Source organism: Miscanthus floridulus, chromosome 16, assembly GCF_019320115.1.
Source record: "Miscanthus floridulus cultivar M001 chromosome 16, ASM1932011v1, whole genome shotgun sequence".
Lineage (NCBI taxonomy): Eukaryota > Viridiplantae > Streptophyta > Magnoliopsida > Poales > Poaceae > Miscanthus > Miscanthus floridulus.
The window spans coordinates 27,045,998-27,116,048 of NC_089595.1; the positions used below are offsets into that span (position 1 = coordinate 27,045,998).

At 46.2% G+C, this 70,051-nt stretch overlaps 5 protein-coding genes, 1 non-coding gene and 2 pseudogenes across 6 annotated transcripts; all 8 read left to right on the forward strand.

The window, feature by feature from the left end:
- The first annotated feature begins 2,686 nt into the window (after positions 1-2,686).
- LOC136513085 (F-box/LRR-repeat protein 14-like) lies at positions 2,687-10,179 on the forward strand (annotated as a pseudogene).
- Positions 10,180-12,367: 2,188 nt separating this feature from the next.
- On the forward strand, positions 12,368-13,476 carry LOC136514030 (glutathione S-transferase 4-like). The gene is made up of 3 exons (XM_066508013.1): positions 12,368-12,652; positions 12,789-12,825; positions 12,907-13,476. The coding sequence occupies exons 1-3, from the start codon at positions 12,539-12,541 to the stop codon at positions 13,371-13,373; spliced, it is 618 nt and encodes a 205-aa protein (XP_066364110.1). The 5' UTR covers positions 12,368-12,538; the 3' UTR covers positions 13,374-13,476.
- Positions 13,477-14,066: 590 nt separating this feature from the next.
- LOC136513114 (uncharacterized) lies at positions 14,067-20,023 on the forward strand. Its single transcript, XM_066507108.1, has 5 exons — positions 14,067-14,322; positions 15,144-15,238; positions 18,716-18,891; positions 18,979-19,181; positions 19,796-20,023. The coding sequence occupies exons 1-4, from the start codon at positions 14,147-14,149 to the stop codon at positions 19,012-19,014; spliced, it is 483 nt and encodes a 160-aa protein (XP_066363205.1). The 5' UTR covers positions 14,067-14,146; the 3' UTR covers positions 19,015-19,181; positions 19,796-20,023.
- LOC136514650 (small nucleolar RNA Z194) lies at positions 16,502-16,607 on the forward strand. The gene has a single exon (XR_010773797.1). It is a non-coding gene; the product is annotated as a small nucleolar RNA Z194 (small nucleolar RNA).
- On the forward strand, positions 16,875-16,957 carry LOC136514655 (small nucleolar RNA snoR60; annotated as a pseudogene).
- LOC136513113 (glutathione S-transferase 4-like) lies at positions 19,809-24,101 on the forward strand. Its single transcript, XM_066507107.1, has 4 exons — positions 19,809-19,927; positions 22,392-22,882; positions 23,009-23,057; positions 23,499-24,101. The coding sequence occupies exons 2-4, from the start codon at positions 22,727-22,729 to the stop codon at positions 23,960-23,962; spliced, it is 669 nt and encodes a 222-aa protein (XP_066363204.1). The 5' UTR covers positions 19,809-19,927; positions 22,392-22,726; the 3' UTR covers positions 23,963-24,101.
- Positions 24,102-35,009: 10,908 nt separating this feature from the next.
- LOC136510461 (glutathione S-transferase 4-like) lies at positions 35,010-37,332 on the forward strand. The gene is made up of 3 exons (XM_066504895.1): positions 35,010-35,196; positions 35,542-35,551; positions 36,996-37,332. The coding sequence occupies exons 1-3, from the start codon at positions 35,010-35,012 to the stop codon at positions 37,330-37,332; spliced, it is 534 nt and encodes a 177-aa protein (XP_066360992.1).
- Positions 37,333-38,482: 1,150 nt separating this feature from the next.
- Positions 38,483-40,055, forward strand: LOC136513497 (glutathione S-transferase 4-like). The gene is made up of 3 exons (XM_066507490.1): positions 38,483-38,818; positions 38,926-38,974; positions 39,452-40,055. The coding sequence occupies exons 1-3, from the start codon at positions 38,663-38,665 to the stop codon at positions 39,919-39,921; spliced, it is 675 nt and encodes a 224-aa protein (XP_066363587.1). The 5' UTR covers positions 38,483-38,662; the 3' UTR covers positions 39,922-40,055.
- Positions 40,056-70,051: the final 29,996 nt, after the last annotated feature.

Consider the following 70,051-nt stretch of genomic DNA (forward strand, 5'->3'; position numbering starts at 1 on the left):
AGCATCTAGGCCCCTAGTTGGATTTCGCCCCTAGTTGGATTTCGGTGATTAATGACGACACGAGATTACTATGACTAACGTGTGTTTTGCAGAGGCAATTTGAGTTAGGTCATGGTAATGGAAATTAATTGGGCAATCATGGTTGTCATGCCCCTGTCGATGGAAATCGTTTCGGTTTTCAAAGGATGGACGACAAGGTTAAGGACGAACTAGTTCTAAGTGTCGTTTGGCGTTAGAGAGACACTTAGAGTAGTTTAGGACTTTGTTTTTCCTTTGGTCGTACTATTAAGGGGGGTATGGACTAGTAGCTTGACGTAGGTGAGTCTAATGGATTAGGTGTGGTGCACACATGTCAAACTTAGTACTAGGTAGCTCAGGAATAGCCCTAAGATCGATAGAAGTCAACTTCATTCTCGAAGGATTTCGAATTAGAAGTGAATGGAGGGTCAAATGACTGACCGGACGCTGGTTTGGTTGTGACCAGATGTATCTTGAAGAGTTCGATCAGTTCATTTGATCAGCAACTACAATCATGTACTGACCGGACGCTAAACAGTACACGACCGGACGCTAGGGTGCCTGCATCCGATCAACATCAGAGAGCATCCATAGGGGCATTTTGCTGACTAGACGCGTCCGGTAGGTGATGACCGGACGCAGGTCAGAGTCCGGTCAGAGCTAACGACTCTCTCGGACACAGTGACGTGTACTACTGATCGGAGCGTCCGGTCACCCTGACCGGCGCGTCCGGTCACCCCGAAACTTGCTAAACAAGACATAAGGACAAGTACATTGGTACATGTCAGCAGTCTCACAGGTCGTCTCATATAGTGCCACGTAGGATTTTTGATGACGTGGAGGATAGAAAGGAGGGTGAGAGAAAGAGGCACCTCATGAGCAAATATTTAGGATTATGAGACAACTATTTCACTATTGTATGCTTTAGTGTTGTCATGCAACTTGCAACTCACAACCATTTCTTTATTGATTGCACAAATTAATGATAATTAAAATACTATACGACAACATAAAAGGATAACCATTGTATAAATCGGTCGTTCAATCACCTTATGATTAAATGGTATTACATGCGACCATTTTTTAGAAACATTACATGAGACATTTTTTTTAATATAGAAACATTACATGAGACCATCTCGCCCTAAGAGAGGTTAAATGGACCTTTTCCAACCAAATACCAAGTCGCACAGACGAAGCTCGTACTCGTTCGTTCGGCTGGTAATTTTCGCTTGGGCCGCGAAAAAGAACGAACAACAGGCCCATGTAAGCCCAATTAAGCCCATTCTGGCTGAACGCTTTCCTTTACGATCGAGCCCAGCCCAGAGGAGCGCGGCGATGGCGAACTCGCGAGCCGAGGCCGAAGGGTTTTGTGCTCTTCTCCCGCTCCGGTACTGCTCTCTCCGCTGCTCATGGCGCCGCCGCCTGCCTAGCGGCACTACCGGCTCCGCCCCCAAAAGAGCCCTAGCGGCATCTCTTCCGATTTCAGGTATGGCCATGGATTCTTCCTCCTCTCTTTGCTCTGCTGATCTCAGCAACAAACAAGTGCCCTGGCGTTATGAAATCCCTTCCCTTCTTTTTGTTAATTATTAGTAATAACGAACGAACCCCCGCCCCCCGGGCTGTGCGGTGTGATAGTCTGATAGATGGAGTAGGTTCGGTTCGTCTGTGCTGCTCCTACAGGAGTCGCTTGGCAGTTGGTAGCCCTGATAAATAGGTTGGATTTCGTCTGAGGTTTCTGGGGGCAGGTTTTTATGCGATTGGGTAGGCGGTTCCCAAATATGCCAGTTGAGTAGATGGCTGCTACACGTTGCCTGTAGTTATCCAGTATTTTCTAGTTCCTTTGTTTAAAATCTTTGAGCGGAATGTGCATACTAGGGTCCTAGTTTGATGCGTTCCTCGATGATGTTTGCTCTGCGATTTATGGCTGGATAAATAGGTTAACGGGCTATGCCCAGATTCATCTTTTTAATGTGGTAGCCAGGTATGTGCATGAACCTTTTAGAAAGACAGAAAATGGGCGCCTCTTTGTTTACCCAAACAGACGCACCCATGTATTTCCAACCCCCCGCCCCCCCCCCCCCCCCCCCCCCCCCCCCCCCCAATAATTTCACTAAATGGATAGGCCGCTGCCTAATTTAATCTTCTTCGTGGCTTCTTCTAGGAGCTGTAGGAGAATTTGACACAAAAGTTCTTCTGCGTGGCCTTAGCTTCATATCTGATCATTATGCACTCTGTATGATCTGCTTAGTTCTTATCTGATATGTATTGCTTCATATATATGTTATCTAAAGAAAAGTTCCTCCATTTGTGTGCACTTCAATATATGGAGTAGGAGTACCACTTGTCCACTTGCATGATCTGATCATTATCCTGGTGAAAACTGAAAAAGAAGCTGAATATGCGGTGAACGATCTCCAATTAATATTGATGTTGCTGAGTTAACTTAATTAGTAGGCCCTATGTTAGAATGGACAGAGGAGCTTTTAATATGTTTATAATAGCTTCAAAACATCATCATATGTATTTTCGCTTCTTGATTAATTTCAGTGCCATGATCTGATTATCTTCAATGCTTCATACTGTATTCCATCTCCTTTATTTCAGACTCGCACTCTGAATACCTACATACCTTGAGATTGCCAAACTAGCCAAGCTGCATTGCTCGATGGACGATCTCCCAGAGGCGCTGCTTTGCAGAGATTGTCAAGCGGCTTACCAGTCCAAGTGATCTTAAATCTCTTTCTCTGCGACTATTTGCCATTGAGGGAGAGCTGAGGAATTTGATGTACATTGGTTGTGGCGTTTTCCCTGTGACAGTGGCCTTGATTCGTCTGTGCTTCCGGTACCCCCAATTTGTGCAAAGTGGAATTCAATTACTATGGTTGGACTTCCAACCATGCGATGCAGTTGGACGATCATAGCCTTGAGGTGTTTTCATCTTGCTGTCCCTCATTGACTGATCTTACCTTAAGCTTCTGCTCGGTGTCAGTAGTTAGCCTAGTATTGATGTTTTCCAATTACCTACTATAGCTATTTACTATTCACTGTCATGTAAGTTTTCAGGTTCCTTGGCAACCAAGTTGATCATGGTGCCTTGGCAACCAAGTAGGAATCATAGCATCTGCTTTATGCAGTTAGAATATGCTAAGGAGTAGGTACACCACTTGCTTGTATATGCAGTGGTTAGCATCTTCTTGTATCTAAGTCATTTTTGCAATACAATCCAAGCGGCCTGTTGGCCAAGCTGTCCTCTGGTAGCCAACAATTGGTATCAGAGCCGGTTGAGAGATAGGGAAAAACATGGCCACCTCCGCAGAGAGAGCAGCAGCCGCCGCCGCCGCCGAGCAGCGGGCGCAGCGTCTGGCCGCGGCAGAGGCCGCAGCCGCGCAGGCGCAGCAGGCCGCGGAGGCCGCAGCAGCAGCAGCTCGGAACGCGGCCGCCACGGCAGCGGCTCTGCGTCGAGAGTTGGTGGAGGAGGATCCGCCGCGCGATCGCCGCCCGTTTCCGAGGAGGAGTCCGGAGCGCGAGCGCAGGCAGACGCGGTCGCCCGATCGGGATCAGGATCACCGCCGCGGACGGGCCAGGGGCCGCTCGCCGGTGATCCAGACCGTGTACAAGGATTCTGGCGCAAGTTCCACCTGGCCGATGCTCACCAAGACAAATTACCATGAGTGGGCCTCGATCATGAAGCTGAAGCTCCAGGCGCGGCAACTCTGGGATGCGATCGAGTACCAGGATCTGCCATACCATGAGGACAGGCGCACGGTGGAAGCGATCATCGCCGCCGTGCCGCAGGAGATGCAGATGCCGCTGTCCGAGAAGGGATCGGCCAAGGAGGCCTGGGACTCCATCGCCGCCGCGCGAATCGGCGTCGATCGGGTGCGCCGCGCCACGCTCCAGTGACTCCGCAGCGACTGGGAGAAGCTCGCCTTCCGTCTAGGTGAGCAGATCGAGGACTTCACCATTCGCTTGATGGCCCTGAAGCAGCAGCTTCTTCTCCACGGTGACAACGACATCGATGAAGAGCGCGCGGTGGAGAGGCTCCTGCGCGCCGTGCCGCCGAAGTACGCCCAGCTCTGGATCACCATCGAGACGCTTCTCGACTTCCAGGACCTCACCATCGAGGAGGTGTCTGGGCGCTTGAAGACGGTGGACGACATGGAGGCACTGGACACGGAACCGGCCGCCATCGGTGGACTGCTGCTGACGAGGGAGCAGTGGCGTGCCAAGGAGAAGGAGGAGGCTGCCGCTTCCGCGTCAGGCAAGGAACCGCGACGTCGTCCACGCGGCGGCAAGAAGCAGCGCGGGAAGGGAAATCGCGGCGGAGGAGACAGAGGCGGTGGCGATGATCGCGGGGTGAACGACGACACCTGCCTCAACTGTGGTGATCGCGGCCACTGGGCGCGCGACTGCCGCCAGCCGCGCCGTGGTGGTGGTGACCGCGGCGGCGGTGGTGGCAACCAACGCGGAGGAGGCAACCGCGTTGGAGGAGATCGAGGTGGACGGCGCGGTGGAGGGCGTGGCGGTGCTGCGCACGTCGCAGAAGCAGAGGACGATGATGGTGCTCCGTTTTTCGCCCACGGCTTCCTCAAGCTGGACGAGAAGGACGAAGCCGTCTGCTCCAAGGCCACGGCCTCCCTTGACATCAACGAGCCCCGCGCGCGTGTCTTCCTCAACACCAGCGCCAACGAGGAGGCGCTCGACGGATGGTACCTCGACAGCGGGGCCACGCATCACATGACCGGCCGCCGGGAGCTCTTCGCCGAGCTCGACACCACGGCGCGCGGCACGGTGCGTTTCGGCGACTCGTCTCGAGTGGAAATCAAGGGGACCAGCTCCATCGTCTTCCAGGCCAAGAACGGAGAGCAGCGCGTCCTCCATGGCGTCTTCTACATCCTAGCGCTCCGGAACTCGATTATGAGTTTGGGGCAGCTCGACGAAGGAGGCTCCAGGGTGGAGATTGATCATGGAGTACTCCGCATCTGGGACCGGCGTGGTCGTCTTCTCGCCAAGGTACATCGCGGGCCCAGTCGACTGTACATCCTGCACTTGGAGGCCACGCAGCCGGTATGTCTTGCCGCCAGGAAGGAGGACGAGTCATGGAGGTGGCATGAGCGCTACGGGCATCTCAACTTCGAGGCGCTGCACCAGCTCGGCAAGAAGGAGATGGTGAGGGGGATGCCGGTGATCAAGCATGCGGAGCAAGTCTGCGACACCTGCGTCACCACCAAGCTCCGCCGCAAGCCGTTTCCGCAGCAGGCGCAGTACCGCGTGCAGGCGCCGCTGGACCTCGTCCACGGCGACTTGTGCGGGCCGGTGACGTTGGCGACGCTAGGAGGGCGCCGCTACTTCTTGCTGATGGTGGACGACGCCACCCGCTTCATGTGGGCGGTGCTTCTGCCGACCAAGGATGCTGCTGCGGATGCCGTGAAGCGGGTGAAGGCCGAAGCAGAGAAGGAGACCGGCCGTGAGCTCAAGGTACTGCGGACCGACAATGGAGGAGAGTTCACCGTCGGCGAGCTGGCGCAGTACTTCGCTGCCGAAGGAGTCAAGCGGCACTACTCTGCACCACACTCACCGCAGCAAAACGGTGTTGTGGAGCGGCGCAATCAGACGGTCGTGGCGACCGCGCGCGCGCTCCTGAAGCAGAGGTCCATGCCGGCCAAATTCTAGGGGGAGGCGGTGATGACGGCGGTGCATCTGCTCAACCGCGCGTCGACAAGAAGCTTGCAAGGCAAGACCCCCTATGAAGCCTGGCACGGACGAGCGCCGGCGGTGAGCTACCTGCGTACATTCGGCTGCGTCGCCTACACAAGGGAGCTCGGGCAGCTGCGCAAGCTCGACGACCGCGGCAAGGCTGGGGTCTTCATCGGCTACGCCGAGGGCGCCAAGGCCTACCGGGTCCTCGATCCGGCGACGGGACGCGTTAAGGTGAGCCGCGACGTGGTGTTTGATGAAGGGCGCGGCTGGGATTGGTCCAATTCGGCCGCCGGGACGTCTGCTTCCGCCTCCAGCGACTTCGACATCGAGTTCTGGGGAGTCGACATAGACGGAGCTCCGCCGCGCGCGCCGTCACCAGCTCCAGGGGAGCATGATCCACAAGCCTCCTCTGCTTCACCAGCCTCCTCTGCTTCACCAACAGCAGAGACCGAGCAGGCGGACCCAGTTGAGTTCGCGTCACCGCTCGAAGACGACGACGATCGCCTTGATGCTTCCTACGACGGCAAACAGCTACGGTACCGTACCATGCCCAACATCATCGGGGATGCACCCACACTGCTGCCGGCTTCACGTCTCTTCGCCGAGCTTCACCTCATGCACGCCGGCGAGCCGGCCAACTTCGCGGAGGCTGAAGGCGATCCTGCCTGGCAGGCCGCCATGGAGCAGGAGATCAAGGCAGTTGAGCAGAACCGCACTTGGGAGCTTGTGGAGCTTCCTCCCAGTCACCGGCCCATCACTCTGAAGTGGGTCTACAAGCTCAAGAAGGACGAGCGGGGCGCGGTGACCAAGTACAAGGCGCGCTTGGTGGCGCGGGGATTCGTCCAGCAGGAAGGGATCGACTTCGACGACGCGTTTGCTCCCGTGGCGCGCATGGAATCCGTCCGAGTCCTCCTCGCGCTGGCGGCCCAAGAAGGATGGCGCGTCCACCATATGGACGTCAAATCTGCCTTCCTCAACGGCGACCTGAAGGAGGAGGTGTACGTAAAGCAGCCGCCTGGCTTCACCGTCGCCGGGAAGGAGAAGATGGTGTACCGTCTGCGCAAGGCTTTGTATGGCCTACGGCAGGCTCCGCGAGCTTGGAACGCCAAGCTGGACACCACCCTCAAGGAGATGGGTTTCCAGCAAAGCGACCATGAAGCCGCAATGTACAGGCGAGGAACAGGGGAGGAGCTGCTGCTGATCGGCGTCTATGTTGACGACTTGATCATCACCGGTGCCAGCGCTCAAGCCATAGAAGGTTTCAAGGCTCAGATGAAGAAGGTTTTCGACATGAGCGACCTCGGCCTCCTGTCCTTCTACCTAGGGGTCGAAGTACACCAAGATTCAGCTGGGATCACTCTGAGGCAAACCCATTATGCCAAGAGGATCCTTGAGCTGGGAGGTATGGATGCCTGCAACCCCGCCCATACACCAATGGAGGAGCGGCTGAGGTTGAGCAGGCAGAGCGCAGCTGCAGAGGTTGATCCTACCCAATACAGAAGATTGGTGGGCAGCTTGCGCTACTTGGTCCACACAAGACCTGACTTAGCCTTCTCAGTAGGCTTTGTCGGTCGATTCATGGAGAGGCCGACTGCAGAACACCAAGCAGCCATCAAGCGCATCTTGAGATATGTGGCTGGTACTCTGGAGTTTGGCCTGCACTACACTAAGGCTCCAGGGAGAGCAAGGTTTGTTGGGTACTGCGATAGTGACTTGGCTGGGGACATTGACACCAGCAAGAGCACTAGTGGCACCTTGTTCTTTCTGGGAAGCAATCTTGTGTGCTGGCAGTCAGTGAAGCAGAAGGTGGTGGCTCTATCTAGTTGTGAAGCTGAGTACATTGCCACTACTACAGCTGCAAAACAAGCAATTTGGCTATCTAGGCTGCTGGCAGACCTCCTTGGAAGGAATGTGGAAGTGGTTGAACTGAAAGTTGATAGCAGGTCTGCACTTGCTCTAGCCAAGAATCCAGTCTTTCATGAGCGCAGTAAGCACATCAGGATCAAGTATCACTTCATCAGAAACTGCTTGGAAGATGGAAGTATCAGGGCTGATCACATATCCACCACTGATCAGCTAGCTGACATTCTAACCAAGCCTCTTGGAAGATCAAAATTTGAAGAGATGAGGGGAAGAATTGGGCTCAAGCAGATCACTTCCAAGGACCACAAGGCTAAAGGGGAGAATTGTCAGTAGTTAGCCTAGTGTTGATGTTTTCCAATTACCTACTATAGCTATTTACTATTCACTGTCATGTAAGTTTTCAGGTTCCTTGGCAACCAAGTTGATCATGGTGCCTTGGCAACAGTGCCGGCCCTAAGGGTGGGCCAGGAGGTGCGACGGCCGAGGGCCCTCGCGGGATTGGGGCCCAAGTCCAAATATATAATACTCCGTACCCTTTAGCTATAGTCCATTAGAATTAATGGGAAGATGCAGCGGCCCATCAGCAAAAGGAGTCGTCGGCCTCTTTCTTTCCAGGAGGCAAGGAGCCGAGCCGCCAACACCCGCACACGTGCACATAGCGATCGCGAGTCGCGACTTCCGGACTTCTGGCGAGACGGCGAGACGCGAGACTACGAGAGACGCGGCGCTGATCACCAGTTCACCATGCGATCACCAGCGCAGATCACCGAGACACCGACGCCCGAGTTCCAGTCTTCCAAAAGCCAGACGACGGCGTTCCAGACGACAGCGGCGACCAGGCAGTTGAGACAGGGCTCGACGAAGACGACGACATCTAATCTTGGTTATTGCCTTCTGCTCTTTTTGTGATTTGTGAATCTTAGTTCTCAATAAGTTTATGTCCAAATTGTCTAGGTCCTAGTTTTTTTTCCTTGTTCAATTTCTGTCTAGTACTTTGTACTCATGTAGTCATGTTTTTCTTGTAATTTAGGTCAGGTGTTAGAATTTTAGAATGTTACCTAAGAAACATTTGTGGAGAGGGGCAATCGCGACGAGTTTGCCAGAGGGCCCTCAAAATCCTAGGACCGGCACTGCTTGGCAACCAAATAGGAATCATAGCATCTACTTTATGCAGTTAGAATATGCTAAGGAGTAGGTACACCACTTGCTTGTATATGCAGTGGTTAGCATCTTCTTGTATCGAAGTCATTTTTGCAATACAATCCAAGCGGCCTGTTGGCCAAGCTGCCCTCTGGTAGCCAACACTCGGATGTTCATGACTAAGGTCTTGGCTTTTTAGAGCGCTTCAAGAAGCTGATGTCTCTAAGGTTGAACACTCTAACAGCAATAACTTCGTCTGGGCTTCTCTCAGTGGCTGTTGGCTGCAAGAATCTTTCTGTTCTCCACCTTATCGGCTGCAAGAAAGTAGTAGGTAGTGAAAAGTGGCTGGAGTACCTTGGCAGGGTTGGATCATTGGAAGAACTTGTAGTGAGTTGCTTTGTGAAGATCAGCCAGTTTGACCTACTAAAGTTTGGTCCAGGATGGATGAAGCTTCAGAAGTTTGAGTTTCAGATCAAAGGTCGCCCCAGTGTATTTGATCCTCGTGATCCTTCATGTGTGGAGCACTGTCAGTATAGATATGATTTCAGCTGTGAGAGTTTGGAGGATTTGACATTGGCAAGAGTCTCGACTGGGAAGGAAATAGGACTTCGTTATCTCCTGAGGAAGTGCAAGACATTAAAGAACTTGTGCATTTATTATGTTCTTGGTGTACAGGACAATGACGTAGTTACGCTCTCCAACAACTGCAGCAACCTTACAAGCATCTCACTTCGGTTGAAACCTGAGTTCAATGAAGGTTATGTTTTCAGGACATCACTGACTGATGACAGCCTTAAGGCTGTAGCCCTCAGGTGCCGTAAGCTTCAGTCTTTTGAACTAATTTTGTTCGCATGTGATGAAAGCTGGCCAGAAATAGGATTCACACAGGAGAGCCTTATCATGCTCATTCAGACTTGTCCGATTCGTAATCTCGTTCTAAGTGGTGCTCACATCTTTGATAACAAGGGGATGAAGGCCGTCTCATCTGCACAATTTCTAGAATCACTCGAACTTACACATTGTATAAAAGTGACTAATGCTGGGATGTGCCTCCTTGCACATTGCCTATGTTTGATTAACCTCACACTGCGACACTGTGATCATTTCTCTGATGCTGGAGTGACTGAGGTAGCACGTGCACTGAAGCTGGAGACCCTGGTTATTGAAGGCTGTTCTCGGGTCTCTCCAGAAGCTGTGCAGGGGGCTGCAACATCAGTTCTCTACAAAGAAGAATACCCAGGCTTGTTCAATCTTGGCAGAGGGTGACCATAGATGACTGGATTTAATTTTACACATTTCCTTTTCTATCCTTTTACTGCTGTGTGTGGTTCGAGAATGTTAATTTGGTTGTTTGGAAGTCATCTGATTGTTATGCATGATAAATTCATAATAGTTGCCAGATAGTGACAGCTGTGGTTTAGTTCTGCACCTGTGCTTGTAGTACTTTGGGCTAGATCTTGGGAGTCCCTCTTTCAGGCGAATGTCATGAAACATTGGTTTTTTGGAAATGTTGGAAGACATATTTGCGGTTTTCTCTACGGGTGCCGTATTGTTGTCTTTTTTTTTTTTTTTTTTTTTTTTTTTTTTTGCATGTATGAAGTATCGGCAGTAGAATCACGTGACCTTTACCATGGTTCTTCATATATTTTCTGTTTAAATTTGCAGCCATAGTCCCTTCTCATTTCCACTCGGTACTGGCGTGTGCCTTTTTCGTTTTCCTTCCATTGCTCAATCTTTACTTCCAGTGCTGAAAAAGTTTAGTCCATCTATCTATGTCACGAATGCATGGTGGAATGCCCTTCGATTCTCTCTGTTTCCCCATTGTAATTGTTCTGATTTATGAGGGAGACACATTGCAACATGAAGGTTTTAGTTCTAATATTTCGCAGATATATTAAGCATAATTGTTAGGATAAGACATCAGCTAGCCTGTGCAGCAACGCACAGATTTTCAAAGAGTGGTTCCCTGCACGTCCATACACCCATAATAACAACAGGTGATATATATTATAAAAAAGTTGGAAAAAAAAAACATAAGCAATCAGCAAAAGAAGGGGGAAAAGCGAACAGCCCCTGTCCTACAATTGGAATCGATAGGCAGCCAAATTAATGTTTTTCCTTAAAAAAAATTAGGAGAGCAATACCACCTTTTCTGCCTTTGAAATCCTTCCCTCTAGTAGCGTCACGTATGGATTTTTTCTGCCCTTCAGAATTCAAGCTTCTCTGAATTCTTTTTTTCTCCTATTCATCACCAATTAAAAGGGATACTAAAACTATGTTTGTATGACTGGGGCTCTCTTGCAGTCTTTTATAGCTACTTTGCAAAGTACTGTCGCCTTCGTTCAGCACTGGATATTGAAAAGACTATGGCGTCATTTTGGATCATGATCTAGGAATCTTGCCCAGGTCAGGCATCGCTCTTAGGCGTTCGCTGGATACATCTGCTTGAGCGACAGCCCCCAGACCATGACGCCATCCAAACAGGCCTTACATATGCATGTCTACCTTAATCCTCGCAATAGAATTACCTGAATATGAATAGTTTACTGAATTGATTGGTGAAGTCAGTGGCGGAGAGAGGGGGGCGAGGGGCTAGATCCCCTAAGATTTTAGATTTGAATAAATTTTGAGAGAATTTACACTGCTAGCTCCTGTAACAAAGGGAGATTTGCATTTTCTTTGGCCCCGTCACCAGTGGAAGCCAAGGGGAGGGTCTTTTGTATGCATAGTTTAAAATAGCGTGCTATTGAAAATAGCCACAACTTTTATCAGCAGCTATGAAGCTATAGCGGCGCTACGACAGATAACGTTTTTATAAAATAAGCATGAAAAACACCAGTAATTGATGTAAAAAACATGTCAAATATGAAATTCGATGAACACAAATATGTTTCTAAGATTCCATAAGTCTAGGTAACATTACCAATATGACATTACAACATGGTTCGTAAAACATTAGTGTTTAATTGTTCAAAATACCAAATTAGTAGCAAATTATAAGTAGAAAATAACTAATTAAATTAGTAAGCAAATGATAAGTAGGCAAATATGAAATAGTGCCACTATTTTAACGCTAAAGCTATGCAACTTAGCGGCACTATAGCTCGCAACAGCGGTCAAAGTTGGCATAGCGGCACAAAGAGCAATAACGTAGCGTTAAGCCTCTCCGGCCGCTATAGCGCCGCCATAGCCCGTTATTTTTTTCTATGTTTGTATGTCCTGAAACAGAGGTAGGTGTCTACTAGCTAGTTCAGTTTTAAATTTGCTTTGATCCTAAAAATGCCTTGGGGAGGCCGTTCTTTTGTTGATGGTCTATTAGATTGGTTTCATCACATTTGGCAATGTGCACCAGGATTGATATCGTTGCTGTCAGTCAGGCTGGCATCCAAGTCTTGCTGTGGTTTTCGGATGTTACTTACTATGCTATCCAATTTCCAGGAAAGTCTCTCTGATCTGAGAAATCCTTTTCATTTTGGTGATGACCCCGCTTGCTGGCTGCTGCTCAGTGCACTGCCTGCCAGTCTGCCAGTGACGACCACTCGTCTGCACGCAAGCAGTGACGACCAAATGGGCAAATACCAATCCACTCTTGTAGTATCTTCTTCTTCTTCTCCCCCAAGCAACAGCACCAGCGACCCAGCGTCATCTCTGATCATGCCTCCTCGCCTCTCTCGCTCGTGTATAAGTAGCAGCTGCAGCAGGCAGAAGCTGCACATCCATCCATTCCTAGCTGTTCCCCTTCATCCTGCATCGTTGGGTCCTCCCTGCGCGCGCAGCTGCGCACACAAGGAAGGAAGCACTCGGTGAGGAAGCCATGGCGGTGAAGGTGTACGGGTGGGCTATGTCGCCGTACGTGTCGCGCGCGCTGCTGGCACTCGAGGAGGCCGGAGCCGACTACGAGCTCGTCCCGGAGCACCTCGCCAGGAACGTACGTATACCTCCCTCCCGTTCCTCCTTCGACCCGCCATGAATTTCTTGGCCGGTTTCACTGGCTCGCCGTCGCCGATCGACTGACTGACACACGTACACTCCTGTCTGTGCTCGCTGTGCAACCTTTCGGACAGGTGCCCGTGCTCGAGGACGGCGACCTCACGCTCTTCGGTAATTAACTTCATCCATCATCCATCTCAGGCTTGTCATCACTAAATCAGTTCTAATCGTGAGATTTTTTAATTTCTCCAGAATCCCGGGCGATCGCGAGGCACGTCCTCCGCAAGCACAAGCCGGAGCTGCTGGGCGCCGGTAGCCTGGAGCATGCAGCGGCGGTGGACGTGTGGCTGGAGGTGGAGGCCCACCAGCTGCACCCGGCGGCGGTCGCCATCGTGATCGAGTGCATCTTCGCGTCGTACCTCGGCCGCGAGCGCAACCAAGCGGTCGTCGACGAGAACGTGGAGAAGCTCAAGAAGGTGCTGGAGGTGTACGAGGCGTGGCTGAGCCAGAGCAGGTACCTCGCCGGCGACTTCCTCAGCCTCGCCGACCTCAGCCACCTCACCATCATGCATTACTTCATGGCCACCGAGTATGCCACGCTGGTGGAGGCGCACCCGCATGTCAAGGCCTGGTGGGAGGAGCTTGCTGCGCGGCTGGCGGCGAAGAAGGTGGCGGAGTTCATGCCGCTCGGCGCTGGAGCACCCAAGAAACAGGAGTGATGATGAAGCAAAAAGGCTTACGTGATGTGTTGTGTATGTGCTTAATTATTTTTCCCACGTGTACTTTGCTGAGTTACAAAATGTTTCGGTACCCATGATCAATCGCCAATTAATATTGTTGTGATGTTGCTGAGTTACCTTCACAACGTTTACATTGTTACATTATTTCCACGATATTGCTGATGAACCAGGGAATAGTACAAATTATGCATAATTGTCAATTATTAAATTTCTATCCATGAGAGACGACCAGCTCTAACATAGTGGTCTCTAATTTTCTGCTCGCTAATGTGAAAGACTCCTTTATTTTACAGAAATGCTAGCAGTATCCAAAACTGCAGCCAGTACTTTCCCTAAAAAATAGCCTACATAAAAAATATATTTGCAATTTTTAAAGTTTAATTAGATCATTACGGCATCTTCAAATTGCCCAACGTAATGCGCGGGCAGCTACCCCCCATCACAATATATTTCTTCTCTTTTAAATCAAAATGCTATACAACACATGTGTGTTTTTTGATTGGTTGGCACATGGTTTTCTGTCCGTCGGATCCGTCTCGCGCGTGTCTCCTGGATCGTTGTATGTGGCGTTTCTGTTTTGTTTCTCTGACCTGCGGACCTCCATGCGGAGGCCACGCATCGACTCACTTCTCCAGTGGGTGAGACCGGTTGCAACCTTTCCCCTTCCTCTATCCTCTTCTCGCCCAGGCGCAGCGGCGCACATTTCCAGGCACGGCGCCCACCTACCAAAGGCCACGGCGGGGCAGTCCTCCATGGCCGCCGCTGGCGAGGGCTCGTGCGAGGTCCCCCAAACGGCGGCGTGGGTCACAACTGGACGAGGTCCCCGAGTGGCGGCACAGGTTGTGCCTGGACGAGCTCTCCCGAGTAGCGCGGGCGGCGGCCGTCTCCAACGACGAGGGCGCAGGGCGCCATTGCTAGAGGTCGGCAGGTACCTTGGTACGGCGCGCGCTGTCCCTTGATTTGAACTCTGTTGTTGGGGGTCATTGGTTTAGTAGATCTGGTTCTGTAGTTGTTTGATTGATTGTTCTAGGATTTGATGGTATGTTTGATGTATTTGTGGTTCGAGTCCAGGGAGGATGAAGTCGCTTGCTTTCGCCTCACCTGGACGGGCGTCGTCTCGCCGGAGATTTTGTCTTTTGTGTGTTGGATTTGCTTTGTGTGCTATCGCTTCTTCGCGGCCGACGACGAGCGACCTGGACGCTGATTGGAGCGGTGTTTGTTACCAAAGCGGGGATGATGTCAGGTGAGGTGGAGGAGGGTGATGTGTGGGATGTCTTGTACGCATGACGAAGGAGATGGGGCGGGGTTGGCAATGGCCATCGCCGGAAGCAAGCCGATGGTTGTCACTCCATCGCTAGGCGCGTGTGTGGGTGTGGTGTGCACTTTCAGTTATTGCGTGTGTTCCTACTGCCAGTTTCAGTTCACTTCTTCTCGAGGTGGTCGGTGGCTCAGCTTCCTTGGGATCTTGCAGCTTGGGGGAAGCAAAGCAAGCAGCCAGGGAGGGAGGGAAGGAGAGAGAGGAACCAGACATTCCAATGTTTGTTTGATTTTTAGCAAGTAATGATGGTATTTGACATGATTTTTCAACTTCTGTATTTGGTCCAAAAAGTGAAGTAGGATAGGCTGTTAATTCAGCAACTGTAAATGTGATTCAGCTACTGCAAATGTGATTCCTCAACTGTAAGTGTGTCATTGTCAGCGTTGTGGGAGCTTGATGAGGAAATAGTTATTGCTGCTATGGATATGCAGTGCCCTGTGGATGCGAGCTACTGAGTGGAGGATCGGATGGTGTAGGAGCATATCCAATCTACCACAAGTTCAGTTACTGCAGCAGCAAATACATGGTGCTTGTGATTTTTTTCCTTGGTGCTTGTAAGGTGCTTGTGATCTTTTTGCCTGTGTGGTGCTTGTATGGTGCTTGTGATCTGCTTGAAATCTCAGTTGTATAGTGTTTATTCCTATATCATTCTCTTTTTGACTGAAGGCTGAAATCCAGGTGGGGAGAATCGCCCACCTGGGTTTCATTTCATTGTTCGGCTTAGTTCAGAGAATCACCAGCAGCTTTTTGTTCCCAGTTCAGTCTTCATTTGATCGTGCTGCTAATCTTCTGTGTTTTCTTCTGGCTGATCATGCTCTTTTAGCAGCTTGCGCTCGTGTCTGTTTTATCTTGGTCTAGTCATTTTTACAAGTTGAGCAATATCAGTAGTAGCAGCCATTGAGCAATACAACCGAACTCTTGCTTTTCAGATTGGCAAAGTGCAGTCAACTTCCAGGTAGCAATTTGCGAATTAAATCTCTGTGCAACGTCCCTTTCTTGCTACATATTCATCTAGTATTTAATTCTTGCAAGCTAGTATCTGTGCTTAGATAGTCTAGTTGCTCAGTTAATCGTGTGTAGTGGTCATCTGGTTTAGTATTGACTGTCTTTCAAATCTTGTGGCTATTCTGGTGCTTTTAGTTTTAGTTTCAGGTAGCACTTTTGGCCTGTCCAGCAGTAGTAGCTTTAGCTTATAGTGTTCTACTAGTTTCCTGTCTGCAGTTCAGTAGTTTTTCAGTTTCCCTGCAGACTCTGCTTTCCGGACAATTCATTTTATTTTGTCTCAATTTAGCTCAGTCAGTCCTTTTTGGTGCTGCAGGTTTTTCTATAGGTGAACAATTCTTGATTAGTATCTGGTCTGGCTAGAACAGTACTGCAGCAGTGAGCTAAATTTTTAGACTGTTTTTAGCCATGGTTTTCCTTCTTTTTGCTTCATATTACCTCAGATTGGTGTTTCAGACTGACGTGAATATATATTTTTTGTTAGCTCGTACTAGTGCTATCCCTGTCTGAATATTCATTTTCTGTCAGGTTTTCTTTTTCTTTTTCTTTTTTTTCGTTTGCCATTAGGTGTGCTTTTCAGAGTTTTCTTTGGGCTTTCTTTTTTGTCCTTTTGATGTTTATGACTTATATGAGCACTGTAATGTGCAGATCTGCTTTTTTTCGTAGATCCATGCAGTGTGTTGCTGGTCTGTTTTTTGTAGTGTTAGATCTGTTCATTTTCGGCACCTATGTGGTACTAAAATACTGATTGGATGGTTCTGGAGTATAATTTGTCAACTCTTGAGCTGGTTGATTGATGATGAAACAATTACCCCAAGCACTTTTATTCCACTGATACCAGTGATGGAAAGCTATATTATCATAGCTTTTGTGGTTTTCAATCTAAAACTGCAGATCAAGAGTTTGTTCTGATTTTTTCTTTGATTTTGTGTTAGATTTTTCTTCTTCCGGCCATGTGAAGATAAAAATCTTAACTAGAAGATATTTGGATCTAGTTTTTTTAGTTTCCTTTTGGTTTAAGTAATGGGAGAACCGTAGCGTTAGCACGGGCAATAATGTTATATATAAAAAAGTAGACTTTCGGTTTCTGCCAACTCATTAGCTTGAATCTAACTAAGTATTGGACTGTTATCTTGTGACAACATTCTGGGCTTGCAGCTCTGTAAATGATGATCTTACTCGGTTACTCGGATTCCCCTTTAGGACATCTAAATGGATGATGCAAATTCGAGTTTCTGATGCGCTAATGCCCAATGATATATAGATTTATTTGTTTCCCTTTCCATTTCTAGGATAAAGTACTGCTCTGAATATTCACAATGCCGTAGTTTCTAAAACTCATCAATTGAAAATCTGTTGTAGGACTGATTTATTTCTATTGTTTGATTGTTTGGGCATTTTAGAATGAGGATGGAACAAAGGTTGAATACAGGGTGTGGAACCCCTTTCCGTGTTTGATTGTTTCTATTGTTTCCGCCTGTCGGTCGCCTCCTCCTCATTTTAGAATGAGGATGGAACAAAGGACTGATTTATTTCTATTGTTTGATTGTGTGGAACCTCCATGCGGACCTCAAGGCCACGTAGGTCGCGCTCGCCATTGGACACGTCGACCTCGCGGACCTCCACGCCCGCGTCCGCACCACCAACGACTCTGGCTCCGTGCTTAGATGGTTAGAAGCCCTCCTTGTGAGGGCTCAGCACAAACCTAATTGTTGTCTATAGAATCGGATTTGTCTTTATGCTAACATAGTCTAGAGTTTTATGGTGAACTGATCAGTCTCCCTAACAGTAAAATTTCAAATGGTAGTGAAAATGGCACAGTTAGCATACTTCCAGTCTAGTTCAATTGAGAGGAAGATGGCACTGATTATGGTGGTGAAAACTAAGAGTACAATGTGAAGCTAAACTCTTAATATTATCTCTGTAACAGTGTAACAGTGTAACTATATTAGCACGCTCTATTTGGTGGCGTTGTCATGGTTCCTTTTATCCAAGTATCATGGACGGGATAGGTAATGAAAATATAGAGTATTCCTCAGAGATACTGTTAATTGTGATTTGTGGCAACACACCTCTTTTTTGTCCTTGTCCTTTCATAGAAAAAAAATTATTTCTTGTGATTTGTGCTAACATGCCTTTTCATCTGTTTATTGTGATTTGTGCCTGCCCACACCAAGTTTTTGTCCTTGTCCTTTCATAGAAAAAAATTGTCTCTTGTGATTTGTGCTAACTCACCTTTTCCTTTGTTTATCGTGGTTTGTGCTTGCCCAAGCCAACTTTTTGCCCTTGTCCTTTCATAGTAAAAAATTGTCTCTTGTGATTTGTACTATCACTTCATGAACTTTGTTAATTCTGATTTGTGCCAATACACATCTTATTTTTGTCCTTGTCCTCGCACATCAATATAATACAAACCCCAGAAGCACCATTTTCCACCTGTAGCTTGTTTTATTAGGTGGTTTTCTGTCAATGACACTACTACTGGAGCACTTATGTCTTATGCTAGTTGTACTTTAGTGATACCAAAGAACTATTTCTGATCAGACAACTCAAAGATTCAGTAAACCAAACAATTTAAAGATTCAGTTACATAATTGCAGTTTGCTAGTAATGTAGATTGCAATATCAGGCACTGCAATTTTAGTTCTAAGCATATGCAATATGCTGTTGTTGAACCGTTAGCCTCCTTGTTACTAAATTGTTACTTGTGATTTGTGCTAGAGCTAGTATATTTGTTACTAAATTGCATTTTATATTTGTCATGATTTTGTGGTTGTGTCCTAGTTTGTCATCTATCTTTGTTAATACTGATAAACAAGTCATCCTTGCTGGCTTTACCAGTGTTGTGCATATCTGCTTCATTTCCCAGTAGCAGTAGGTGCTGATGATGAATGTAGCTTTGGTTTCACTGCCTCACTAGGTTCTCAGGACCCTGCATCTTTCCTGTGAACCCTATTTGCTTTAGAAAACTGACTAGTAAGCGAAAGGTATCTATTTGCAGTGCCAAAGGAGCAGCAGGATAAGGTTGTCAAATTTGACTTTCACGGGCAGCCAGCAGAAATCAAGCATGGTAGTGTTGTTATAGCAGCAATAACTAGCTGCACAAACACCTCAAATCCTAGTGTTATGCTCGGTGCTGGTCTTGTAGCTAAGAAAGCCTGCGAGTTGGGTCTTGAGGTTAGTCCTCTAGTAATGTAATCATGGGCTGTTATGCTGAGTGCCTTTTTGTGCTTTCTGCTGATGTGAGATGGCACTTGTTTTCAGGTTAAACCATGGGTGAAGACAAGGCCTTGCCCCTAGATCAGGAGTTGTCACGAAGTACTTGCTTCTGGTGATTCCTATTTATAGTGGCCTTCAAGAATACTTGAACCAGCAAGGATTTCATATTGTTGGCTATGGCTGTACCACTTGCATTGGAAACTCTGGTGATCTCGATGAATCTGTATCAGCTGCCATTATAGAAAATGGTAAGTTAATTCTACGATGATTGACTATTTAGCTGTAACAAATTTCAGGTTTTTTTCTGTATGATTGGCTTATCGCTTACCTCTTTTGAATAGATGTTTGCTGCTGCTGTTTTGTCGGGTAACCGTAACTTCGAGGGTCGTGTGCTAGCTCACCTTTTCCTTTGTTTATTGTGGTTTGTGCTTGCCCAAGCCAAGTTTATGTCCTTGTCCTTTCATAGAAAAAAATTTGTCTCTTGTGATTTGTGCTAACACTTCATGAACTTTGTTAATTTTGATTTGTGCCAACACACATCTCATTTTTGTCCTTGTCCTTGCATATCAATATAATACAGACCCCAGAAGCTAAACTCCTCCTTGTTATTTTATGTAGAAGTTTTTCTGTTTTTTGTGCATGATATTTGCTCATGATAATTTCTCTACAATAGTGTACCAGTGTGATCTCCAATAGCTGCATGTGCTTGTGGCAGCTTACTCACATGCAAGAATGGTTGTAGTAGTGTGCTAGTAGGATCTGCCAGTGGGTGTAATTGCTAGTTTTTCTTGATGATTGCGCGGTCATGTGTTGGGCATCTGCTTCCTCAATGTGGTAACTTATTTGTGTCATTGTGTGTAAGGTATCATAAGGAACCTGGGCATAGGAAATGGTGATCGAGCAGCATGCCAGGGCCATCTGGAGGTGTGCAAGTACTTGGTTGAGGAACTAGGATGTCATCCAAATATGGCTGCAACTGGAGGCTCATGTTAAGGTTCTTTCTACATCTTTTGTGCTTCTGAAAATTGTATTATCTCATTATGTGAACCTTTGGCATCTGGCAGTATGAGGTATTTAAATTGTTCTCTCATATGTGTTGTTGTCTCCCAGTTTGTCATTCTTTTTATGTACACATTCTGTGCTGTTTAATTGTACTGTGAGCAGGCTCCACATTCATGAGCTGGATTCTGTATTTATATACATATACAGTATAATTGCATTAACAACATGTAGTATTTGCACTATTTGAAACATGCAATTTTCATGTTCTTGTTTTGTAATTTTTGTAGATCATAATCATTGTGCATTTTTTCACCGAGAACATCTCATTATGTGTGAGTAAATATTTTGTTTCGTAGTAATTTCATCGATATAATGCATTACACTTAATTTGCATATAAGATTGCAAAATCTAGCAGCATCTGAAATAGTTGGGTGCTCTGAGTTAATTTTGATTTGTGGCAGAGTTTCTTTTTGCAGTGACAGTGTTATTATTTTGTCAATAAGCTTGTACGTGTGTTTACTAACCTTTGCTGATGAGGTATGAATCAGTCTTGTAGTTCTTCTTCTTGAAATTTCCTGTTCTTCTTTGCAATCTGATGTCTCCCCCTTTTCCCCTGCTCTACGTGAGCAGAGCAGAGGCTTGTCCCACGCAGCAGATCTGTTTTTGCTTTGCTTCTCTCCCGAGTCTTTATATTCCTATATATTCATAGTTTTGGGCTTTTATTATGGGCTGCTGCTGTTAAATGTGTCAATTTGTAATTTTAGTTATATTCCTATGTATTCATGGTTTTGGGCTTCTCTTATGAGGCTGCTGCTGTTAAATGGGTCATTTTATCATTTTAGTTAATGGGCCAACTTTGGTTGCACAGAAATTATAACAGATTTTCTCTAAGTGGACCTTCTTTAAAAACGTATGCTACCTTGTGCTAAAACACATGGTTTCTTCTCTCTTGGAAATCATGTGTTATGCAAGCAATCAACAACCATGTGCTAGCTTGTGCTAAAACATATGGTTTTTCCTCTGTTATAAATTGTGTGTTTTGTAGCTAGTAAACAACCATGTGGTACCTTTTGTTGAAAACACATGGTTGTTGGCTAGACAGACTCAATTTGATAGCCAATTACCTCATATGTGGGATACAGAGCTTGGAGGGATTAACCCAATAGCTATATAGATAGTCTTCCAAATTGTGTTGGCATGATGACAATCAAAGAAAACATGTGTAATGGTTTCATTACAATTACAGAAACAACACTTTTGACTACCTTTCTAATTCCTCTTAATTAAGTTGTCCTCTGTTAAAATTATCCCCGAATAGAGATATAAAGAAAAATCTTGATTTTTAGAAGATTTTTTAACTCCCAAATCAATTTCTAAGAGAAAGGCGTATTCTGATTTATCGTGTGAAGATATATATAATAGATAGTAAGTTTACCATGGTGATGTAAGTTCCAAATAAACAAATCCCTCTCATCAATTAAATTAATAATATATGGTTGATCTTAGCTACTAAGTCTTCTCATTCATCGAGTTTATCCCCATATGTTAGGATGGATGGAAAACGAGTTATCTTGGCCTACAGGATATCACTACTACATAGATCTTTTCATAGGTGGGCAAAAACCGGGCAAAGTGTCCACCTTCGTCGAATGGTTTGCGCTAATGTAGATTTACGGAGGCAGGTCTACTTACAACAACTGCCTGCGTTAATGTCTATTAACATAGGCGGGTGTCTTAAACCGCTCGTCTCCGTTAAAGTATCAATGGAGGCGGCCAATTTTTACTTGCCCGTCTCCGTTAATCATTTTCCAGTTTAAAAATACATTTTCCTATCCTTTGATTTAAATTTGAATTTGAATACTGTTTCATAGTTTAAACACAGACAATATATATTGAGAACGTAGAAAATACAGATGAAGAGAACAAACATATACCCCATTCGTGTCTCATCATTATGTCGTAGCACGTACAGTGCAATTACATGTCACATATATTCATATGAAACTAAGACGAGTGGTTTCCCAATAGGGAGGAACTTATATATGAGGTTGGTGCCGACTAATTGAGTTTAAATTTGTTTTGTTCCTAAAAAAATGACTTGAGGCAGTTGTTCTTTTGTTTGTTTGTTTGTTTTTTTTGCCGAAAAAGTGTTATGTTGTTGTGTTAGATTGGTTTCATCACGTTTAGCAATGTGCACTAGGCTTCATATAGTTGCTGTCAGTCCGGCCTTGACACTATCATTTCAGCATAGGCTAAGATAAATCAGTTGCAGATCCCCCGTGTAATTCTTTCTGGTTTTTGGAAACGCTACCTAACTTACCATGAAAGGAGCTGATATGAATCAATCTAGGAATTTCCAGGAAAGTGTCTATGACTGATGTGAGAATTTTTTTTCATTTCGGTGACGACGGAGCCGCTCTCTGACTGCCACTGACGAGCTCTCTCACCTGACTAGTCTGCGTAGGTAAGCAACGACGTCACGCGTTCACCTCCCGTTGACCAAACACCGATCCACTTCTAGGCTTCTAGCACCTTCTTCTTCCTCTCTTCTCCCAGGAAGGCCCGAACAGCAGCAGCAGCACCAGCGCCAGCGCCAACGTCATGTGATCTCTCCTCTCCTCTCTCGCTGCTGTATAAGTAGCAGCTGCAGCATGCAGAAGGCTGCACATCCATCCTCCATTTCTAGCTGCTGATCTTTGATCACGCATCGTTCGGTCTCGGTCTCGCGCGCACACACAAGGAACTAGAGCTAGCTGGGTGAGAGCGGAGCGGAGCGGAGCAGTGGAAGCCATGGCTACGCCGGCGGTGAAGGTGTACGGGTGGGCTATCTCGCCGGTCGTTTCGCGCGCGCTGCTAGCCCTCGAGGAGGCCGGCGTCGACTACGAGCTCATCACCATGAACCGCCAGGCCGGCGACCAGCACCGCCCGGAGCACCTCGCCAGGAACGTACGTACCTCGCTCACTCGATCCACCATGAACTTGTTGTTGGTTTCGCATTCACTATACTCATCCGCCATCGCTGGTTTCGCCGACTGACACACACACGCTCGATGCTGCATGTGCTTGCTGCAGCCTTTCGGGAAGGTGCCGGTGCTCGAGGACGGCGACCTCACGCTCTTCGGTAAGTTCATCAGCAATTAGCCGTGTCATATCTACTCCTTCCTTTCATCAAACTATAATTCACGGTTTTGTCCTAATTTTCCTAAGTCAAAACCTTTCACCTTCATAACTAAGTTTATAAAAGATAGCGCCAACACCTGCATGAAACTTTCATTAATACTCCCTTTATTCTAATTATAAGTCGTTTTGACTTTTTTTGATACATAGAATTTGCTATGTATTTAGATATTCATTATATTTAGCTGCATAGTAAAATGGATCTATAAAAAAAGATCAAAATGATTTATAATTTAGAACGGAGGAAGCATGTTTCAATAGTGTATTTATTTTTTGAAAATATAGGAGAAGATATTGACTCAAAGTGGATTAAAATTTACAACGAGGGTGTAGCATTTTGTTGGGTTCCATAAGTTCTAAGCGTGTGACATGTACATTTTCAAAGAATCCCGGGCGATTGCGAGGCACGTTCTGCGCAAGCACAAGCCAGAGCTCTTGGGCACCAGCAGCCTGGAGCAGGCGGCCATGGTAGACATATGGCTTGAAGTGGAGGCCCACCAGCTGAGCCCGCCGGCGATCGCCATCGTGGTGGAGTGCATCTTCGCGTCGTTCCTCGGCCGCGAGCGCAACCAGGCGACTGTCGATGAGAACGTGGAGAAGCTGAAGAAGGTGCTAGAGGTGTACGAGGCGCGGCTGAGCCAGAGTAGCTACCTCGCCGGCGACTTCCTTAGCCTCGCCGACCTCAGCCACTTCACCATCATGCACTACTTCATGGCTACCGAGTATGCCACGCTGGTCGAGGCATTGCCGCACGTCAGCGCCTGGTGGGAGGGCCTTGCCGCGCGCCCAGCCGCGAAGAAGGTCGCGGAGTTCATGCCGGTCGACGCGCCCGGGTCACCCAAGAAATAGGAGTGATGATGAAAAGTGATGTGTGTTGTGCTTAACTACTTTCTCATGTGTACGTGGTACCTCTATAGTTTGTGTATTTGTCGTTTACTGCTTCCTCCACTGAGTAATAGTTATTTGAAATTTATTGTATTTCATCACATTTAGCAAAAATATTTCATTGGATTTTCATATCGCTGTGTAACAGATGTCGTCATCGAATTAGACAGATGGCCACTACTACACACGGTCATTTTTTTTTGTCTAGATGTGGTTTTTGCGAGAGCCTCTAACCAACCAACTCTAGAAATCACCTGTCTTTATTTATCTAACAAATAAGTCACCTGCCTAACAAATAAGTCACCTGCCAACTACACCTGGAAATGAATTTAGAAAGAGTCCTGACTCATTACTAGAAATTATCTCCTCTCTCTACACCTAAATAGCTTCCACGGGAATCGTCCACTGCAGAACCAAACTCCGGTAAAAAAATCTCTGTTAAAAAAGTGGATTGGAGCCGGTAAAACGATTGGACTCTGGAAAGAAAATCTATGCCAGAACAAAATCCGGATCGGGTAAAACAATCGGACTCTGGAAAGAAAATCTACGCCAGATCAAAATCCGGATCATACTTTGGGAAGTAAACTCCTAATAAAAAGGATCGGACTCTAGGAATTACTCATCCAGATCGTAATCACTCGATTGAAAAAAAATTCAACCGGCAGAAGTTGTTTTGTTCCTAAAAAGACTTGAGGAAGTTGTTCTTTTGTTGTTGTTTTTTCTGTTTTTTTCCCGAAAAGTTGCTCTTTTGTTGTGTTAGATTGGTTTAATCACGTTTAGCAACGTGCACTAGGCTTCATAAGTTGCTGGCCTTGACACTATCGTTTCAGCATAGGCTAAGATAAATCAGTTGCAGATCCTGGTAGTTTTCTAGTTTTTGGATGTTCCTAACTTTACTGTGATCGGAGCTGATATGAATGAAGACAGGAATTTCCAGGAAAGTGTCTCGGCTGACCGATGTGAGAAATCATTTTGATTTCGGCGACGGATCGGAGCCGTTTGCCTTCCACTGCCAGTGTCGGGCTCGCACCTGACTAGTCTGCGACTCTGCGTACGTAAGCGACGACGTCACGCGTTCACCCTCCCGTTGACCAAATACGACTTCACTTCTTCCAAACCTTCTTCTTCCTCTCCCCCAAGCAGCAGCGCCAGAGCCAGCGTCATCTCTGATCTCTCATCAACTCTCCCGCTCCTGTATAAGTATCAAGTAGCAGCCTACAGCAGGCAGCAGAAGCTGCACACATCCATCCATCCATTTCTAGCTGCTGATCTTTGATATGTCCTGCATCGTCGGATCTTGCACGTAGATTACACAAGGAACTAAGGAAGCACTCGCTGAGCTAGGAAGCCATGGCTACGCCGGCGGTGAAGGTGTACGGGTGGGCTTTCTCGCTGTTCGTGTCGCGGGCTCTGCTGGCCCTCGAGGAGGCCGGCGTCCACTACGAGCTCGTCCCCATGAGCCGCCAGGCCGACAACCACCGCCGCTCGGAGCACCTCGCTAGGAACCGTACGTACCTTGCTCCCTCGATCGATCCACCATGAGTTTGTTGGTTTCACTTTCACTCCGGGTTGACAATCAAAATTGTCCATTTTGTGAAGCTGTCAAAATATGGAATGGACTTCACCATTGTGTTCCTCTCGTCGAGACGGTCAAAAAGCATATATGGAACGTCTAATTCGGAGTCCGGATGAAGAAGTTATGCCATGCTCCGTTGTCGGGAGTTCCGACCCAAGTCGGGACTTCCGACTGTCGGAAGTTCCGATAGGTATCGGGACTTTCGGGAAACCTGAAGAAACTTGCTCGGGAGTCTGGAGTTATACCCACGTCAGGAGTTCCCATCTATCTAATCGATAAACAAATCAATCTACTACATCTACTCCAACCCTTTTACTCTGTCCTCCAACCCCCATGCTATTCATCTCTTGATCCGACGATTAAGGATGGCGCCCTAGGCTTGTCAAACGACCTAGGCCAACCCGATGACGTCCTTGCCCTGACGGGCTAGCCGGCCGACCTAGGGCAACCCGACGATATCCTTGCCCTGACGAGCTTGTCGGCCGACCTAGGGCAACCCGATGACGACCTTGTCCTAACGGGGTCCCTCCCAGATGAGAGCTTCAACGGTTTCTTTGCTAGTTTACCTTAAAACTAGCCGGTTCTTCGTCACGTAAGCACGTTGGTTATCCTTTGGTGGTTTGCTTGTAAACCTCTCCGTTCTTCACCGCAAAAGAGTGACATTCTCGCTGCATTCTTCGGTCCGTAGCGGCCCGAGCATCCAATGCCCTGTTGGTGTTTGATTCGGATTACTTCCGACGTCAATACACTTTTTGGCGACTCCGCTGGGGAAGAATTGTTTCGGCTCTACTTTGTAGCCAAATCTTCTTTCCCTAGCCTTACTATTCACCGATCTATCTTCTTGTACTCGCCATTACCGTTGCATCTGGCCCAAAAGACTGATCACATCTGGTTTTGACCCTTGTGATCTCGTTTGTGATTTTGCAACAAGTTGCACTGCTTATTGGAAAATTCAGCAAGGCGGTCAAGTTTTAAATCATGGAGTACCAAGGTGTGACACCACAAAGCTACTGCAATTACCCTGAGGTATAGCTTGCAAATGCATCTTATGATTATAATAATTATTTTGTAAGTTCTATGAACTCTCATATTGGTGTTGCTAGTTATAATGATACTAGATATGTTACATCGGCCAATACTTTTGATAATGCTCCTCATTATACACATCATAATTATAAATATTATGGTCAAGAGCCGATGTCAACTGCGAATTCTTTGAGTTTTAATGCTACTAGAGACATACATGTAAATCTTTATTCATCGGCTATAAGTTTACAATATGTGGTTCCACCACAAGACATGCCGATGAATGAGAGAGTTGGCTATGACACTAATTATTTAGCCAATTACTCTCAAAATTCAGCACCATATGCCATTGCTCCTATTCATAATTTGGCTTCATATGTTACTCTCAACTCGAGCCGAATTAATGAAAATTCAGCAAGGTATGCTAATGGTAATACTCATGATTCGGCTACATATGTTGCTCCTAACACGAGCCAAATCAATGAAAGGTAGGTAAATATTCATACTCATGGTTTAGCTCCATATGTTGCTAGTAATTCAAGTCAAATCAATAAGAATTCAGCAAGATATTCTCAATCAGACATTGATTTCAAAAGGACAATGTTAGAGTTTGAAATAAATCTTGAGAAGCAAAACGAAAATTTTAAAAATAAATACTTTGGGAGTACTAGCAAGAGGTTGATCACACCTAAGTCATCAGCCATGAGTATGAAAAAATAAGCTTTGCCCATTAGTATAGTGAGTATAGTGAGTAAAGTGAGAATTGATTCGGATGTAAGCAAAGGTTCGGCTACAAAAACCGAACAACACAATATCCTTTCCGAATCAATCACATCTCAAAAAACAAGTCTTGCTACAGAAAAGCATGGAAAGCGCCAGAAAATAGCTAGACTTGATTTTTTAGGAGCTAAAGGGGTTATACACTTGTCTAGTGATTACCGCATCATTGATGGAGATCAAGGCCCCTACTAGCAATAAAAGAGGGCTGCCTACCTGCTCAGAATCGGCTGAGGCCAACTTCAAAGTCGGACTGAGCTGATTACTATCTGCCTTGAGTCAGCTAGGCCAACTTCCCAGTCGGCCAGACTGACTGCCTCAGTTGCCTGCCCTAAGTCAGGCTAGGCCGACTGTCCCTGCTAGTGGCCGAAGTTGGCCTTGCCTGACTTCCAGTCGGCCAAGCCTGACTTTCTCGGTTCCAGCAGCCACCGATGCATCTTCAGATGATTCGGCACCTATTGTTGATCATTGTCTTGGAAATGAAGAGTAACATCATTCAAATCAAGGACTGTGCACTTCTCCAACATGATCAACAAGGTAGAAAATATAAATATTTTGCTCAAATTCCAATCTAGTCATACTATTTCAATTTCTGCATCTATTAGAGATATCCTTGCTAATTGTTGTAATAGACCGATTGAGAATAGCAATTTATTTGTTGATGACAAAACAAATTTAGATTCTATCGCCCAACACATTGTGCCATATAGCAAGGCCGATAGTGCTAGTTTGTCAAAGCTAAAGCTTCTCAAAAGCAACTACAAAGGTGTGGCCAAATGGGTTGATGTTAATTCTGATCACTTCGTTTGCCTAGCTTTAAAGCCGACTTCACAAAAGAATCGACTAAAGAAATCAAAGTACACCTTTAACTTTACTTTTTGTGATCATGTCTTTGATATCTTGCTCAAGAATAATTTTATTAGAATCATTGATCACAATGCTTTGCCATCTATTATAAATTTAGAAGAGCTTACATATTGCAAATGGCACAATTCTTCTAATCATAATACCTCTAGTTGCAATATGTTTCGTCGAGTGATCCAAACGGCCATTGATAAAGGACGATTGAGATTTTTTGAAGCTCAACAAATAGACCAATTGAATTCAATTGGTCTTGATGGCAAACGGGTTTCAAATCAGCTTACATTAGCCGATTCACTCAAAGCTCAAGGCTCAAATGCCCAAAAGAGAGATGTGGATCCCTCAAGTGAAGACAAGGTTGTTGTACATGAATTAAAAATAGAAAATATTCTAGAGGACAACAAAGTTATCACAATTCCAGAAGACACTGGGGGGCATGTGAAATCTCTCCGACTGAAGCAAAGGTCGATTGATCCCGTTGAGCAAGGAGAATTGGCTAAGAATCCTCCTTTGGAGCATGTCTATCAAAATGGGGAAGGGAAGGAGGATGCTCACAAAGCTATTAGAGGTAAAGGCCATGACAAGAAGAAGAGTAGAAGGCCGAAGCTCAGCTTCGAGGAACTTCTATCTAAATACAAGAAGATAGCAGAAGCAAATATCGCCAATCCGCCAAAGAAAGTCCAATCATCAAAATTACCTCCAAAGCACAAGTCTAAAGAGTGGAATTGGCAAGGAGATAGATCTCACGTAGCAGCAACATATTCTCCTTTTGAGCAGCCAATTTCCATGTCTTATGGACCACATCCCATATATTTGTGTCCTTATTCATATTGGGGCTAATTTGATCACTAGGCACATGTTCCATCATATTTTAGGCCATAATACATCGAGTATGTGTCGACAAAATCTGGTCGGCAGTCTACTGAGGGGTATACCCACGGTAGTAGATGAATCGGTGGAGGTGCACGTGATACGAACCATATGGTAACAGAGACACAAGACACAAGATTTATATAGGTTCAGGTTGTCAGTTTGACGTAACATCCTACATCCTGTGCTCTATTATTTTGTATCGATTGTATATCAGATTCGATATATCCCGTCTAGGGGATCCCTGCTCCTCCTTATATACTCTAGAGGGGTAGAGTTACAAGGAAAATATCCTATTTGGTATTATACAATAAATCACATCTTCTTATAGCCTTGCGGTGCACGCCTTGATCTTATGGGCTGGGCCACCTTTGGGGTGCAGCCCATGTCTTGTCTTGTGGATACCGAGGGTCATATCCCCCATAGCTAGTCCCTGAGCTCCTTGTATCTGCTTGGCGACGCTGTCTTGATCAAGTCCGAGCAGTTTAACACGAAGCCAATCAGTTTTGATGATGACCTGGATGGTGAAAATTGAAGCCAACCTGTTAAACTAGTGAGCTGGGTGGTGAAAGTCGAAGCCAACTAGTTAAACTGGTGACCTGGGCAGTGAAAGTCGAAGCCGACTAGTTAAACAGGTGACTTGGGCGGTAAAAGTCGAAGCCGACCAGTTAAACTGGCGACCTAAGCGGTGAAAGTCATAGCCGGCCAGTGTAACCGGTGACTTGAGCGGTGAAAGTAGGAGCTGACTAGTTTAAGAGGTTAACCGATCTCGGACTTAGCCAAGTAAGGCTTGCCAGAAGGATGTAAGGGGAGCAAAATAAAATTTTGAAAATTCTCCACCTTAGGCGAAGTGTAACCACTTAGACTCTGTTTGCGAGGAATCATCCATGATTTAATCAATAAGGAGGGTAAATCAAGAAAAGAGCACTACATTGACCGCTAGGTGAAGTGTAGCCACTTAGTCCCCAAGTCTGCTGGAAGATGAAGAACAAATCTTATAGCAGGGTCAAAGAAAATAAATCTGAAAGCTTACCAATGTCATCTGTCATGTGCGTATCAAGACCCCAGACGTGCTACCCAAGATCAGCACCTTGATTCAAACAGCATGGAGTAAGTTGATAGCACACCGATGAGACGTAGCAAGATCTGACCACCAAGGGAGTCCCCAACTTAGTTGGCAACTCTTGCACGAAGAATTCGAACATCAAGGAGTCTCTAGCTTAGCTGGCGACGCTTGCACGAAGAATTCGAACGCCGAGGAGTCCCCATATTAGCTGGCGAGCCCCCATCGTGGCTGATGATGAAGCGACGAACAATCTGAGTAGTTGATTGGCGAAGAATCGAGCACCGAGCAGCCCAACCAACTGGTCAGCGGCGAAGTGAGCGCCGAGTAGAAGTGAACGCCAAACAGTCCGACCAACTGGTCAGCGATGAAGTCCATAAACCTAGCGGTCCGACCAGTTGATCAGCGGAGAAGTTCGAAGGCCAGGTGGTGCGACCACCTGGACAATGATCCTACAATAAATATGTAGAATGAGTAGTACATGATGTAAAAATAAATATATGAACTCAGCGATGAAGGCAATAGGGCGGAATAGATAAACATTATATTTGTATGTAGTGTTCATATTTTAAATATGAGTATCTTTCTACCCGTTGGTTCTGTATTGCATCACCAGCCCCGACTAGCCCATACTCCATAGCGTAGAGTGCTTAGCACCTGTTTACGCGTAAGAGCACAGGTGTCGCCGAGGAGCCACTGCCGATCACCCATAACGCAGAGGGCTGGCGCTCGTGCACGTGTAGGAGTGAGATCGAGAACAAGGCTGTTTCTGGTGACGTAAGTGAGAACGTGGCTGGTCGGCGATATGATGAAGAATATCTTAAATATATTATAAACATTAAGTTTTCTTTGGAGATGTGTTTATATTTAATATAAACTGCCCAGAGCCGTTAGTTTGTTGGTTGAGCCCCCCAGCCCCGGCTAGCCCATAAACCGTAACATGGAGCATTGGAGCTCATGTACGTGTAGGAAGACAAGCATCACCGAGGAGTCGCTGTCGACCACCCATAACGCAGAGGGCAGGCGCTCGTGCACGTGTAGGGAGAAGCCAGAGATAGGGCCATCTCTGGAGAGCACAAGCGTAAACGTGGCTGTTCGGGGAGCCGTTGAGGCAGAAGCGTATGTCATCTTTAAGATGGTATACATGGAGAAAAGTCATTTGGAGAATAATCATGTAAAGAATAGTTTGAAGAAACATCATGGCAAAAACTTTATTAAATATTCATATATAAAAAAGGTACTTATCTTTAGACATAACGTATGGTCGGCAGCGATGAAATTGCCTGGCCCTCGAGCTTTCCAGCCTGTCGTCATGACGGCGGTCGCGGTCATCATAGCACCATTCTACGCGGCGATCATCATTGCGATGTAGCAGGTGATCAGAGCGAGTAGTCCGGGAGACGTCATCCTTATATTAGTGGTCGGCCTTAGGCAGAGCAGATTCAGAGAGATCGTTGACGTAGCGTGTCATGATGTCGGAGTAGGTGGCTCGCTTATGACTCGGGCAGCTCACGATCGACGATGGTGTAGGAGCAGTAGGAGCAGCCTTTGTCGCTGCCGGAGTACTCGTCACTGTCGTTGGCTTGTGTGGTGATCTAGCTTGGACTTGTCTAGAGTATCGCTGGACAGACATATATCCCTGTCTTGATTGGAGTAGATGCCGGGTCTTTGAGGACGTAGATAAGCAAGGGAATCGGTCTATCCATGCTATGCCATGAACGGTGACATATACATGTGTACGCACTCCATTGATGCATGGCCCTATACACCACGTATATGCTTCCTTTGCATGGCTTCGTAAGATATAGTACGGTGGCTCCTTATTTGCTTGCATGCCCGTGAATCATGAGCCAGATTGGATCGTGTCGTAGACAGGCTAAGCATCACGATGGGATCAGATCCGATTAGCAAGGGTCAAGTTGCTTCGTACACCGCCGCTAACAGACCACGCGTACGCCGTGTCTTGGATTAGGGGAGTTGGTCAGAGCAGATCCCCTCGTGTCGAAGTCGGGCTCGATCTGGATGCGTTGCTTATCGATGATGTTGCTGACGATTCGATGAAGTGCTCCATGAGGAGGACGAGGCGGTCGCACTAGGCCTGGTGCCCTGTAGATCGAGGTACACCAGAAAGCGAATCGCTGCAGATGATAGCGATGAAGAAATTCCAGTGCAAAATCGAAGAACGATCTTGCCGAGAATGTGATGCTAATCTTGAGGTACACCATCTGGCTCGCCATGGAATCAGCTCGCACATCCCCTACCTGGTGCGCCACTGTCGATAAAATCTGGTCGACAGTCTACCAAGGGGTATACCCATGGTAGTAGATGAATCAGTGGAGGTGCGCATGATACGAACCAGATGGTAACAGAGACACAAGACACAAGATTTATACAGGTTTAGGCCATCAGCTTGACGTAACACCCAACATCCTGTGCTCTGTTATTTTATATTGATTGTATATCAGATTCGATATATCCCATCTAGGAGACCCCTGCTTCTCCTTATATACTCTAGAGGGGTAGGGTTACAAGGAAAATATCATATTTGGTATTATACAATAAATCACATCTTCTTGTAGTCTTGCAGTGCACGCCTTGATCTTATGGGCTGGGCCACCTTTGGGGTGTGGCCCATGTATTGTCTTGTGGGTACCAGGGGTCATATCCCCCACAGTATGCATCTCCTAGATATTCAGAGAGATCATCATCTTGTAAAGACCGTTTTGATCAAAATCGGTCCGGAGCTCAACCGAATATGAAAGTGGTAAAGCAAGTTTACCGCGTGAAGTATGATGGCTGGAAGAAGAAAAGTTCAGATCTGAATTCAACTATTGAAAAGCCCATTACATTGCTGAAAAATCTGGACTATTGATGACAAAGAAGTGGGGAAATCATCTATTGATATTCTAGATGCCAAATCTGAATAAAAGAAGGTGAGAGTGCCTGAAAATCAAGAAAGATTTGCCACTGTCCAAAATAGAAATAAAACCAATATGCTCAATCGATTTACCAAAGTGGCAAGAGAAGAAGTTACAGAAGCTTAGTGCAGAGAAGCTGAAAGGAAAAGGCTTGACATGGGATTCCTAATGGAAGTATTCAAGCCTAGAAGGATGATGTTCAAGTAAGTGGTGCAACAAAAGCAAAGGAGAGGAGATTGAAGAAACAATTGCCAAGTTAGAGGTTTGCACCAAATCATCAAAATCATTGGTCATGGCATCATACATACTCTCTGCCTATGCCTATGTGGAATTCATCCCCTGATATGCATGGTTATCCCTCAGCTCCTTATTTTGATCCCTTGGTTTGGATCTTTATATCTTATGAAGGGTTGCCAAATTATTTTGATTATCGATGATCAAGAGCCAAAATATTTATACATGCTCGTGTGGATGAATTCATATGGCCGATATTTTGATATCGCCCTTAGCATAGAAATATAGCCGATGAATGCTTGCGACCATCGTGCTATTAGAAAGCCCCCAAGGAATTTACTTTGATGGCTTTAAGGACCGAGGGGCATGATATATGCATTTTGATTTACTTCATGGATGTGACAATATGATTAATCGGCTTGCAAATAAGGCTAAGGTGTTGGCATAATCATTATTTCTCACAATGGTGCAGTTGGAGACATCAAGCCGATTAAAATTATATCTGCACCAACATTTGAGCCGAATGTGAAGTTTTCTTATTCGGCTTGGCCATATTGTAATCCATGGGGTATAACATGTTGAAGCCTATTGTGATTCCTTGCTTGTGGTACAGCAAGTTGCTGGTGAATTTTAATGTTTAGAAGGGTCACTAAGAACTTGTCTTGATATTATTGACTATTTTGCCGAATTCTGAATTCGGCATATCCCGAGGCATGAAAATCAAAAGATCAACATGTTAGCTCAACAGACATCTGGCTATGATGCAGGTGGGTGTCATTTTCATATTCAAGAACAGTCGATGCATGAAAATCTAAATTTTCCCATGCAGGTTCCCTCTCTGCTGTAGCCCAGTCGGCTAGGCCGGCTCACCAAGTCGGCTAAGTCCACTCCCCTGTGACCAGCCTGGTCAATTCGCTCAAGAAGCTCCCAAATCGGTTCAATGTAACTTCTAGTGATATTGGGGCCGATTCAGAAGATTAGAGGACTCCCTTGTTGAGATATCTACGTGATCCAAGTGCTAGGATAGATAAGGTGTTCGGCGAAGCGCTTTTAAATATATGTTGCATAATGATGAGCTCTATCGGAGAACCATCGAAGATTTGTTGCTCAAGTGCTTAGGATCTGATCAAGCAAGAGTGGCTATGTGAGAAGTCCATGAAGGCATCTGTGGTACGCATCAATCGGACCCAAAAATGAAGTGGTTATTGCGTAGAGCCGGTTTCTATTGGCCTACTATGATGGCCGATTATTTTTGTTACTACAAAGGTTGCGAAGAGTGTCAGAAGTTTGGAAATATTCAGCTTGTGCCTGCTGCTATGCTTCATCCTATCATCAAATATGACATACAAGGAGGTAATTGAGTTCATCACTAAGCATATCATCTATAGATTTGGCATCCCTCAAACATTAACTATAGATCATGGGACATCATTAGTGTCTAAGGAGGTGAGGGAGTTTGCCGAATTATATAAGATTAAGTTGCACAATTCATCTCCATACTATGCTCAAGCTAATGGACAGGCTGAGTCTAGTAATAAGACTTTGATCAAGCTTATCAAAAAGAAGATTGAGGAAAACCCAAGGAGGTGGCATGAAGTTTTGTCTGAAGCTCTATGGGCACATCGCATTTCAAGGCATGGTGCCACAAAAGTTACTCCTTTTGAGTTGGTATATGGTCAAGAGGCCATGTTGCCTGTCGAAGTAAATTTGGATGCATACAAGCTTGCTAAACAAAATGATTTATCTGCTATTATGTATCATGATTTGATGATGGATAATATCGATGAGGTGACTGATGTAAGATTAAAAGCTCTCAAGGAAATAGAGAAAGACAAAGTTCGAGTTGCCAAGGCATACAACAAGAAAGTCAAGAGTAAATACTTCCAAGTGGGAGAATTAGTGTGAAAAACCATACTACCAATTGGATCGAAGAGCAATCAGTTTGGCAATTGGGAGGGTTCTTACAAAGTGATCAAAATCATATTCGAAAATTCTTATATGCTAGAGACATTGCAAGGTGAACGTCTCACAAGAGCAATCAACGGGAGGTATTTGAAAAAGTACTCTCCAAATGTTTGGCAAAAAGCCTAAGTGCTCTCCAAACAATGGCCGATACATGTATCGCCCTTAGAACAAAAATCACGATGTATACATCGCCCTTAGCCACTGAGCAGCCGATGAGATGGGTATTGTCGCTGTTTGATTTTTGTTTTGACAGGTGTTTTCAGGTTCATGCATCATTCACCTGAAAACAGGGGGGCATATGTTGACAACCAAAATTGTCCATTTTATGAAGTTGTCAAAATGTGGAACGGACTTCACCATTGCGTTCCTCTCATCGAGACGGTCAAAAAACATATATGGAACGTCTAATTCGGACTCCGGATGAAGTAGTTACGCCATCAGAAAGATGCTTCGTTGTCGGGAGTTCCGACCCAAGTCAGGACTTCTGACCCAAGTCAGGACTTCCGACTGTTGGAAGTTCCGATAGGTGTCGGGACTTCTGGGAAACCTGAAGAAACCTACTCAGGAGTCTGGTGTTATCCCCACGTCGGGAGTTCTGACAAATGTCGGGAGTGCCGACTGTCGGGAGTTCCGATCCAAGTCGGGACTTCAGACAAACCTAACAAAAAACCCTGTTCGGATCTGGTCTTTTGGATTCCGATCCGAACTGTTCTAAACTTGTGGGAAACTTGGAAAATAAGGCTTGGAGAGGTTTCTTACTGGGATAAGACCACCCCCTCTATTTATATGAGAGGATCATGGTTGATTGAGTTCCCATCTATCCAATCGACAAACAAATCAATCTACTATCTCTACTCCAACTCTTTTACTCTCTCCTCCAACCCCCATGATGTTCATCTCTTGATCCAACGACCAAGGATGGCACCCTAGGCTGGCTGACCGATCTAGGGCAACCCGGCGATGTCCTTGCCCTGACGGGGTCCCTCTCGGGCGAGAGCTTCGACGGTTTCTTTGCTAGTTTGCCTGAAAACTAGCTGGTTCTTCGTCACGTAAGCACGTTGGTTATCCTTTGGTGGTTTGCTTGTAAACCTCTCCGTTCTTCACCGCGAAAGAGTGACATCATCGCTGCGTTCTTCGGTCCGTAGCGGCCCAGGCGACTAAAGCCCTGTTGGTGTTTGGTTCGGATCACTTTCGACGTCAACACTCCGCTCATCGACCATCGCTCGCTTCACCGACTCACACGGCGCTCCTGTGCTTAATTGCTGCAGGCTTTCGGGAAGGTGCCGGTGCTTGAGGACAGCGACCTCACGATCTTCGGTAAGTTCATCAATCATCCATCGGGCGTGTCGTATATCTACTCCTTCTTTCCAAATTATACTCCCTCGATAAAAAAAAAGAAATCTCTTTAAATACAATTATTATGAAAAACATATTTCATGATTAATCCAGTACTATTTACATAATAAATATTTTTTTATATTTAGTCAAATTGAAGATTCTTTAACTCTTTTTTTAAGATTATTTAAATCTTTGAGATGTGAGATTTACATTTTTTAGACGGATGGAGTAATTCACAGTTTTTCCTAAGTCAACCTTTTCAACTTTAGGTAGTTTATTAAAAAAATTATGCCAACACCTGCATGGTCACATTAGTTTTATTAAATTTTCATCAATATCTTAATAATACACTTATTTTTGAACGTATAGGAGCAGGTGGTGTACTTGCATCTTCGCGTCGTACCTTAGCCGCGATCGCAACCAAGCGGCTGTAGACGAGAACGTGGAGAAGCTGAAGAAGGTGCTGGAGGTATACGAGGCGCGGCTAAGCCAGAGCAAGTACCTCGCCGGCGATTTCCTTAGCCTCGCCGACCTCAGCCACTTCACCATCATGCACTACTTCATGGCTACCGAGTATGCCACGCTGGTCGAGGCATTGCCACACGACAACGCCAGGTGGGAGGGCCTTGCCGCGCGCCCAGCGGCGAAGAAGGTCGCGGAGTTCATGCCGGTCGACGCGCCCGAGTCACCCAAGAAACAGGAGTGATGATGAAAACTGATGTGTTGTGCTTAATTACTTTCTCATGTGTACGTGGTGCCTCTGTAGTTGGTGTATTTGTCTTTCGCTGCTTCCTCCACAGAATAACAGTTATTTGGAAATTTAATGTATTTCATCACATTTAGCAAAAATATTTCATTGGATTTCATATCGCTGTGTAACAGATGTCGTCATCGAATTAGACAGATGGCCGCTACTACACACGGTCACTTTTTTTTTTTTTGTCTAGATGTGGTTTTCGCGATAGCCTCTAACCAACCAACTCTAGAAATCATCTGTCTTTATCTATCTAACAAATAAGTCGCATGTTCGCTTGCTCGTAAACGATCGTAAATTTTCAGCCGGAAACAGTGTTTTTCTCTCACACCAAACCAGCCAGCAGTAAATAATCCACGATCGTTTACGGCCTCCCGAACAGGCTGCTAAAAAATGAGTCACCTGCCAACTACACCTGGAAATCAATTTATAAAGAGACCTGACTCATTACTAGAAATTATCTCTTCTCTACACCTAAAAGCATCCACAGGAATCGTCCAGCGCAGAACCAAACTCCGGTAAAAAAAATCTCCATTAAAAAAACTGATCGGCCGGACTCTGAAAAGAAAATCTAAGCTAGAACAAAATCCGGATCATACTCTACGAAGTACGCTCCTCAAAAGGATCGGACTCTAGGAATTACTCATCCGGATAGTAATTACTCGATTGAAAAAAAAAACATCCGGCAAAAGTTGTTTTGTTCCTAAAAAATGACTTGAGGAAGTTGTTTTTTTTCTGTTTTTTCCCACGAAAAGTTGTTCTTTTGTTGTGTTATTAGATTGGTTTAATCACGTTTAGCAATGTGCACTGGGCTTCATAAGTTGCTGTCAGTCTGGCCTTGACACTATCGTTTCAGCATAGGCTAAGATAAATCAGTTGCAGATCCTGGTAGTTTTCTACTTTTTGGATGTTTCTAACTTACTGTAATAGGAGCTGATACGAGTGAAGATAGGAATTTCCAGGAAAGTGTGAGAAATCATTTTCCTTTCGGCGATGGAGCCGTTTGCCTTCCACTGCCAGTGACGGGCTCGCACCTGACTAGTCTGCGACACTGCGTACGTAAGCGACGACGTCACGCGTTCACCCTCCCGTCGACCAAATACGAATTCACTTCTTCCAAACCTTCTTCTTCCTCTCCCCCAAGCAGCAGCGCCAGAGCCAGCGTCGTCTCTGATCTCTCCTCTCCTCTCCCGCTGCTGCTGATCTTTGATATATCCTGCATCGTCGGATCGATCTTGCGCGTAGATTACACAAGGAATCACTCGCTGAGCTAGGAAAAGCCATGGCTACGCCGGCGGTGAAGGTATACGGGTGGGCTATCTCGCCGTTCGTGTCGCGGGCTCTGCTGGCGCTCGAGGAGGCCGGCGTCGACTACGAGCTCGTCCCCATGAGCCGCCAGGCCGGCGACCACCACCGCCCGGAGCACCTCGCCAGGAACGTACGTGCCTCCATCCCTCGACCCACCATGAATTTGCTTGTTGGTTTCACTTTCACTCCGCTCATCGGCCCCGACTGACACGCCGCTCCTGTGCTTAATTGCTGCAGCCTTTCGGGAAGGTGCCGGTGCTCGAGGACGGCGACGTCACGCTCTTCGGTAAGTTCATCATCATCCATCGGGCGTGTCTATCTACTCCTTATTCTTTCCAGATTTTACTCCCTCGGTCAAAAAAAATTCTGTTTAAATAGATTTATTTGGAAATATATTTTAATATTCACATAATAAATACTAATTTTTTATATATTTAATCAAATTTAAGATTATTTAACTTTTTAAGATTATTTAAATCTTTACGATGTGAGATTTATATTTTTTTAGACGGACGGAGTAATTCATAGTTTTATCTTAAGTTAACTTTTTCAACTTTAAGTAAGTTTGTAAAAAATATGTCAACACCCACATGGTCACATTAGTTTATTAATTTTTTCAACAATATTTTAATAATACACTTATTTTTGAACATATAGGAGTAGATGTTAAATTTAAAGTGAAATACAGTTTACAATGGAGCGGAGGTAGTATTTTGCTTTGATTCTACGAGCTCTAAAACGTGTGATATGTATTATTTTTCAGAATCCCGTGCGATTGCGAGGCACGTTCTGCGCAAGCACAAGCCAGAGCTCTTGGGCACCAGCAGCCTGGAGCAGGCGGCCATGGTAGACATATGGCTTGAAGTGGAGGCCCACCAGCTGAGCCCGGCGGCGATCGCCATCGTGGTGGAGTGCATCTTCGCGTCGTTCCTCGGCCGCGAGCGCAACCAGGCGACTGTCGATGAGAACGTGGAGAAGCTGAAGAAGGTGCTAGAGGTGTACGAGGCGCGGCTGAACCAGAGTAGGTACCTCGCCGGCGATTTCCTTAGCGTCGCCGACCTCAGCCCCTTCACCATCATGCACTACTTCATGGCTACCGAGTATGCCACGCTGGTCGAGGCATTGCCGCACGTCAACGCCTGGTGGGAGGGCCTTGCCGCGCGCCCAGCGGCGAAGAAGGTCGCGGAGTTCATGCCGGTCGACGCGCTCGAGTCACCCAAGAAACAGGAGTGATGATGAAAAGTGATGTGTGCTGTGCTTAATTACTTTCTCACGTGCACATGGTGCCTCTGTAGTTTGTGTATTTGTCTTTTGCTACTTCCTCCACAGAATAACAGTTATTTGGAAATTTAATGCATTTCGTCACATTTAGCAAAAAAAAATTCATTGGATTTTTCACATCGCTGTGTAATCGTGTGTTTGTTTGGGAAATCCAAACTTGGCCACTATGCAAAAAGAAGATTCACCGTCACATCAAACTTGCGGTACATGCATGGAGTATTAAATGTTGACGAAATAAAAAACTAATTGCACAGTTTGGTTGTACTTTGCGAGACGAACGTTTTGAGCCTAATTAGTCAACGATTGGACAATTATTACCAAATACAAACGAATGCTACAATGCGCTACATGGCGCTACAGTGAATTTGCCGGCGCCGAATCGGGCCAACTAAACGAGGGCTTGGTGGGATTTCTAGGGGCGGGATGGGATGGATCTAGGATTGATGCTGTCATGTGCACCTGGCATATTCGCTCGAGATTCCTTGACTCCGCGTCCCACTTTTTTCGACGGACAGGGGCGGTCCCTCCTGGGACGCGGGCGAGCTTCACGTGCAAGAACGACGCCGGCAGTGGGAGAGGAGAAGAGACAAGGTCCACCTCCGGCGCGGGCGAGTGCCAGGTCCACCTCCGGCGGTTCAGCCGTGGCACGCAGGCGAGCTCGCGGCGCTGGAGCCCCACCGCTGCCGGCTGTGCGGTCGAGGCCCGGTCCTGCGGGTGAGCTGGAGCCCCACCACCGCAGGCCTCGCCACGCGGGCAAGCTGGGGCCCCGCCCCGCCAGCCGCGCGGTTAAGCCCCATTCACGCGGGCGAGCTAGAGCCCCGCAACCGCGCGACCCCGCCACGCGAGCAAGCTGAAGCCCCGAAGCCGCCGGCCGCGTGGGCGAGCCCCAGCCCCACCAGCCGCCGCCACGAGGACCGCCCGCTGCAACGCTCGCCGCTCGCTGGGAAGGAGGTGCCGGTGGAGGAGACGAGGTGGGCCGTGCCCGTGCGTGAGGCTAGGCGGTTGGAGATGAGGAGATAAAGAGAGCCAGAGAGGAGAAAGAAAATGAGAAAAAAACCCGACAATTGGGTCCTGCCTGTCATTAGCTGATCCCACTTTTGTTTCCAAACAGAAAACGGGTTCGTCCCATCCCTCCTCAACCAAACAGAAAATGGGGCTGTCACGTCCCTGTTAGTTGATCTCCACCAATAGGCCCAACGGCCTATTGGGCCCTTGTATATCTCCTTGATCGGGGGAGCCCAACCCTAATATGGTTGGTGGGCCCCTGTCACACAGCACAAATAAAAGAGAGATGGGGATCACGGCTCGAGCAACGAGGTTGAACGGAGCTGCTACCCACCTACAGAGAAAACCCTAAACCGATCCTAAAGACATGCTGCCAGCGACGGGATGAGCCCGCCACCACCGCCGTAGCTCCTGCAGGGCCATCACCGTACCACTACGGACTTCACCGAGCCGGAGCTGCCTCTACACTAGCGTCCAAGCTGCTGCGGTGCCATGGACAGAGCGGTGAATCTTCGCAAAGGGTGAGAAGGCTCACACCGGATCTACGGTTACACAGAGAGGTACACATTTATGATCCTAACAATGGTATCGGAGATAGGTTGCCTCTGTGTGACTCTAACCCTAATCGGGTAAAAGAAACGAAAAAAGGGACCGGGGGTGGCGGAGGTCACTGGAACCCCGGTCACCACTGCCACCGCGTGGGAAAAGTGTCGCACTGACATGGCAAGAAAGAATAGATCCATGTTCGGATCAGAGAAGAAGTAAAGAAAGGGGAAAAGGATCTCAAGAACCCTAACCCTAACCCGCGCAGAAAGCTCGGGGAAGAAGAAGAGAAAAGAACCGAACACTTCCTTTAAGATCTGAACAGAGAAGGGGTTCCCTAACCCTAACTGGGTTAAAGAAAGGGGGAAAAGAAAAGGTTTCAGCCTTAAGATGAACAGAGCCAAACCCTAAATCCGAAAAGAAAAGAAATCAAAGAAAAGAAAAGAAATCAATTGAAAACCCGAACCCTAACCCTAGATCTCGATTTCGGATGAACAATGAAACGGAAAGAGAGAAGATCAATCCAAATCGAAAAGAACAAGGGGAAGAAGGGAAGGGCTGCCGCCTCGCCGGCGTATAAAGATGAACAGTGAAACCCCATCCCGAACCCTAACCCTAAATCATGACCCCATCCCCAAATCGGGTTAATCCCAGAAGGAAGAAAGGGAAAGGCAAAAGAGAAAGAGCTGATTTGGCTTACCTCGCCGTCAAAGAACCAACGGCGCGCGGGGAAAAGAAGGCCAAACTCTGGGGGTGCTGCTCGCTGGACTCAGGCCACACGGGTGCCGTGGCCAGGCCGCTCGACGGCGGTGCGCTCACCCGCTGGGGAGCGCGCACGCTGGCAAGGAGGCCGGCGACGGCGCCGGGGCTCTCTGCTCCACTGTTTCGCCTGCTCGTCGCTCGGTTGCTGCTGCACTGCGCTGAGGAGAAAAGAGAGAGAGGCGATGAGAGAGAGAGCACCGGGAAGAATGAAGCTAGGGTTTTTCCCGGGGGCGCGCGGCGTCGGGGTTTTATCCGAGAGAAATGCGCGCTCGGCCGTCGGATCTGGACCGATGGCCGAGATCGAACAGGCCAGCGTCGCGGCCCAGGCGGGCGCGCGGGGGTGCGGTGCTTTGCCGGCCCAGGCCCAAGTTGCGGCCTGGGTGTGGCCTGGGCGCAAGCGAAGAGGTGGGCCAAGCCGGTTTTGCCGGTTTTGGGCCGAAACAGTAAAGAATGAGCCCGTTTCGCATTTTTCTTTTTCCTGGAAAATTGAAAATGCAAATTGGCTCAAAAGAAAAATAGAAAAAGGTATTTTACCTATGGGTAAAATTGAAGAAATTGAGTTAGAGTTTTTCCACTGCTAAAGGAAAAGTATATTCTCCAGTGATTTTGAATCGACGTGATATTTAACTGGAGAAAAAAGAAAGTTTTTCCAGTAAATGTTTATTTCCTGGAAATTGATTAATGGATTAAAGAAAATAGAAAAAGCAATTTTCCCCGTGGGTAAAATTCAAGAAAAAGAAAGTTTTCCACATATAAAGAAATTGTTTATTCTCCTGTTAATTTGTACCAACATGATATTTAATTGGAGAAAAAGAAAGTTTTTCCGCTGCTAAAGAAAATGTTGATTCTCCAGTTATTTTGAACCAATATGGTATTTAATTGGAGAAAAAGAAATTTGACATGATTATGATGTTGTTATTTTTTGACCAACGTTGCTAATAACAATATCGTAATTTTACTGATTTATGCATTAATTCTATTTCTACCCAACGGTGATGTAGAATTAGTGTATAAGAAAAGTTGATAATTTTAATGATTTATGCATTAATCCTACTTCTGCCCAACGGTGATGTAGAATTAGTGTGTAAGAACAGTTGTGAAAGTTAAAGTTTTATGCATTAATTCTATTTCTGCCCAACGGTGATGTAGAATTAGTGTATAAGAGTAGTTGTATGTTTTGATTTTGACCAACGTTGGAATCAAGGCATGCAAATGGTGTTATTTATATGTTAAGAAAAAGTTTGACCTGGTTTTCATCTTGTCTAAGGTGGACTGGGTAGTCACCTCACCGTGTTCCACTGAGATTGTGGCACCGGTGAGGGAGACAAAAGAGAATGATGTCGATTAGGCAACTAAAGAGAGGGATTTTGAATCCCAAAAGATGTCCTATGCCCTTGAGCATAGGAAGTGTGTCATTGCCAACAAGAAATGTTTGGCTGTGATAAAGAACATGATTGACCCTGCAATTGTTGGCTCAATCCCAGAATGTGACACGATCATCGAGTACCTCGATAGAATAAAGAGTTAGTTCACTGGCTCTTCAAAGATATATGCCACTTAGCTGATAAAGCAGCTGGTGACAAAGTGTTACTCTAGAAATGGTGGCATAAGAGAGCTCACGATGCGTTGTCGAAATTATGGCACTATCGTTCAAGCCATATTTCGAGGGGGAGAATAGAAAGACAAGTTAAGAAAGATATTCTTCCTCCATTAGAGCTCTCAGATTAGAACAATGCAGAGAATGCATAAAAGAAAAGTATGTAAAGAAGATTAAGAAAGTTGACAAATGAAGCGCAGGAATTTTATAGATTATTCACACAGTCATCTATGGTCAGTTTCCTGTAAAGAGTGTGGATGGTAATGATTCGTTCATAACATTCACAGATGATTACTCCCGTTATGTCTATATTTATCCAATCAAAGAAAGAACAAAAGCTTTGGATAAATGTAGATATTTAAGGCAAAAGTTGAAATCCAACGCAATTTAAAGATAAAGATAGTCAGGTCTGACCGTGGGGGAGTAGTACGGTCGGCATACCCCATATGGCCAAAGTTCCTAGACCTTATGTAAGGTTCTTACAGGAGAATGACAAAGTAGCCCAGTATTCTATACCGGGCGAACCTCAGTAGAATAGAGTAGCTAAAAGAATCAATCGTACCCTGATGGATATGGTGGGCAGTATGATAAGTTACTCCACCTTACAGTTGAGCCTGTGGATGGAGGCGTTAAAAACCCCATTCATATTCTCAAAAGAGTACCAAGTAAGTCGGTGCCCAAAACGCCGTATGAGTTGTGGACAGAAAGAGTACCCTCACTTAACCACTTGCGTGTGTGTGGGGAGCCCTGCTGAGGCTAAAGTATTTAACCCAAACATTGGGAAGTTATATCCCAAAATAGTAAGTTGCCATTTGTTTGGCTACATAGAAAAGTCAAAAGGTTTTCGTTTCTACTGTCCAGAGAGACACACAAAGTTTGTGGAAACAAGACACGCTGTTTTCCTAGAGGATGAAAAGATGAGGGGGAGCATGGTAGCTCGAGAAATTGACCTTGAAGTGAAGTGGGTGTATGCGCCCACTCCAATGATTCACGAGCCAATTTTCTCACTACATGCTGTCGCTGCAACGACAGTGCAAGATACTATGGTGTCAGCACCTGTTGTTATTCCACCTGTGGCAACAATGAATGACGATGAGGAACCTGTTCTTCAGGATTCTATAGAACCTATTGCCACACATGAGGGGGAGCAACAACAGCCTCAAACAGAAGATGTGCCAAAAGTGGAGGCCCCTAGAAGGTCTCAAAGAGTTAGAAAATCAGCTGTTCCTGCTGATTATGAAGTGTACAACACTGAGGAATTTCAAATGGAGGATAATCCCACCTCATTTGAAGAAGCCATGAGAAGTGATCATTCATCAAAGTGGCATGAGGCCATGGAAGATGAAATGAAATCAATGAATGCCAATAAAGTTTGGGACTTGGAAATCATTCCTAAAGGAGCCAAAATAGTAGGCTGTAAATGGGTCTACAAAACAAAACTTGACTCTCAAGGGAATATATAGAGATATAAAGTGAGACTTGTGGCAAAAGGCTTTACATAGAAAGAATCTTAAAGAAATTCAGTATGCACAAATGTAGTTCCTCACCTGCTCCTATAGTCAAGGGCGATAGATATGGGGATTTTCAATGCCCCAGGAACCAATATGAGCTCAATCAAATGAAAGTGGTTCCATATGCTTTAGTTGTCGGAAGCTTGCAACATGCTCAAGTATGTACGCGCCCTGACTTGGCATTTGTTACCGGGTTTTTACTTGGCAGATTCTAGAGCTATTCTGGAATAGAATACTGAAATTGATAAAGAAAGTCTTGCGTTATTTGCAAGGAATGAAAGGCCTCATGATGACGTATAGAAGATCTGATTGACTCCACATAGTGGGATATTCATATTCTAATTATGCGAGAGTGAATGCATATCCAGACGTGGATTTTCTATCATCTCGCAAAGGGGGGCTATTTCATGGAAAAGCTCAAAGCAAACTGTCACTACATCGTCCATAATGTATGACAGTTTGTAGCGTATTATGAGGCAACGGGCAGGTGAACTGACTAAAGAAGTTCATACCCGGTTTGAAAGTGGTTGACGACATCTATAGACCACTTAAGTTATACTGCGATTATAATCTGGCAGTACAGTATGCTCACAACATAAGTCAAGTGGTGCTGCCAAACACATTGACATAGAGTATTATGTTGTGATAGATAAAGTCCAAGATCAAGTCATAAGTCTTGAGCATATAAGTACAGAAAAGATGATCGCGGATCCGCTTATAAAAGGCTTACCACCTAATGTGTTCAGAGAACATGTAGCTAGCATGGGTTTAAGGGAAAGCCTATAAAATTCCTGGACAAAAGAAGGGCCAAAGATAAGTATCTATTTCAGAACAGAGTAGTGAGTTATAGCTGTTAAGTCTATCGGCAATGGACCATGACGATGAGACATGCTCTATGAGCTAATCTGTAATGAAATGAACAAAAGTAAATGATATGAAAGTGAAAGATGGAATGAGATCAAGGGGGAGAATGTTAGTTGATCTCCACCAATAGGCCCAACGGCCTATTGGGCCCTTGTATCTGCTCCCTGATCGGGGGAGCTCAACCCTAATATGGTTGGTGGGCCCCTGTCGCACAGCACAAATAAAAGAGAGGTGGGGATCACGGCTCGAGCAATGAGGTTGAACGGAGCCGCTACCCACCTACAGAGAAAACCCTAAATCGATCCTAAAGATGTGCTGCCAGCAACGGGATGAGCCCGCCACCATCGCCGTAGCTCCTGTAGGGCCATCACCGTACCACTACGGACTTCACCGAGCTGAAGCTGCCTCTACACTGGCGTCCAAGCTGCTACGGCGCCATGGACAGAGCGGTGAATATTCGCAAAGGGTGAGAAGGCTCACACCGGATCTATGGTTACACAGAGAGGTACACATTTATGATCCTAATAGTCCCATGAACCAGAGTTAGGACCATCCCACCCCACTTTGACTCCCAACCAAATGCTACCTAACATGTATCATCATCGAATTAGGCAGATGGCCGCTCCTACACATGGTCGATTTTTTTTCCTAGAGGTGGTTTTCGCGACACCCTCTAACCAGCCAACTCTAGAAGTCATACGGCCCTATTCATTTCGTTGAAATTTGGCTTGTGCTGATTTATTACGAGAGAAAAACACTATTGTTCATCGAAAAGTACTGCTCAAGCAGTGGGAGCCTCGCGTCGGCAGCGGCTGGCAATGTGTTGATCGATGTGGCCTCTGTGATCGGGTGCGCGAAGCAAGCAACCAAGATGGCGCACGCTGTGGACCTAGTGTGACAGGCAGCTAGGGTCTTGTGCGGCCAGTCGGGTGACCAGGAACTTGATGCGGGCAGGTGGGCGACAGTCGAGGCCTCACGTCGGTGGCGGCATAGGTGCTGATATCATGGACCTGCGGGTATATATGGCCATGCAGCCTGAGCCCATCGGCCCGGCCCAAGCCTGGCCCGGCCCAGTAGCTAGCGGGCCCAAGCTGGCATGGCAAGAGGAGTAGGCCATGCCTAGGCCTTACCCTAGGCATGTGGGCCGGCACGACACGACCCTCTCCGGAGCCGGAGGCCCGCTGGCGGCCCGGCCTGCCAACCCCGTGCGGCCGCGCCCCTAGCTCACCTCCTCGGTTCCCCCTAACCCTATCTCCTCTTGTTGCGCGCGACCAGATCCTCCTCGGTGGCGTCCACCTCCACCTCCCGCATGCTGCCCTTGCCTTCTCCTGCCACGCGTGGGTGCGCGGCCGCCGCCTCCAGCCAGATCCGCCTCGGGGACAAGCATGCCGACGGCCGCCACCACCTCCCACAGCTGCCCCTACGTCGTCCATCTCTCCCTCCCCATGCAGATCTCTCTCCCTCTCCCTCTCCCTCCCTCCCTCAGCTCAGATCCGGTGGCCTCCCTCTCTCCCTCATCCTCGGTGCATAGCGGCGCCCTCCCTCCCTCCCCCATCCTCCATCTCTCCCTCCCCATGCGGATCTCTCTCCCTCTCCCTCTCCCTCCCTCCCTCAGCTCAGATCCAGTGGCCTCCCTCTCTCCCTCATCCTCGGTGCACGGCAGGCTCCCTCCCACCCTCTCCCTCGGCGTATGGCGGGCTCCCTTGCTGTGCCTCCTTCGCTCAGATCCGGCGTAGGTACGACGACCTCCCTCCCTCCCTCACTCTCCCTCGGCGGCATGCGGGCGGGCAGATCCAGCGACTCCCACCCTTCCTTGTTTTCTCTCCTCTCCATCTTGCTCACCCCCTCTTCATCTCCCCTCCATAGCTTAAGGGAGGGCGCCACCAGCGCAGCTCCTGCCCCCGAGATTCGGAGCTCCGCCGCTCCCAGCCCTAGCGGCCACCTCCTCCTTGCCTCCCCGCGCGGCCGCGGAGCACGCGTCGGCAGCCACCCTTCTCCCCCAAGGCCCCCGCGCGGTGGCTGGCCTCAAGCCCCCATCGCTCCTCCACGACCCCTGCGCCCCGGCGACCCGGCCTACCCTCTCCTCCCTCCTCTCTCTCTGTGTTGGCACTCAGTGGGCCTCGGGCTGGCACGACCAGTGAAAATGGCCGTGCTTCTCGGGCTGGCCCGACACAGAAATTGGCCCATAGGGCCATGCTTAGGCCGAAGGCCAGGCCCGTGGCCCTGTGAGGCACGGCCCGGGAGGCACGGCGTGCCATGCTGGCCCGTTGGCTATCGGGCCGTGCTGGCACGGGCCCATGCCATGCCGGGCCGGGCCGGCCCGTTGGTCATCTATACATGCGGGACCTCGCCATTGTTGTGCATAACCTCGCGAACCTGTGTTTGTCCTCGGTGATGGGTTGGTGTCGGCACATCCTTCTTGAAACGACTGGCTGTATTGTTGTTCGGAGCAAGGAACATGCCCGAGTCTAAATAATAATAAGGCCGCGTTCGTTTGAAGGGGAATGACCACTGGGAAATATTCCAGGCCGGATTCATTATGTAATTTGAATAAGCTTTAGTCAACAGGAATGGTTCCTGGCCCAGATTCAGTTGAACCGAACGAGCCCTAAAGAATTAGAAGAGAACTGACCAGGCATTCCTGAACCGGAACGCCTTGGTCCACGTACGTCACGATCACCGCCTCTAGTGCCTCCGCCGCGCCACCAGGAACATCTACGAGCACTCCGTCAGGTACCCGGCGGCGACCATGACGTCGGCCATGGAGCGGAGCAGGTTCTCGAGCAGTTCGTGGAACCCTTCAACCTTCATGGCCCAGTGGAGCACAGCGGTGATGCGATATTTCGTAGCGGCGGCCTACTTGCCGCCGCCCTTGGGGCTCTTGTCCGGAGCGCCGCGATGCACGTGATCACGGCGAGCAAATGAAAGCTGGGCCTTGTTTAGATTGAGGTTAGGAATCAGTATTTGACACTGTAGCACTTTCGTTTGTATTTGACAATGATTGTCCAATCATGGCCTAACTAGGCTTAAAAGATTCGTCTCGTAATTTATAATCAAACTGTGTAATTAGTTATTTTTTATCTATATTTAATACTCCATGCATGTGTCCAAAGATTTGATGTGATGGAGAGAGAGTGAAAAAACTTGCAATCTAAACAAGGCCCTGGTATCATAAATTGGAGTCAATGAAAGCTGATACAACTAAAAGCACATATTAGAACCAGTAGAGATGAAAGCATGCAAATACATATAGAGTATACTGATGAATTTATGACAAGTAGATAGAGATTATAGATAGTCTAAATAGGCATTTTAGTAGGAAAAACGTATAGAGAGACTAAAGATTTGAATTTTGATTATTTCAACGTACTAAAATTAAAATAATACTTATGTAACGTAACATTCTAGATTGCATTTGACCTAGCCAACTGATAAGTGATAACCATACGTTGACCGTACCAACCTCAGCCATCTCACTGCGCTTGTTCTCTTCTTGGTACTTCTAGATTGATTTTTTGCCTGCTGCGGTCCGTAACACCGCTGGTGTTACGAGCTTTTTTAGCACCGCGATTTAGGTCTAAGAAAAATTTTCGAAACGAGTTTCTCGGATTTTTTTTATTTAAAACATACTTGCCGTGATAAGGGCATCGTGTGTGACTTAGTTTTGTGGACTCGAATCAACGCCAAGTTCAATTGCTCAGTACGTAAAGATATTTAGGAATGTTCGATAACGATTCTAGCAAGTAAATGGCGAATGGTTCGTTCTATTAGATTAAGCATGAAAAACGACTTTTATAAATAAAATAAAATACATTAATAAATAGAACGATATATAATTTTAGCCTCGGTCTAGTGATATTTTTTACGTATAGACTCGTTTCAGTCCCTATGATAATTGGTAATGTACCCACAACAGCTGCTCATCTGGCCGCCTTATAAATTCAACGTGATTAGTGTGAAAGCATGAACTGAGAAGAGAGAGAGCGCAGCAGCTTCATTTATTTTTTCTGGCGTACAACGTACTCGTTATATGGCAATTATTCACCGTCTCGTCCATGCTACTGTTGTCCTACGTCTGGCGCCTTGTGGGAGCGTCATTGCTGCTGCTACGCTGCAACTGTCTTTTGCCTTTAAGAAAGATGGTCGGCCTGCTGTTCGCATCGTCCCGTCGCTCTACAGAGCTGTCGAAGCACGCCGCGCTGTCCCCGTGTTAATGAAGTTGGACGAACCCTCACATGTTTTCCTCCTTTTCTATTTTTGCTTTCCTCTGTCTCTGATTGTCCTTGCCCTGCCGCTGCTGTCTGCCTCTGTGCCGAGCCGAGCAACCAACGTGCCTACTCCTGCACGTGTGTCACTGTTGCTCAGTCACGTCGCAGATCAATCCATGCCAGACTTGTCTCTCCCTTTCCTCCTCTTTTCCGCTGGTGCTTCTCGCGCTGCTCGTGCGCGCCCCATTGCCGTGCCGCCCCTTCCTTCCCCGCTCTGGACCACAGCACGACATGGCCGCTCCCGTCCATCATGGCTGCAAGCCTCGAGTGCGAGTACTGCTGCCGCACGTCGCCCTTTCCTCCCCCCCCCTCATGAGCGCGCGAAGCTCCATTGTCCCGCACCGGAGTCGCTGCACCAGCTCCTGCTCGCCCCTCTGGTATGCGTTGTCCGCCCGTGCCCGCCGCAACCGTCTACATCGGAAAGCTCGGAGCCACCCGTGCGTCGTTGGGCTGAGGTCGTTGCATCCAGCCTTTTTGATTTATAGAGCGAATTCTAATTTAGCTTGTAAAGTAAACTTGTAAATTCAAAATAAAATTTTGTAGATGTCCAAAAATGGTGATACCAGTTTTGTTGAGTTTCTAAAATCATGATCCATCCAATAGTGTATTTTGTTCACATAGTTTGATAATATTCTTGGAAGCTATATAATTAATTTAAGGTACTTAATATTGTAAGAAAATAAACTTGTAGGAATTGTTGTGATAAATTGGTAATAGTGTTGCATCTAAAATTTTTACAGTAGGCTCCTAACAATATTAGGTACTCACTATAATTTTTGTAGCTCCAGAATAATTAGTTTACTAGATTAATAATGATGCCCTATTTCGAATAAAGATTAAATTGATGGAATGGAATAAAGAAACACCTTGGGTTTTGTATAACTAAAACATTTGTTGCGAAATAACGCCTTATTCGACAACATGGATATGTAGCCTAAGTATGGTCGTCGTTAGAACTAGCTCGTTAGCTTGTGAGGCGTGATCGAGTTTCCAAGCAGTTCGGCTATCGTTGATTATTTACATCTATGCATTTGCATCAATGCATATCATATAGGTACGATGATGGATCAACGGATCAATGGAAGGATGATTGGGAATCCAAAGACGGTGTAATGGTATTCTCTCCAGGAGATGATGAAATGGGCTTTCTATTCAGTTGATGGTGGATGATCTGAAGATGCAAATACTAACTTTTGCTTATATTTTACCCAGGCAAGCCCCGGTGCATAACCCCTACTTTTCTGCACTTTAAATTATATTCGTGCATTAAGTTTTAAGGAGTTGAATGAAACCCACTTGCATATATAAATCTTTATCCTATGAGTCTTACTAGTATGACAGGATCGTGTAGATTGCTATGCTACAGGACCCCGTAGAAGTCGAGTGATTGCCTATCACTCACGAGAGATAGGAAATATACTACTGTATTATTATCACTTGGAATATATAAATGGTGGAAATGAAAAATGGTGATCGAGCAGGGATATGGTTTGGGTATTAGTGGGTGTAAGAGGTTGTGTCGCCGCGGACGCAGGACATAGCTTGGTTACACTGCTTTCCCTGTCTGTGTCGGTTAAGGACCGGCCGTTGCATAAGGCTCTAGGCAAGTCACAGACTTATTATCCCAAGCACATACTTGGGTATGGGCACTTAGAAGACTTGTTACTCTCTTATCATGGGTTCTGGCTCTTTTTGGACAGACTGTCTTGGGAGTTTTTGGGTTAGGAGGTCCTTGCACCGCACTGAGTCTAGGACTCAGGGGCGGAGGCTTAGAGTCCTAGTTTGGATGGGGACCTAGACCCCGTGACAGGAGGGTAGTGGGTTGGTCCTGCTTATGCCTTGGGCACAAGCGGGGCGTGTGTTTTCGGAGTACCCAACTAGGGGTATTGATTCGCGAATCACCGGCGTTCCAGTACGGCTTGTCTACCGTTTAGCATCGTAGTAAGAACTGAAAGGTAAAAGATGGAAAAAGGAAATCTGATTCCTTACCACCTACTTGAAAGTAGCACAGGTGCTTACATTGAATTGTTGGTTAATGAACTAATGCGGCTGTTAATAAAAATCAAATATAAGGACGCACGCTTAGTAATGCTTCCTGCAGATGCAATAAACCCACAAGCCAGAAAGCCTTGCATATCCTTGGAGTCTTTTCTTTCCTCCTGTCGGGTAAGTCTTGCTGAGTACAATTGAGTACTCAGGGTTTTATTTCCCCCTATTGCAGGTGACAGGTGGATGCTAAAGCTGACTCTTGTGTGTGGATTCCTCCTGGTGGGCTCAGAGAGGGTTTCCTTTACGCTGCGATCATAGTTTTTATTTATAACTCTCACTAAATGTTTTTATAAATAAAAGTTTATAATCTGTTGTCCTAGTTTACATATCAATGCTTCATCATATCATGAATAGATATTTATTTCCATTGTAATTCTGATAACATGTTTATATTCCACTGTAACTTAAATTGTTCATAACTCTGATAATATGATTACATTCCGCTGTTATAACAATAACTATTATACTCTGATGTTGTATTAAAAGTGATGTAAGAAATGGTTAAGAATGATGTAAGCTTTATTCTCTCATTTGTGATCCTGATGGAAAAATGTGGATTTTCGGGTTCTCCCCTAGGGTATGCCCGATGGGACCAAGTAATTTGGTGTCCTCCCTTGAGTGCTTAGCATCTACTAGAAGACGAGCACTCCCGGGAGGCATTAGGTTAGGCGATTCTGTCACAGGTGGTATTAGAGCATAAACGAGGAAATAAAGCTTCGAAAGCCTTTTCTTAAATAAAATTGACAACAAATTCTTTCAAAAAGTTAGGGCGTTCACCTGCGAAGTTATATAAGTAGCCCATATTACTATGGTATGTATCCAGGATAGATGGCACTCTGCTGACTTAGGTAGGCTTAATCAACTTTCTGTAGGTACACTAACTCGAGCATAGTCCGATAGTATCGACTAGTACAGGGAGAGAACGATGTGCCAAAAATCTGAGAACGGTTGCCCTGTATGTTGGCAACAGTGGAAGGATGTATAGGACACGCATTCATGCATATCCTATTTGTGCATTGTAGTGACCGTATTATTTGTAGATACGCTATTCATTGGTGTCACGCGGGTCGTATTGTGCAATACTGATTCGTTCCTGTCTGGAGTTAGGTTTGTATGTGGCTTCGTGCTCCGCGTTTGCCCATGGTTCACGCCTGTCGTGACCCATGTTTTCCCCATACTCTTTCTGCGCTCTTGTCGGACACCTGCCCTACAGTCGTACCAGTTAGTAATGGCCTCGAACCTCGCTCGCCTCAAACACGTGAAAAATTTGGTCGATTCATTCATAGTGACCCCGCGCGGGAACCCCGGTGGACCACCTCAGAACGCTCTGCCTTTTTAAGTAGAGCCTGACTTATCCATTGGTACCACCACTCGGCGCACTTTAGCTAGTCCAGCTTTTCCTTTGAGCAAGCTTTTCGCTTAGTCCTTCCTCACAACCACCGCCAGAAATGGCAGGAGCCTAGGTTAGTAGTTACTGCCTAAATGTTGAGGGTTTTCCCAGAATCCTGCATGCCACCCTACAAAAGCTCGGAGTCAAAGATCGTCCCGAGTATGAGGGCCGTGAGTATGAGGAGCATGGCACTGAGCGGTGTGAGGTTACCGTCTACATTGGGAAGAGTGAGGAGTTTCCTGACCTCACTGAAGCCTGGAGTATGACTGCAACCGGGTTTGGCTTCACCGACACCTACCAGGTTGTGGCCCATAAAGCCCTACGGTACCTTTGCCAGATCTATGAAGAGCCCATCGCCCGTATCCCCATGAGGTTCTTTCCACCTTTGGACAAGAATCAACAGGCATGAAGGGCTCACATGGAGGCTTTGTAAGGGTGGGATGCGCAAGAGGATAGTCCAACCATGGTGCACTTGACCATGTACCTGCTTGCTCTGGATGAGCAGTATGATCAGCAAGCCTTGGAACTGAGGATCTACCTCCGGCAAGCGGAGGAAGCCGAGATCTTCACCCGGATGCTCTAGGTGTAGCTCGCCAAAGCGCATGCCAGTGCTACAGCTACTGAGAGCCGAGAGACTGCCAAGTCAAAAGCTCTGAAGGAGGCTAAAGATTGGCATGTCCATCAGCTGCATGAGGCCTATCTTGTCACCAGGGCCAAGCGGAGGACGTTGGTTGTGGAACGGCAAGATCCCTTAATCTTGGAGGGGATCCCTATCCACCCGCCTAAAAGAAGGAGAACCAGTGTTGCAGCGCCGCCAACACCTCCACCCTCGGAAGTGTCAGAAGTAGAACCCTTGGCTCCTCTCACTCAGCCATTGCCATGAGAAGATTCAGATCCATAGCCAGGGTGGTAGAAGAACCCGTTGAGCCAGGAATGAAGATGCGGAGTCCCGAGTAGATTAGTTGCCTTAGGATGTTGTACCCATAGTAGTAGTGCTGTTCGTCACTGTCCTCCAATATTGTACTCTTGTCGTTGTTTTTCGTCCGTAGTTGTTGAGATCGTCCGACCGTAGGGAATGGTGTGCCGTAAATGGAGACTGGATGCCTGTATGATGTACCCGTATAAGACCATTGGAATATGCATTTTGTTATTTTGCTATGTTTATTGCGTCCATCTACCATTAAGTTTCGTTAGACGTGCTTAAAGTTTTCAAGGGTGATATTAAGCAGGTTACAAGAGAAGTTGTCATTCAGATACCAGCAGACCAGTCATGATTGGATAACATAGGACACTGTATCGACTAATTATGGATGTCCTAGTAGAACACTTGAATCTCTTTAAAACAAATCCACCATTGGATTTGAATTCCTTGTCCCTTGTTGTGAAGGGAACCCTTGTTTGAATCTTCCCTTGCAATACTCCCCTTATTCTGTGGTCTATGACCCCACCGCCCTCATGGCGTGTTAGTTGGTAGTAGCTGCCTGGTTAATAGCTTATGGTGCCATGACAAAACCGAGGGCTCCCTGTGGAATAGCTACCACATGGTGACGCTGCTCGACATGCGCTGGTATCGAGGTTGTTAACCAAGTACCTTTACCAAGTTACACCGTCATACCGCTTTTGCTACAAATATTGGAAATATTCAGGTGTTCAAACAAAAAATCCACAACGTGTTGATGAAATAGTGTTCTCTCAAAGTAAACAAGATAACGTGGTTTTGGGAGGAAGAACGTATGACATGGTCTTAGTCTGCATGAAAGACGGATGTGGTCAAGGAAGGGAAAGAAAAAGAAGAGTAGTAGGAAAAAGGTTAGTTGTGGATAGTCGGGAGTAATTGTAAAAGCCTGAGTGGATGTCATGTCTCAAGCCTATGTTTAGTTGACCGCGCTACGCATGCTGGGTCGTTTCACTACGTGCCCTGCGCACGTTGTCTGTATCAGGTCCTTAGCTCCCCGTTCTTCTATGGCCGCGGCATCGTGCCGCACTCGCTGGCTTTGTGCACTGTGCGCTTTTCCTTTTCCTGGCATTTGGTCGGCTCTCGACTCTCATGCCTTGTCCCTCGTACCAGACCCCCCTTCCCCCTCCCTTCTTTTTTTTTGGGGACACGGCCGCCCGCACGCCTGCCTCGTCGAGCGGACCCTCTCCCCTCTCCTCTCATTTATTTCCCCCTCTACCGCTCGCGCAGGAAGCGCACCTTGGCCGACTTTATCTCCATAGCATGAACGGTCTGTGTATCCCATCCACGTTGCCTCCACTTCCGGTGTGTTGCGCCCCACCTTCGTTCGCCGCTATAAGATACCCTTGTGTCATTGCTCTTCTTCCTCATCCCCATTCCCCTCGCATTCGGAGTAGAGCTACGAGATTCAGCCATCAGTCGTGGAGCTAGGTTCGTCAGTCTGAGGTGATGGTGTAATCTGAGGGTTTCATCAAAGAAGTTCAAGTCTACCTTTGGGTTCACGATGTTTGACTTCTCATTCGACTGTTTTGGATCTGTTGGACCTACGCCATGTTTTGGATACTCATTATCTTGTTGTTTCTCCATTGCCCTCGCCTATCTTGACTTTTGGATTAAGTTTCGGTTGTATTAGGTTGCCCTTAGCAATGTATTCCTAATCCCTGTGCGGTCTAGCATTCGAAGTCGTGTAATCTTTCGTGTAATTCCTGGTCTACGAAATGTAATCGTGTTTCCCCTCTTCTGGTTCTTGGTTCGAATCTCGGGACGAGATTCTTTTTAAGGGGGGTTGGTTGTAACACCCCTGGTGTTACGAGCTTGTTTAGCACCGCGACTTCGGCCTAAGAAAAATTTCCGAAACGAGTTTCTCGGATTTTTTATTTAAAACGTACTTGCCGTGATAAGGGCATCGTGTGTGACTTAGTTTTGTGGGCTCTAATCAACGCCAAGTTAAATTGCTCAGTACGTAAAGATATTTAGGAATGTCCGATAACGATTCTAGCAAGTAAATGACGAATGGTTCATTCTAATAGATTAAGCATGAAAAGCGACTTTTATAAATAAAATAAAATCCATTAATAAATAGAACGATATATAATTATAGCCTCAGTCTAGTGACATGTTTTTACGTATAGACTCGTTTTAGTCTATATGATAATTGGTAATGTACCCACGACAGCTGCCCATCGGGCCGCCTCATAAATTCAACGTGATTAGTGTGAAAGCACGAACTGACGAGAGAGAGAGAGCGCATCAGCTTTATTTATTTTTCCTGCCGTACAGCATACTCATTTTATGGCAATTATTCACCGTCTCGTCCATGCCACTGTTGTCCTGCGCCTGGCGCCTTGTGCGAGCGTCCTTGCTGCTGCTACGCTGCTGCTGTCTTTTGCCTTTAAGAAAGATGGCCGGTCTGCTGCTCGCATCGTCCCGTCGATCTACAGAGCTGTCGAAGCACGCCATGTTGTCCCTGCGTTAATGAAGTTGGATGAACCCTCGCGTGTTTTTATCCTTCTTTTTCTGTTTCTGCTTGCCTCTGTCTCTGATTGTCCTTGCCCTGCTGCTGTTGTCTGCCTCTGTGTCGAGCCGAGCAACCAACGTGCCTACGCCTGCACGTGTGTCACTGTTGCTTAGTCACATCGCAGATCAATCCGTGCCAGACCTGTCTCTCCCTTTCCCCCTCTTTTTCGCTACTGCTTCTTGCGCTGCTCGCGCGTGCCCCATTGCCGTGCCGCCCCTTCCTTCCCCGCTCTGGACCGTAGCACGCCATGGCCGCTCCCGTCTGTCATGGCCACGAGCCTCGAGTGTGAGTACCACCGCCGCCCGTCGCCCTTTCCTTTCCCCTCCTCGTGAGCGCGCGAAGCTCCATTGTCCCGCACCCTGCTGTACATCCACCAGGGGGTCATGCGGCGCCAGGCCTGGAGTGCCCGCCCGCATTGCCCACGCTGCTCCCCTCCGCTGCTGCGGCCTCGCAGCACTACCGCCGTTCGCCTCCCATCCACTGTAGCCGCTCCCGCAGCATGGCCACCACATGCGCAGGTGCGCCCAAGCCCACGCGCGACTCCCTTCCCCGCTCCTCGCCACTGCAGAGCGTTCGTCCAAACCACGACCAGCCGCTGTCCCGCAGCGCGCTGCTCATCCTCTCTTCGTTTCACCTCAGCCACCGTGCCATGGGCCGCCGTGGGCCATGTTGTCGTCGACCACGTGCAAGCCGGGTCCGCTGCGCAGCCCCCTGGTGTGCCATGGCCGCCCGCCGCTGCCCCACATGTCCTCCGGTAAGCCTTGTCGGGTTGTGCCGCCGCAGCCCGGTGGTCGCTCGCGTGGGTGCGTGGCCAGGCTGCCTCGGGTCACCCATGGCCATGCCGTCAGCGCCCACAGGAGCGGCTAGTGCCCTCGCTGCCCCTCACACTGCCTCCATCGCTGCCGTGCCTTCCCTGGCCCTGCAGTGCCGTTGCCTCCGCCGCCGGTCGGTGGCTCTGCCCAGTGCTCTGTTTTGAAAAGGTGAGGAAGCACGAATAGAAGTCTTTATCGGGTTCATTTTGTAAAAACGCTAGACTCATAGGTTTACAAATAAGGGCGTAATTAATTTCAGGTAAGCTTAAGGGCCCTTTCGCAAATGTGTCGTCGTCGCCTGCGCCGCACTGGGCCGCGCTCGTCCGCGCGTGGGCCGGTCTGCCGCGCTGGGCCACTCGCGCCCCGTTTCCACGATGGGCTGCGCTCGCCGCGCCTGGGCCACGCGTCTGTGTGGGCCGCCGGTCTCCGTTGGGCCGCGCGTGCATCCCCGCCTGGGCCGCCGTGCGCCCGTCCGGCTAGGCTGCCTTGGCCGATGGTCCAGGCCATGCTAGGCCGTTGGGCCGAGATCATTGTCTCCAGCATTTTTGATTTATAGAGCAAATTTTAATTTAGCTTGTAAAGTAAACTTGTAAATTCAAAATAAAATTTTGTAGATGTCCAAAAATAGTGAAACCAGTTTTGTTGAGTTTCTAAAATCATGATCCATCTAATAGTGTATTTTTTCATATAGTTTGATAATATTTTTGGAAGCTATATAATTAATTTAAGGTACTTAATATTATAAGAATATAAACTTGTAGAAATTGTTGTGATAAATTCGTAATAGTGTTGCATCTGAAATTTTTACAGTAGGCTCCTAGCAATATTAGGTACTCACTGTAATTTTTGTAGCTCTAAAATAATTAGTTTACTAGATTAATAATGATGCCCTATTTCGAATAAAGATTAAATTGATAGAATGGAATAAAGAAACACCTTGGGTTTTGTATAACTAAAACATTTGTTGGGAAATAACGCCTTATTCGACAACATGAATATGTATCCTAAGTATGGTCGTCGTTAGAACTAGCTCGTTAGCTTGTGAGGCGTGATCGGGTTTTCAAGCAGTTCGGCTATCGTTGATTATTTACATATATGCATTTGCATCAATGCATATCATATAGGTACGATGATGGATCAACGGATCAATGAAAGGATGATTGGGAATTCGAAGATGATGTAATGGTATTCTCTCTAGGAGATGATGCAATGGGCTTTCTATTCAGTTGATGGTGGATGATATGAAGATGCAAATACTAACTTTTGGTTATATTTTACCCAGGCAAACCCCGATGCATAACCCCTACTTTTCTGCACTTTAAATTATATTTGTGCATTAAGTTTTAAGGAGTTGAATAAAACCTACTTGCATATATAAATCTTTATCCTATGAGTCTTATTAGTATGACAGGATCGTGTAGATTGCTATGCTCACTACTACAGAATGGACTTGTTGTCCCGGGCGATAACAGCCTTTAGTCCCGGTTACCGCGCCGGGACAACGATCCCGGGACTAAAGGTGGAACCTTCAGTCCCGGGTCATCGAGCCGAGACTAAAGAGGGACCTTTAGTCCCGGTTAGTAACACCAACCGGGACTAAAGGCCCTCCAGCCGAGCGAACCTGGCGCATCCTTTAGTCCCGGTTGGTAACACCAACCGGGACTAACGGTTCACCCTTTAGTCCCGGTTGGTAACCCCAACCGGGACTAAAGGTTCCTTTTCTTTTTCTTTTTTTTTTGTTTAATTTGTTTTCAGTTCAGTTACATGTATTTGTTTAATATATAATATGTTTTTATGTACGTATTCTACGCTACTAATATAAATACACGCATGCGTATAATTACATCTAATTCTCATCTTGAGCATTATTATATTCGAATAAAGTATGAAACTATATATATTATAGATATATATATATATATATGTATATATACAACACTTTCATAATCTTGTTCTCGAAAATAACGATATCAATAAACATTTAATTTACATCATTTATTCCTTAAGATCAAAGTAGAACTCGCCATTGGGATTTAGCACTTTTTCTAGAAGATATCCTGCTATTGACTCTTGAACTGCTTTTAGATGGTCTTTTTGCATGACCCTTCGTTTCAACCATTCAGTCTTGCATTTGAAATAAAAGGAAAAGTATTAATACACATATATGTATATATATTCATTTAAAAATAAATAAAAATTGATATATACGTACTCTGAGGACATCTTTAGGAGTTCTTCTTATGTGCGCAGTGATAAATTCACAAACGTAGTATCCACACAAGTTATTACCTGGTTCCTGCCGCAAACACCACTGTACGAGAAGAAGATTATTCTCATCATCTCACACGTAAATTGAAGTACGATATAGTAATTAAACACGTGGGGAAGTGTATATAGTACAACTTACTGGTATTTCAACTACATTAAGTGGTGCCTTGCAATCCTTACGATGTTGCCGAATAAACTCTTTCCAAACCCTGTGCGACCAATAATGTACGATCGTTAATATATAAATTATGACAAAGTCTATTCAATAATAGTTGTGCGCGAGAAATCGAAATTACCCCTGGATAATGTCTATCATATCTTGGTATAGTGCCCGTTCTTTTCTCAACGAGTCAAAGATTAGTAACCGACTTGAGTTTAACTCAATGACAATGAGTATCCAGTGAAAACTGCATTGGTTTATACACACACGTACATGCATATAAGTTGTATTGATATTACATAAAATGTGTAGACTACATTATTATTAACACTTACTCAAAGTTGTACGGGAAAAGTATTGTTGTCTTGTCGTGCTGCTTCACGAAGAACATCATGATATTCTCCTGTGCTTCAGATACCCATCGCTCCTTGACAATAATACCGGTTTTGAATACGATATAAGGATCAATGAAGCCAACACTGGTGTCTTGTATTCTTTGGAGCTCTGACATCTGGAATCTGTATATAAATATAAGTTACATGTGAGGATAATTATATACACGTACGCATGGAAGTGAGTTTATTAAATAAAAGTAAGAATCACTTACAAACAAAAGGAGCTAATGATTGATTTGTCCAGAGCGTCCATGTGGTATAGTTGATGCAATTCTTCGAAACTAATATGTAAGATGTCATCGCCACGGAAGTAATGATGGTCTCTAAATCTGACAAAGATCCACTGCTCACCCCTGCCACACGCCTGCATGTACCACTTGTTGAGCAAGTACATTTGCATACCCAATTCATTCAGAGCCGCAGGGTTGTACAGACTTTTGCCATATTTATAAGTCTTCCAGGTATCAACTTCCAGGTTCTGGATTGGAGCTTTGCCCGTCAATTGATCCAAGGTTAAACTAGTATCTTGAAAAAAAGCATTAAGGGCTTGAACCGACACTTCTCCAGAGTTGTCTGGTCGATAGACTTCTATGTTGGAACCATATTGATTAGCAACAACAAGATTTTGCATTGGTTGCTTCTATTGTCCGAGCTGTGGGACATCCTTCCCTGATGCTCTTTTCCTTTTCTTATCTACATCATGTGACTTCACGAGGGAGCGGTCATAGTCTGATAGTGGCGAAGGCTTACGAAGTTCAATCATCTTTTTCTTGTGAGCATCGACCTTCTGCCTCAGCTCCTCTCGTGGTAGGTAAAAGTACGGCTTCTCCTTAAGCTTCGCTTGACTCTTCTTTTTGGTATCTATAAAAAAATCTTTCACTTTTTTGTCTTCTTCAGCTGCTATTTGCTCATCAGTTTTTTCAGAAAGTATTTCTTGAGAAATAACTCTTTTTCTCAGGGTCTTCTTTGCCGCCGGGACCTTAGACGTCTTTGTAGTGCGTCGCTGTGGAGGGGGTGGGGGCGGTGTTGGAGACCGGCGTGGAGGCGATGTGGCCGGTGTTGGTGGAGACCGGCGTGGAGGCGTTGGAGATCGTTGTGGAGGCGGTGGGGCCGGTGTAGGAGTTGGAGATCGTCGTGGAGGCGATGGGGCCGGTGTAGGAGTTGGCGATCGCCATGGGGATGAAGTCGTCTCGCCCCCCGCGACGTTGTGATGAGATGGGGAATGAATGATTAGGCTAGGCTGGGGGGAGACCCTGCTACAAAAACAAGTTGTGTGTCAATTATTTTTTAAGCCAATAGAAAATTAATGGAAAATAATATTTTATTCACTTTCATTCGTACCTAGGGTGAGGTAGGGGAAGCGGTGGCGCCCCAGGAATGATGATGAAGCGTTTGCGCCATTGAATAAATGTCTTTTCTGCTTCCCCTAGTGTCTTCTCCCCATCACCGCCTTCAATGTCAAGAGGAACATTGCTGTAACCTTTGAGCACTCTATCGACCGAGACGCTAGCATATCCAGGTTGAATAACTGACCCATGGATTCTTGGTGTCTTCGTTCGGTCTATTGGAGATACAACCCCGACAGCCACCATGATTGATGCATTATTACCATCTGGAATGTGCAGCTCACATGTTGTTAGAGGCTCAGTAATGTCATCAACAGGAAAGCGCAACCCAGCGTCGTCTTGAATAACTGGCAGCTCCGTAGAAGCACAACTACTTTTCATCTGACCAACGGGGCTAATGGTGACTCCCGGCGTTGATTGCGATTGCATTTGACTCATTGCTAGCTGCACTTGCCTCTTGATCTCCTCCTGCATTCTTGCCTCAAGAGATTTTTCTCGTTCACGTGATTCAAGCAATGCTTGTCGTGACTCGTCAACAAATTGCTCCAATGCACGGATTCGTTCTGCCTCCTCATCCTTCTTTCTTTGGCGGCTTCTGTAGGTATCCTTGTCTGCTGGGAATGCGTGTAGCCACGGAACCGCCCCATAGCCTCTTGTTCGACCACCGTGTTCGGGATTCTCTAGTGCATATGTCAATTCATCCTTCTCTCTATTGGGCTTGAAAACACCACTATCAGCTTCTTCCCTAGCACGAGCTAGTCTCTGTGTTGCTCTCTCAATTTTTTGGCCGAAAATTAGCTTGCCAGTGTCTAGGTCTAGGCTTCCCCCATGAGCGTAGAACCAATTCTTCGCGCGTTGAGGCCAGTTCTTCTCTATTGTTTCAGGTATGATTCTCTTGGCAGTAATCTCTGCTTCTAGGTTCTGCCACTTGGGAATAGCACTCTTATAACCACCTGATCTCATGCGATGATGGTATTGCTTCTGTCGGGCATTCTGCCGATTCCTCATCACACGTTCCTCACTGTCTTGGGATGTCTTGTATTCTACGAAGGCATCCCAATGGGACTCCAACTTGACAAACGCCTTAGCATTGAAATTCGGCGTAGCATTCTTCAAGATAAACTTTTTATACAATGTCTTCTTCCAACTCTGGAACAATGTTGCCATCTTCTTCATTGTCCAATCCCTCACTAGCTCCTTCAAAGCATCATCTGCTTGTAATGTGAAATGTTGAGTGATATCACTCCAAGCTAGGTTCTTGTCACGATCAGATACAAAACTAACATTAGGAGCGGATATCTTCTGCTTCCATTCACGAGCACTAACTGGGATCCTATCCCTTACAACGAACCCACATTGATTGACATATGTCTGAGCATGTGGTCCCAATGGTTTGCCGGTGTCGGTGTCGAATTCTGATATTATGAAACGGCCCTCTAATGGCTTTTTTGGCCCTCGGACTTTCCTACTTTTGTTGGTGGTTGATGTAGATCCAGAGACCGGCTACATGAGTACAAACACAACGATTAACAACAAATATACGTACGCATGCATCTATAAGAGATGATAGATAATCGAATATACCTCGCCAGTATTTTCTTGCGCGACAATTTGTTGATCTTCAACCACCGGCATATTCAGGATATCCTCATAATCAGCAAAGTACTGACTCGTGTCATCTACATCCACATTGGTGCCGGCGTTGATAATATCCGCCATTATGTCATCACTCAAGTTATCATTCGGAGCAGCCATTTGTATCTTCAAGATAACACATAGATAGAATTACTATGGTACATAATATAAGTACATGTGATAACACATATAGAATTACTAAATCCAATTAAATATAATAACACATAATATTTCATCAACATGGAAATAAGTACATGTATATATATACACATAGAATGATACAATATATTTTCTCTCTCTCTCAACACATAGAAATAAGTGCATATGTCGATCTATATCTCTAGATATGCATGTGATACACATAGAATGTCTCTCTAGATACAATTTTCTCTCTCTCAACACATGAAAATAAGTACATGTATATATACATATAGAAATAATTAAGTACATATGTATACATATAGAATCTATCTCTAGATATAATATATATAAAGAGATAGAATATATAATTACTAAATCCAATTAAATAAATCTAACATGAAATTAGATAAACTAGTAAGATAATACATTTTAATCTAACATATATCAAAAACTATAATAAAAAACTATCTAAAAAAAACTATCTAAATAAAATACTAATTAAATTTTAATACATTTAAATCTAATATATCAAAAACTATCTAAAAATAACTAAAAAACTAACAATAAACTACATGTACTTATTTTAATCTAACATACAGCCGAGACTTTGTAAAAAAAAATCTAAAAAAAAAGCCGATCGAGAGCAGCGCAGATCATATCGAGTTCGATCGACGGAGGCCGTACGGCGTGGGCGCGCGGGAAGCGTCGGCGACGGAAGGTGGGGTCGGGTGCGGCGGCGGAGACGGGATGCGGCGATGCAGGCCTGGAGAATGGCGCGGCCGGGCGGGGGTAGACAACGACGGCGGCGCGGCAGAGACGAGCTCGACGACGGCGGATGGCGTGGCCAGGCGGGCGGCTGAGCGACGGAGGCGAGATCGAAGATGAACAGAACAGACGTTCGATATATATAGCCTGCGACCCTTTAGTCCCGGCTGGCAACACGAGCCGGGACTAAAGGACATTTAGTCCCGGCTGGTAATACCAACCGGGACTAAAGGTCCAACCCTTTAGTCCCGGTTGGTCTTACCAGCCGGGACTAAATGTCATTTAGTCCCGGCTCGTGTTGCCAGCCGGGACTAAAGGTATTTTTTGGCGGGCACCTAAATTGCCGCCCACCCTTTAGTCCCGGTTCTTGGTCTGGGCCGGGACTGAAGCCCTGAAAAATTTGCCAACCCGCCAGCGTAATTGGAAAGGCCTGGGATTTTGTTTTTGTTTAATACTAGGTTAATCAATTAATTCCATAGCAACTTCAATACTTTGCAATATTTATTTTAAAAAATACTATTGATTAACTAATTATTTATTGTAAATAGGAAAATTTTGTAACCTAAAGTTTTTAATTTCTTTTATGAATATAGAATATAAATGTTACTAATACTAAGTATTTTGTTAATGCTGCTTAGACATTCGAACATGTTGTCCCTCTCTTCTTTGCTAAGCATGTAGCTAGCAGGACTTAAGTAATGACGTCCATCATCTGTCTTCTCTGGATGAAGATTGTCTCGTTCTTTCATGCCCTGCAAGTCCTGGCGTGCTTCAAGTGAATCCTTTGGCTTCCCGTACACACCTATGAATCCTAACAGGTTCACACAAAGATTCTTTGTTAGGTGCATCACGTCGATTGCGTGGCGGACCTCTAGGACTTGCCAATAGGGTAGCTCCCAAAAGATGGACTTCTTCTTCCACATGGGTGCGTGTCCCTTAGCATCTTTGGGAACAGATTCACTGCCTTGTCCCTTTCCAAATACTACTTTCACATCCTTGACCATTGCGAGTACATCTTCCCCGGTTCGGTTATAAGGCTTCTTCCGATGGTCTGGCTTACCTTTAAAATGCTTCCCTTTCTTTCTTACTTGGTGATTCAACGGAAGGAATCGACGATGGCCAAGGTACACGACCTTTCGACATCTTTTCAAATATATACTGTCAAGGTCATCAAAACAATGTGTGCATGCATTATATCCTTTGTTTGTCTGACCTGAAAGATTACTTAAAGCAGGCCAATCATTGATTGTTACGAACAACATTGCTCGTAGGTCAAAGTGTTCTTGTTTGTACTCATCCCAGACACGTACACCTGGTTTGTTCCATAAAACTAGAAGTTCTTCAACTAATGGCTTCAGATAGACATCAATATCGTTGCCAGGTTGCCTCGGACCTTGGATGAGGATCGGCATCATAATGAACTTCCGCTTCATACATAACCATGGAGGAAGGTTGTAGATACATAGAGTAACTGGCCAAGTGCTATGACTAGTGCTCTGCTCTCCAAAAGGATTCATACCATCTGTACTTAAGGCGAACCTTAAGTTTCTAGCCTCATTTGTAAACTCTGGAAATTCCCTGTCTATCGCTCTCCACTGGGACCCATCAGCTGGGTGTCTCAGCATATTGTCTACCTTACGGTCTTCTTTATACCACCGCAACAACTTTGCATGGTCTTTATTTCTGAACAAACGTTTTAAGCGTGGTATTATAGGAGCATACCACATAACCTTGGCAGGGATTTTCTTTCTAGGACGTTGTTCACCCTCGACGTCACCAGGATCATCGCGCCTGATCTTATACCGCGATGCTTTACATACCGGGCATTCATCCAAATTCTCGTATTCATTGCCATAGTAGAGGATGCAGTCATTAGGACATGCATGTATCTTCTGGATTTTTAATCCCAATGGGCAGACAACCTTTTTTGCTTCGTACGTAGTGGTGGGCAATTCATTTGGCTTCGGAAGCATCTTCTTTATGAGGTTCAATAAATTCCCAAATGCCTTGTCGGATATACCATTCTTTGCCTTCCATTGTAGCAATTCCAGTGTTGTACCCAGCTTTTTTTGCCCCTCTTCGGCCGTCGGGTATAGCAACTTCCTATGATCCTTAAGCATGCGCTCGAACTTAACTTTCTCTTTTTCACTTTCCCATTCTTGTTGTGCATCACGAATGGCATCGCCAAGAGCATCACCGAGATCATCTTCTACCGCTACCTCTTCTTCATCTCCCCCCATTGTAGTATCATCAAAGGCACCATACTGAGCAATAATGTCATCAATGTCTAAATCTTCTCCTTCACCTTCTTCCATCATGACCCCGCTTTCTCCATGCTTAGTCCAACATATATAGTTTGACATGAAACCTGACTTAAGCAAATGTGAATGAAGACTCATTGAGCTTGAATATTCTTTTAAATTCTTACATAGGGCACATGGACAGCACATGAAACCATTCCGCTTATTTGCCTCGGCCACACCTAAGAAATAGTGCAAGCCCTCAATAAAGTCTTGGGAGCGGCGATCGGCATTGTACATCCAATGGCGTGACATAATCTGTATTACACGACAAATTATGAAAACCTTGAACATAATTTAGTATTTTATTACACAACATAAATGACACACACACGGTTGATTAATTAACTAAGTCTGGCTACAACGTAAGCAATCCCAACTATCACTAAACAAACTAAAACTACAATGCACTTCAGTAACATAATTATTTCGTGATCGGACGCAACTAAAACAGACAAATCATTCTTCTGTTGAATATCAATAAGCTTCTCCTGCTGGCTCACTGCCTCATCAGCAGCAGCCGCTACCTCAAGCGCACCCAAATTCTGCACGTATGTAGCATAATCTTCCTCCCAGTACCAACCATCGCATCCATTGCCCTCCCACTGTAATTAAAGCCAAAAAATATTTAGTCAAAAATATTCAAGAAAAGCAGGTCAATTAGCCATAAAGATAAAATGCGTAAGAAACTCACATCGCGATCCGGGCACTTGTAGAAAACACGGCCCTTGTTGGGTCCCTGTCTCTTGACTCGGTACTCCATCACAATCTTCTGCTTACACTTGCCGCAGATAATGAGAGGGAGTTCTGGCCTCAGTCGTTTCGCAACCGAACAAGAGGCCGATGATCCGGTACCAGTTGTCATCTAATTTCTATACTTATTTTTGCAAACTAGTGTAAATTTCATATTTTCTAAAATGATATATTTAAACAAAACTAGTACGGATTTCACATGTTTCAATAAATAACCACCCGTACTAGTTGACCTTGCTTACGTGATCATCTCGGCCAGCATTTCTCCACCGGACGGCACCGTACTTGGCCAAGGAAGAGCTCCGATTCTACGAGAAAGGGAACACGGTCTTCCACGACCGTTGCAGCTCTCCCTCGTAGCATCAAAGTTCCTCCTTGACGTCCGTTACCGCTCGGCAGAGAACATGTTGGCCGAGCTGAACACGGTCCGCAAGTTCAACTAGTACGAATTTTCTATAATTTTCTAACTATTTACTAAGTTTTTCATTTCATGGAAAATTTAATTCTAAAAAAAGGCATGATTTCTAAGTAGTTCATTTCATGGAAAAAATAATTCTAAGTGACCTGCTCGATATCGGCGAGCTCACGGACGTTTAGGTTGCCGAGGATAGTAACATTTGTAGATGACATTTGTAGGTCTGAAGTTATCAAATATCCATCAAATTATAGCTCAAAAACATGTTTCAATAAATAACCATCCGTACTAGTTGACCTTGCTTACGTGATCAACTCGGCGAGCATTTCTCCACCGGACGGCACCGTACTAGGCCAAGGAAGAGCTCCGATTCTACGAGAAAGGGAACACGGTCTTCCACGACCGTTGCCACTCTCCCTCGTAGAATCAAAGCTCCTCCTTGACGTCCGTTACCGCTCGGCAGAGAACATGCTCGCCGACTTGAACACGGTCCGCAAGTTCAACTAGTACGGATTTTCTACAATTTTCTAAGTTTACATATAAAATCATAATAAAGTCCAACATATAAAGTTACACATGCATCTACATCGCAAAATGAGATAAGCTACTGATAAAACATAAGAGGATTAAGTTTGTTCCCTCCAAAATCGAAGAGCAACACCAATGGAGGGGGAGAGAGCAAGAACAACAGCAAGCTGAAAAACAGAGGCAGTGAGTTTGAATGGAATGGCTCGGGCTCGGGGAGGAAGAAATGGGCTGAATTATAGGCCGGGATTATTAGTCCCGGTTAGGGGTCCAAACCGGGACTAAAGATTAATCTTTATTCCCGGGGCATCACCCAAACCAGGACTAAAAGCTTTAGTCCCGGCTGGTATTACCAGCCGACCTTTAGTCCCGGTTGGTAATACCAGCCGGGACTAAAGGCCCCTGCCCCGCGGACGACCGTTGGGCAGGGACCTTTAGTCCCGGTTCGTATTACCAACCGGGACTAAAGGGTCCTTTAGTCTCGGGGACAAAAAATGCCGAGGCTAATGCCAAATTGGGACATCGTTCTAAAGTCTGTTCTCTAGTAGTGGCTATAGGACCCCGGTAGAAGTCGAGTGATTGCCGGTCACTCGCGAGAGATAGGAAATATACTACTGTATTATTATTACTTGGAATATATAAATGGTGGAAATAAAAAATGGTGACCGGGCAGGGATATGGTTTGGGTATTGGTGGGTGTAAGAGGTTGTGTCCCCACGGACGCGGGGCATAGCTTGGTTACACTGCTTTCCTTGTCTGTGTCGGTTAAGGACCGGCCGTTTCAAAAGACTCTAGGCAAATCACAGACTTATTATCCTGAGCACATACTTGGGTATGGGCGCTTGGAAGACTTGTTACTCTCTTGTCATGGGTTCCGGCTCTTTTCGGACCGACTGTCTTGGGGGTTTTTGGGTTAGGAGGTCCTTGCACCGCACTGAGTCCGGGACTCAGGGGCGGGGGCTTGGAGTACCAGTTTGGACGGAGACCGGGATCCCGTGACAGGAGGGTAGTGGGTTGGTCCTGCTTGTGCCTTGGGCACAAGCGGGGCGTGTGTTTTCGGGGTACCCAGCTGGGTGCATTGATTCGCGAATCGCTGGTGTTCCGG

What these genes read in the sequence shown, in the direction of transcription:
- LOC136514030 (XM_066508013.1), top strand. Translation starts at nt 12,539, where the DNA reads ATGGCGGTGAAGGTGTACGGGTGGGCTATGTCGCCGTACGTGTCGCGC. An exon ending in CGGAGCACCTCGCCAGGAAC is followed by an intron (nt 12,653 to 12,788) that starts GTACGTATACCT and finishes CCTTTCGGACAG; the next exon opens with GTGCCCGTGCTCGAGGACGG. An exon ending in CGGCGACCTCACGCTCTTCG is followed by an intron (nt 12,826 to 12,906) that starts GTAATTAACTTC and finishes TAATTTCTCCAG; the next exon opens with AATCCCGGGCGATCGCGAGG.
- LOC136510461 (XM_066504895.1), top strand. Translation starts at nt 35,010, where the DNA reads ATGTTGCCTGTCGAAGTAAATTTGGATGCATACAAGCTTGCTAAACAA.
- LOC136513114 (XM_066507108.1), top strand. Translation starts at nt 14,147, where the DNA reads ATGGCCGCCGCTGGCGAGGGCTCGTGCGAGGTCCCCCAAACGGCGGCG. An exon ending in CCATTGCTAGAGGTCGGCAG is followed by an intron (nt 14,323 to 15,143) that starts GTACCTTGGTAC and finishes ATGGATATGCAG; the next exon opens with TGCCCTGTGGATGCGAGCTA. An exon ending in CCTGCGAGTTGGGTCTTGAG is followed by an intron (nt 18,892 to 18,978) that starts GTTAGTCCTCTA and finishes ACTTGTTTTCAG; the next exon opens with GTTAAACCATGGGTGAAGAC.
- LOC136513113 (XM_066507107.1), top strand. Translation starts at nt 22,727, where the DNA reads ATGGCTACGCCGGCGGTGAAGGTGTACGGGTGGGCTATCTCGCCGGTC. An exon ending in CGGAGCACCTCGCCAGGAAC is followed by an intron (nt 22,883 to 23,008) that starts GTACGTACCTCG and finishes TGCTTGCTGCAG; the next exon opens with CCTTTCGGGAAGGTGCCGGT. An exon ending in CGGCGACCTCACGCTCTTCG is followed by an intron (nt 23,058 to 23,498) that starts GTAAGTTCATCA and finishes ACATTTTCAAAG; the next exon opens with AATCCCGGGCGATTGCGAGG.
- LOC136513497 (XM_066507490.1), top strand. Translation starts at nt 38,663, where the DNA reads ATGGCTACGCCGGCGGTGAAGGTATACGGGTGGGCTATCTCGCCGTTC. An exon ending in CGGAGCACCTCGCCAGGAAC is followed by an intron (nt 38,819 to 38,925) that starts GTACGTGCCTCC and finishes TAATTGCTGCAG; the next exon opens with CCTTTCGGGAAGGTGCCGGT. An exon ending in CGGCGACGTCACGCTCTTCG is followed by an intron (nt 38,975 to 39,451) that starts GTAAGTTCATCA and finishes ATTATTTTTCAG; the next exon opens with AATCCCGTGCGATTGCGAGG.